General features: G+C 39.0%; 3 protein-coding genes across 4 annotated transcripts in view; 2 read left to right on the top strand and 1 right to left on the bottom strand.

Moving 5' to 3' along the window:
* Nucleotides 1-8,676, top strand: part of mnx1 (motor neuron and pancreas homeobox 1) — a 13,097-nt gene extending 4,421 nt beyond the window's left edge. The window contains exons 2-3 of the mRNA XM_061964783.2: nt 5,437-5,597; nt 8,378-8,676. Of these exons, the coding sequence (XP_061820767.1) occupies nt 5,437-5,597; nt 8,378-8,659 (443 nt within the window). The 3' untranslated portion in view covers nt 8,660-8,676. The remainder of the gene's footprint in view (nt 1-5,436; nt 5,598-8,377) is intronic.
* Nucleotides 8,677-16,479: 7,803 nt separating this feature from the next.
* nom1 (nucleolar protein with MIF4G domain 1) lies at nt 16,480-43,592 on the bottom strand. Its single transcript, XM_061965806.1, has 11 exons — nt 42,503-43,592; nt 42,322-42,434; nt 38,412-38,607; nt 36,245-36,568; nt 36,053-36,163; nt 28,187-28,357; nt 25,810-25,931; nt 23,510-23,642; nt 23,096-23,227; nt 22,759-22,868; nt 16,480-16,734 (listed from the first exon to the last, which is right to left on the bottom strand). Exons 1-11 carry the CDS (start codon nt 43,334-43,336, stop codon nt 16,557-16,559), a joined length of 2,424 nt encoding a protein of 807 aa, XP_061821790.1. The 5' UTR covers nt 43,337-43,592; the 3' UTR covers nt 16,480-16,556.
* A 2,378-nt stretch (nt 43,593-45,970) lies between these two features.
* The window catches only part of lmbr1 (limb development membrane protein 1), a 60,830-nt gene continuing 34,711 nt past the window's right edge, over nt 45,971-72,089 (top strand). Inside the window, exons 1-7 of one of the 2 annotated variants that reach the window (XM_061965808.1) lie at nt 45,971-46,160; nt 52,854-52,926; nt 53,003-53,042; nt 56,628-56,767; nt 60,514-60,617; nt 70,295-70,421; nt 70,574-70,642. In XM_061965808.1, the coding sequence (XP_061821792.1) occupies nt 46,113-46,160; nt 52,854-52,926; nt 53,003-53,042; nt 56,628-56,767; nt 60,514-60,617; nt 70,295-70,421; nt 70,574-70,642 (601 nt within the window). In that variant the 5' untranslated portion in view covers nt 45,971-46,112. Of the gene's footprint in view, nt 46,176-52,853; nt 52,927-53,002; nt 53,043-56,627; nt 56,768-60,513; nt 60,618-70,294; nt 70,422-70,573; nt 70,643-72,089 lie in introns of both variants that reach the window. The other variant, XM_061965807.1, reaches the window with a different exon arrangement.

Below are 72,089 nucleotides of genomic sequence, written 5' to 3'. Positions count from 1 at the left end.
ATTGAATATTGGTCATTTCCCAACCAATATTCCACAACACAAATACAACATTGAAACAACATACTTTTTGACAACGTTTTAATCAATGTCGGGTTCTGACATTAACTTGACCATTGAAATGTGGTCATTTCCCAACCAATATTCTACAACACAAATACAACGTTGAAACAACATACTTTTTGACAACGTTTAATCAATGTTGGGTTCTGACATTGATTTGACCATTGAATTTTGGTCATTTCTCAACCAATATTCTACAACACAAATAAAACATTAAAACAACATGCCTTTTGATGACGTTTAATCAATGTTGGGTTTGATGTTGATTTGACCATTGAAATGTGGTCCGTTCCTAACCAACAACGTGGATCCAACGTTTACACATCAATCACTCAATCAATCAAAGTTTATTTGTATAGCCCTTAATCACAAGTGTCTCAATGGGCTGCACAAGCCACGACGACAAATACATCTATTTTGCAACGTTGTTTCAAAGGACGTGCATGTATAATCAACATTGTATCAATGTCTTATGCCTGTAAAAAACGGCACCACTGTTATTTTTACAGTAAGATCTATGGTTGTCGTTTTTATAGTGTATTACTGTAGATATAAAAAAATGGTACTTATGTTTTTTTTACAGTAATTTGCACTGTAAACTCTGTGGAGGTTTTTACAGTAAATTGTTATGAATGGAAAACTGTACCACTGTTATTTTGGTGACTTAGCTGCCAGTTTTTACAGTAAAATATACACAAGTTAAAACACTGCATGTGTTACGTATTGACAGGTAGAGAATTACCAAAAATATGAATGATGAGTGTGCATACAAGGTGACACAGACGGATGACTTTTGGGAGAGGAACTAAAATGGAGAGATAATGGACAGATGGGAAAGTGTCGGCAGGCTGTGAAAGCCACAGTGGACATGTTACCTGCAACCGCGCACACTGGACGTTTTGTCCACGCTCCTCCTCACAGATTTGGGTCAAAAACGAGGCGGCAAATAGTTCTTCTATGGACACATTCATGGAGCGGACGTAGTGGATCACACGCATTTACACTGCAAACATTGACCAGCGTTTAACACTGTCCTTTCACAGTAAAATACTGTAATGACTGTAGAAATGACAATATCCTTCTATTCCACCGCAATTAATTGTTATTAATCTTAGATCTCGCAACATTTTTTTTAACTGTAAATTCAAACTGATTTGTTTTATTTTCTTATTTCACAATAAAATATTGTAATGAAAGTGTACTGTTACTTCCAACATCACAGCATTGAGCTTCACAGTAAATGACTGCAAATGTTACTCATGTGAAAGTACAGCAATTATTAGCCAGAAATGTACTGTGAATTTAGTTCAGTTTCAGTTGATTTGGAACATGCATGCGATACAATGTAATGCATCACATATTTCCAGTTGTTTCATTACAGCACGTCCGAAAAGGAGTAGGAAGAAGCTGAGCTTATCCCATTTCCTTGCTCTCTGTAACAGAACAGTGAATTAAAAAAAATATATATATAATATACCATAGTAAGTAAACAAATATTAAATACATAAATAATCTTTATCTAAAAAAAATAAAAAAATAAAATAAAATAAATAAAAAAAGGGTTCAAGATGTTCATCACAATTATTGTTGTGTGTACTTTGTGAACTAAATCAGTTTGATTTATTGGGTTAATCCATTCCATAATTTAATTCCACATACTGATATGCTAATGGTTTTAAGTGTTGTACGTGCATACAAATGTTTTCAATTCGATTTTCCTCTAAGGTTATATTTCTCCTCTTTTGTTGAAAATAATTATTAAACATTCTCAGGCACATTGCAAAAACTGAAAACTAAGTAAGATTAAATATCTGAAATAAGGGTGATATTTATTATTTTCTGTCTAAGATAATTCTTCTCACTAAGCAGATTTTATGCTAGAGTGTTTTACTTGTTTTAAGTGTTTTGGTCCTAAATGATCTCAGTAAGATATTACAGCTTGTTGCTGAGATTTGATGACCTATATTGAGTAAAACATGCTTGAAACTAGAATATCAAGTGTTGCAAAGCTGTGTCATCAACACTCACAAGTATAAAACTACTTTTTTAAAGTAATCATTTCTTACTTCAAGCATGAAAAAAAATCATGATGCCGAGCGCATATCATTATGTCAAGATAATGGCACTAGCATTTACTTCATTTAAGAATATTTTTCAACATATTGAGCAAAAAGGTCTCATTTCTTTTTTCTACCAAGAAAAGTGCACTTGTTATTAGTGAGAATATACTTATTTTAAGGTATTTTTGGGTTCATTGAGGTTAGCTAATTAGGGACCGCAATGTCATTTTGGGACAGAGGACCCTATTGTATTTTGTGCGTTTTATTAGGGCCCGCATGGCCCATTGTAATTATTGTTATTATTCCTCCGCCTCTTTGAGCTGTAATTTCACCCCCTTAACATGCTTCAAAACTCACCATATTTGACACACATATCAGTACTGGCGAAAATTGCCATCTAATCAAAAAACCAAACCCCAAAACTCAAAATTGCGCTCTAGCACCTCCTAGGAAAAAACACAGACAAAACTGCTTGTAACTTCCTGTAGGAATGTCGTAAAGACATGAAACAAAAACCTCTATGTAGGTCTGACTTAGACCTAGATTTCATACATTGACATCTTTTAGCAAAAATCAACAGAAAGTTGGCAATTCCCCCTTCATAACAAAAATGTAGTAAAAACTGTCACTTTTGCCTCTTTGAGCTGTAATTTGACCCCCTTAACATGCTTCAAAACTCACCAAACTGGACACACACATCAGGACTGGCAACAATTGCGATCTGAAAAAAACCCAACCCCAAAACTCAAAATTGCGCTCTAGCGCCCCCTAGGAAGAAAACACAGACACAACTGCTCCTCGGAAGAAAACTCAGACAAAACTGCCTGTAACTTCCAGTAGGAATGTCTTAGAGACATGAAACAAAAACCTCTATGTAGGTCTTACTTAGACCTACATTTCATATATTGACAACCCTCAGCAAAAATCGACAGGAAGTTTGCAATTCCCCCTTCAAAACAAAAGTTTTGTAAAAACCGGTCACCTTTTTTCAAACATTATCTCCTCTGAGTGCGTTTTGTGTCGGCTTCAAACTAGCACAGGAGAGAGATTGAACCCTTCTGATTAAAGGTTGACCAAAGAGTTTTAATTACTGCTCTGGTTTGGATTTGATGTGTCGTCAAAGACGGTCCCGTCCATCGCCATCCATTAATTTTACTTGTTTTGGAAAGTCTTGACAAGCCAAATTTTCTTGTTCTATTGGCAGATAATTTTGCTTAGTTCAAATAAAATACCCCTCTTTTTTTTTTTTTTCTTGTTTTTGAACACTGACTTTTTGCAGTATAGCAGGTTATAGTTTGCTTTGTACATCATTTTAGCGGTTTGCAAATGCATCCAAATTGTTGAATTTCAATAATTGTGCTTCAATAAATAAAGGGTTTGTATGTTTTCTATATCCAATTCTAATGGATCTTTTTTGTAACACCGTTAGTGAAAGAAGTGTACATTTGTAGTTGTTTCCCCTAGAGATGTCCGATAATATCGTCCGATAAATGCATTAAAATGCAATATCGGAAATTATCGGTATCGTTTTTTTTATTATCGGTATCGTTTTTTTTATTAAATCAACATAAAAAACACAAGATACACTTACAATTAGTGCACCAACCCAAAAACCCTTCCTCATTCACACAAAAGGGTTGTTTCTTTCTGTTATTAATATTCTGGTTCCTACATTATATATCAATATAGATCAATACAGTCTGCAAGGGATACAGTCCGTAAGCACACATGATTGTGCGTGCTGCTGGTCCACTAATAGTACTAACCTTTAACAGTTAATTTGACTCATTTTCATTAATTACTAGTTTCTATGTAACTGTTTTTATATTGTTTTAATTTCTTTTATATTCAAGAAAATATTTTTAATTTATTTATCTTATTTTATAATTACTGTTACACTATAAAAAATGATTACCATAATTACACAGAATTTAACAGTATTATTCCTCAGTAAAATACTCTACTCGAAATGTGTATAATAACCCCATAATAAATTACTGTAAAAATGAGTAACTTCACAGTAAATTACTATAGATGTGAGAGGTGGGAATCTTTGGCCACCTCACGATTCGATTCCGATTCAGGAGCTACAATTTGATTAAAAATCGATTATTGATGCATCTTTAATTTATGTATATTGATGCAGTTTTACTTTTTTTGTTTTTTCATTTCACTAAATAAGCGTTTCTCACTTTTAAAAACAGTGCATTTGTAAGAAAAAAATGTTGAATTAATTTCCATTATATTTATTAAATGCAGAGAAATGTGTCCAAAACTGGAACATAAGTGTCCTCGGTGCTGGTCAGCTAAATTTTAGAGATGTCCGATAATATCGGCCTGTCGATATTATCGGCCGATAAATGCGTTAAAATGTAATATCGGAAATTATCGGTATCGTTTTTTTAAATTATCGGTATCGTTTTTATTTTTTATTAAATCAACATAAAAAACACAAGATACACTTACAATTAGTGCACCAACCCAAAAAACCTCTCTCCCTCATTCACACAAAAGGGTTGTTTCTTTCTGTTATTAATATTCTGGTTCCTACATTATATATCAATACAGTCTGCAAGGGATACAGTCCGTAAGCACACATGATTGTGCGTGCTGCTGGTCCACTAATAGTACTAACCTTTAACAGTTAATTTTACTAATTTTCATTCATTACGAGTTTCTATGTAACTGTTTTTATATTGTTTTACTTTCTTTTTTATTCAAGAAAATGTTTTTAATTAATTAATTTATTTATTTTTAAAGTACCTTATCTTCACCATACCTGGTTGTCCAAATTAGGCATAATAATGAGTTAATTCCACGACTGTATATATCGGTATCGGTTGATATCGGTATCGGTAATTAAAGAGTTGGACAATATCGGATATCGGCAAAAAGCCTTTATCGGACATCCCTAGTTTCCCCATATTTCTACATAATAACTCAGATATGGTAACACTAGTGAATTTATACAGACACATTTTAAAGTGGAGACTACGTTGCACAGTAAGTGGAGTATGCTGTTCAGCCGAGAGCATAATTAACTATAAAAGTCCAATTGTTATAACTTTATTGTAATTCACCATGAAATCAAAACTGTGAAATTGCATGAAATTGCTTTTAAATGACTGGTTACAGCCAACGTAGGTAAATATTAACCAGTAATTAATATAAGACTACCATGATTTTCACAATCATTTGTTGTAACGTCCCAGTACATTTTGATTGCGGTATACTGTGAAATAGTATAATAATAATAATAGCGTAATAATGATCATTAAAATTGCATTGTAATGAGTACAATGTTGTTTGTGTGCAGCCCAGGCCCAGTCCAACCTGCTGGGCAAATGTCGAAGGCCGAGGACGGCCTTCACCAGCCAGCAGCTGCTGGAGTTGGAGCACCAGTTCAAACTCAACAAATATCTTTCCAGGCCCAAACGCTTCGAGGTGGCCACCTCCCTCATGCTCACAGAAACACAGGTACATGAGGACAATAATACAGTATTACACACACACACACACACACACACACACACACACACACACAGGTTATCATTTGGAATGGGGACCAAGTTTTTGATCATCACTTGTGGGGACCACCCTTTCTACAGGTTGTGGAGGCATTAAAAAAAATGGTGTAAAATGTCCACTGCCCAGTTAGCTCATACACGTCTTTAAATCTCTGGATTGATAAAGTAATGTGCTGATCATTCTTACTGGGGACCCTGGGGAAAAAAGAGTTCATATGGTTCATGGGGACCAAATTGAAATAATTTTGCATACTTCACACAAATTTGTACGTGACTACTGAGGACCATTTAAAAAAAAAAAAAGTTCAAATGAAATATGACATGATCCTCAGAATACAGCACTACAGCTGTCCTCTTATAGGAAGTTTCACCACTTAAGTCAGGGGTCGGCAACCCGCGGCTCCGGAGTCGCATGCAGCTCTTTGATCACTCTGATGCGGCTCAGCTGCATACTTGCGGACCCCCCCGATTTTCCCGGGAGACTTCCGGATTTCAGTGCCTCTCGCAGAAAACTCCCGGGATTAATATTCTCCGATTTTCACCTTTACAATAATAATAAGGGCGTGCCACGATGGTACAGAATTTAGCGCCCTTTACAATCTGTATAAACAGCTTGCCAGCCCAGCCTCTTGTAATATTCATCTTCGGCCTGCACACGTAAGTGACAGCAAAGCATACTTGCTCAACAGCCACACAGGTTACACTGACGGTGGCCATATAAAACAACTTTAACACTCTTACTAATAATGCACCACACTTTGAACCAAAACCAAACAAGAATGACAAACACATTTTGGGAGAACATCTGCACCTTAACACAACAGAACAAATACCCAGAATCCCATGCAGCCCTGACTCTTCCGGGCTACATTATACACCCCTGCTACCACCAAACCCCGCCCCCACCCCAACCCTGCTCCCTCACACATCAACCCCCCCCCATCTGTGCGTTGAGGTGGGCGGGGTTTGGTAGCGGGGGTGTATAATGTAGCCCGGAAGAGTTATGGCTGCATGAGATTTTGGGTATTTGTTCTGTTGTGTTTATGTTGTGTTACGGTGCAGATGTTCTCCCGAAATGTGTTTGTCATTCTTGTTTGGTGTGGGTTCACAGTGTGGCGCATTATTAGTAAGAGTGTTAAAGTTTTTTATATGGCCACTGTCAGTGTAACCTGTGTGGTTGTTGACCAAGTATGCCTTGCTGTCACTTACTTGAGCAAGCAGAAGCTCTATACAACGTGTGGCTGGGCCGGCACGCTGGTTGTAGTGGGCGTTAAATGCTGTACCATCACGGCACGTTCGAGAGAACAAATGCCCTGAAATTCGTAATCTGCCGGAAATATCGGGAGGGTTGACAAGTATGACGCTGTCAAGCGCCATTCATATAAAACCCGCGGGCCGCACTAACAATCAATTTTCATATTAAGGTGTGGGCCGCGTGTCTGAGACCCTTGGTTTATACATAGCACAAAGCACAAAAAATTTTTGTATGCAGTGTTATTTCATTTTAAATTTCAAAAGATTTTTGTGGCTCCCATTGTTTTCTTTAATTTGTGAAACTGGTCAAAATGGCTCTTTGACTGGTAAAGGTTGCCGACCCCTGACTTAAGTGTTAAAGCAAATCCTGCATCTTCTGTGACATTACTGAAAACTGCTATTTAGCAGTAATGAAGTTGTCTGCAACTCCAACTACCATATATAGAAGGATGGAACATTGTGAATGTGAATCATACTTTAAGGTAATAATGTTTTATAATCATGCTGTGTGAAAATGCCATCCTAAGGAGCACTAAACCAGATTTTGTTTTTTGGAAAAATATATTAGTTTTAACTAAGGATGGATACCATACAGAATCACAGTACTATTAATGCCAGGATAACAAATGTTTCACTTTTCAATTTTTTTTTATTTTTTTCAGTACCAGCTACAGCCCGATGAGGGGGCTGCTGTGCAAATGTCTCACACTCAAACTAACCACTAAACATGTTTTATGGGCCAAAGCTTAAAAATCACTTAGGCATCTTCAGAATGGATCTGACTATCATTTAAAAGGGTTTCCCTTCAGGGGACCTGTTTTTTTGTCCCCATACCGTCAGAGGTCCCCTAAAGGTGACTGTGTAAACAGAGCGATGTCCCCATTAAGTAAGCATTGCCAGAACACACACACACACACACACACACACACACACACACACACACGCACACGCACACGCACACGCACACACACACACACACGAGGCTATATATAGTATATCAATTAAGAAATGTATAAATATATATTATAAATAAATCAAATAAAAATAAACGGTGTATATAAACCCTAAGTGTACAAAACAAGTATATCATATGAATAAAGAAATGCGTATAAATATATATATTATAAAATCAAATCAAGGAGATTCTACGTTCGGTCAAATGAAAAAAGATATACATAAATAAATAGATATACATAATTGTACTTATTGTTGGATTATATCAAGGCTTCTACATTTGGTTGAATGAGAAAAGTCAATTATTGTTAAATGATAACAGGTATTTCAGGGTATTGTTTGGAACATTTACTTATATAAGGAAGCATCATAAGTTCAAATACAAATGAGGAATTTGTCAGGTGTCATATAATCTTCATGGAAAATGGTCATCCAACGCCTTTTGTCATATTTATTTATTACATTCATGTTTTTCTTTCTGCATATTTCCACAAGTACTGAAGTGGTTTGATTTGTGCTCAGGTGAAAATCTGGTTCCAGAACCGGCGCATGAAGTGGAAGCGGAGCAAGAAGGCCAAGGAACAAGCCTTGCAGGAGGCCGACAAGCAGAAGGGCAGCAAGAACAAGTGCGAGCCGGACGGAGACTTTGAGAGCAGCAAAAACGGAAGAATTAAAGACTTGAAGGACAGCGACGAGGACGAGGAAGCCGAGCGCTTCTTGTACAATTCATCAGACTGTTCCTCGGACGACGAGCGGAATCGAACGTGCGGCCCCGAGAGGCGCCACCAGGAGGACTTTGCATGAATGCTTTGTTAAACAGATAATATGGTGTATATATATATATATATATATATATATATATATACTGTATATATGTGTATATATATATATGTATGTATATATATATGTGTATGTATATATGTATGTATGTATGTATATATACACACATATATATGTATGTATACTGTATATACACAAATATATATATACATATATATATATTCATATTTATGTACATATGTGTATATTAGGGCTGCAACAACTAATCGATTAAATCGATTATAAAAATATTTGGCGATTAATTTAGTCATCGATTCGTTGGATCTATGCTATGCGCATGCGCAGAGGCTACTTTTATTTATTTACTTTTTTTTTTTATAAACTTTTATTTATGAACTGCAATATTTACAAACAGTTGAGAAACAATAATCAAATTAAGTATGGTGCCAGTATGCTGTTTTTTCCCCAATAAAATACTGGAAAGGATAGAAATGTAGTTTGTGTCTTTTATCCGATTATTAATCGATTAATCGAAGTAATAATCGACAGATTATCAAATTAGTTGTTAGTTGCAGCCCTAGTGTATATATATACATACATGTATAAAAATATAAAAAAGTAATAAATATATGCTGAACTGCACTGCATGGTTTCTATGAAATATCAAATATAATTGGGGGAAAACATCTTTATTTTTATATGCAATATTTATAATCATAAAAAGATGCATGCGGTATTGTGCTCTATTGGCAAATAAAAGGTTGTTTTTTGGTGTACACTGTACATATTTACTGGCTAAAAAAATGCATGAATTTACAGTAACTCACTGTGAAATATCCTAGCATCATTTGACCGTATCTGTACCTGTGATTAACTAAATGCTGCAACTTCACTATTGTAATTTAGATGTTTTTGATAACATTTTTATGACAGTATTTTACTGTGAAATACCTGTTTATTGCTGTGAATTATAATATCCAAATTTTTACAGTCGTGGACGTTGCAATGTTACAGTACATTTGGATTACAGTATTTCACTGTGAAAAAATACTGCAAAATGCCGTGAAATCCTGGTAAGTTTAGAGCGTATGATGGATGGCGGAGGACGTGTTTGTGTTCAGGCTGACAGCTGGGGGTCATGGGAAGGACCGGTAATGGCGCTATCGGATGTGTGCAAACTTGCACTGAGAGCAAACAGCAAGCACAAGCTACATTTGACGCCACACCACCAATGGACACCACTGGACAAGCTGCTTTTAGTCAAAACATTGCTCATATTTCAAGAACGGATTATTTCTCATGGCGTTTAAGGGAAAAATGCTGGTAAAATAATACTTTACATATTCAACTCCAACACATCCAAACATGTTCTATAATGCAGTGGTTCTCAAACTTTTTGCATCAAGTACTACCTTAGAAAAAACTTGGCTCTCCAAGTACCACCATAATGACCAAAATTAAAACAGTGGTGTAGTAGGCCTAAGTATTCATTATAACAAGATTGAGTTTTTACAAGTATATTTAGTATTTTTTGCCACTGTAACATTGCACACAGTTTGAACAGTAACACCGTGTTTGAATATAGGAAAATAAAACACTTTCCTTTATTCAAGTGAGTCTTTGGCGTACCACTACTGGTACACGTATCACAGTTTGAGAATCCCTGCTATATTGTAAAGGGGTGTTCAGACCACGGCCCGTGGGCCAAATGTAGTTTGGCCTGCGAGACTATGGCACGGGTTAAATTTCAATAAGTAACCTGACCGTGTGGAGAGTTTTCGTGCTAAATTTAAACAAGGGGTCTGACAGGTGGCATTTTGTCGCTGTTTTGTGGACAATGTAAGGAATTTAAGACAATGACCACGATGTGAAATTTCTTGACGTCACATGCACATAATTTACTTATATGACCCAATCCATAGAACTTTTCTTAGTCATGGTGCAGAAAACAAATTATACCAACACAAAAAGTCAACCCACATGGTCGCTAATAACACAACCTGCTCGCTGAACTTTGTGGATAATATTAAAAAAACATCCCATTACCATGACAAACTCGAAATTACACCAATCAATTGCAAAGCATGATGTGAAACATTCAAAACACTCACTCCACACATATCCTAGTTTGGTGCAGTTTAGCTACTTGATATTTCTAATTGATTACAAAGCTTTAAAGAGGTTGTCACAGAAGTAAACATTGTAAGATGTTGAACTTTCACATCCTCTTACTATTCAGTTATTTTATACATAATTAATAATGATTAATTATAATGAAAAATTATATATCCATTATGTTATTACAATATGTAAACACACACACACACACACACACACACACACACACACACACACACACACACACACACACACACACACACACACATATATAATATATATATATATATATATCCATCCATTATATATATATATATATATATATATATATATATATATATGTTTAATACCCTATTTGGTAATAAAAAAATATGCAATATTTTCCCCCAAAACTGTCAAATTCAAATATTTGATGTGAGGTAACGTGCGCCTCAAATACGTCAATATTTCATTTTTGAACAATGGCAGGTTTTTATTTATGCAATTCCAAAATTAAGGTCTTGTGGACCCTAAAGTGCCCCACTCATGAAATATTTAAATTAAGTCATAAATTAACTATTTTTCTTTTAAAACTAGGATATTTTAGGGAGCCTTTAAACACAGACTTGTGTATATGTCAGGCGGTGGCATTCGGGGCCAATCAGGAGTCTAAAAATAGTAATAGGTAATACCAAACACCAAAATGAGGCCAAAAACTTGGCCACACAAGCCTCTACTTTTATTCCTGACACATCTGTCTCTGATGTTGAAATTATAGCGAGCACATGAAATGAAAATAAAAGCACAACATTTTTAATTTTATGTGAACATTTTCTGTGGATTCAATCAAATGCCAATTCCTGACGTAACGTTTGACTCGTTTTTAAAAATAGACTTTCAAAACGGATTATTCGATATCATCCAAATAAATAAATAAATAAATAAATATATATATATATATATATATCAAACAACTCTATAGCAAACGATTAACCTGGAGATGATCTAGACATTTAAAACAGAATCCTTCGGTAAACACATCTGGATAGATATATATATATATATATATATATATATATATATAATGTATGTATATATATGTGTATACACATATATATACATTATATATACACACAGTATACATACTGCATATATATATTATTATTTTTTCCATCATCGACTAAAATATGATTGTAAATCTGTCAAGTTGCCCTTTTTTTAGTGTAGAGATTATTTGATTCATGTAGGATTATCATTATAGTTGAGAATAATACACAATCATTATAATACACCCGAGAACCCATCCATCTATTTTCTACCGCTTGTCCCTTTCGCGGGCGCGGGGGGCGCTGGAGCCTATCTCAGCTACATTCGGGCGGAAGGCGGGGACACCCGAAGATGATCTAAAGATTTAAACGTTGAAAGTTAAAACATATATTTAATTTGAAAACTTTTATGACTGAGACCCTTTTGGTAAACCCCTCTGGATGGATACATACCGTATTTTTCGGACTATAAGTCGCAGTTTTTTTCATAGTTTGGCCGGGCTCCAGTGCGACTTACAGTGGGGCAAAAAAGTATTTAGTCAGCCACCGATTGTGCAAGTTCTCCCACTTAAAATGATGACAGAGGTCTGTAATTTTCATCATAGGTACACTTCAACTGTGAGAGACAGAATGTGAAAAAAAATTCCAGGAATTCACATTGTAGGAATTTTAAAGAATTTATTTGTAAATCATGGTGGAAAATAAGTATTTGGTCACTTCAAACAAGGAAGATCTCTGGCTCTCAGAGAACTGTAACTTCTTCTTTAAGAAGCTCTTCTGTCCTCCCTTGTTACCTGTATTAATGGCACCTGTTTGAACTTGTTATCTGTATAAAAGACACCTGTCCACAGCCTCAAACAGTCAGACTCCAAACTCCACTATGGCAAAGACCAAAGAGCTGTCGAAGGACACCAGGAAAATAATTGTAGACCTGCACCAGACTGTGAAGAGTGAATCTACAATAGGCAAGCAGCTTGGTGTGAAAAAATCAACTGTGGGAGCAATTATCAGAAAATGGAAGACATACAAGACCACTGATAATCTCCCTCGATCTGGGGCTCCACGCAAGATCTCATCCCGTGGGGTCAAAATGATCATGAGAACGGTGAGCAAAAATCCCAGAACCACACGGGGGGACCTGGTGAATGACCTGCAGAGAGCTGGGACCAAAGTAACAAAGGTTACCATCAGTAACACACTACGCCTACAGGGAATCAAATCCTGCAGTGCCAGACGTGTCCCCCTGCTTAAGCCAGTGCATGTCCAGGCCCGTCTGAAGTTTGCCAGAGAGCACATGGATGATACAGCAGAGGATTGGGAGAATGTCATGTGGTCAGATGAAACCAAAATAGAACTTTTTGGTATAAACTCAACTCGTCGTGTTTGGAGGAAGAAGAATACTGAGTTGCATCCCAAGAACACCATACCTACTGTGAAGCATGGGGGTGGAAACATCATGCTTTGGGGCTGTTTTTCTGCTAAGGGGACAGGCCGACTGATCCATGTTAAGGAAAGAATGAATGGGGCCATGTATCGTGAGATTTTGAGCCAAAACCTCCTTCCATCAGTGAGAGCTTTGAAGATGAAACGTGGCTGGGTCATCCAGCATGACAATGATCCCAAACACAACGCCCGGGCAACGAAGGAGTGGCTCCGTAAGAAGCATTTGAAAGTCCTGGAGTGGCCTAGCCAGTCTCCAGACCTCAAACCCATAGAAAATCTGTGGAGGGAGTTGAAAGTCCGTGTTGCTCGGCGACAGCCCCAAAACATCACTGCTCTCGAGAAGATCTGCATGGAGGAATGGGCCAAAATACCAGCTACTGTGTGTGCAAACCTGGTAAAGACCTATAGTAATCGTTTGACCTCTGTAATATAACCTTTGTTGGCAATAACAAAGTATTGAGTTGAATTTTTGTTATTGACCAAATACTTATTTTCCACCATAATTTACAAATAAATTCTTTAAAAATCCTACAATGTGAATTCCTGGATTTTTGTTTCACATTCTGTCTCTCACAGTTGAAGTGTACCTATGATGAAAATTACAGACCTCTGTCATCATTTTCAGTGGGAGAACTTGCACAATTGGTGGCTGACTAAATACTTTTTTGCCCCACTGTATATATGTTTATTTCCTTCTTTATTATGCATTTCCGGCAGGTGCGACTTATACTCCGGTGCGACTTATACTCCCAAAAATACGGTGTGTATATATATATATATATATATATATATATAGCAACAATAGCAACAACTTGAGGCTGTTTAATGTGGATTAACGTGGGCAGAATTATTATAGTGTTCCCAATGTTAAAAGGATAAAGCCATTGTTTACAAATTTGGTAAATAAATAACCCAAAAATTTATATTTTGTTGTTTTCTTACTGTATCGAATATGAACCGAACCGTGACGTCTACACCGAGGTACGTACCGAACCGAAATTTTTGAGTGCCGTTACACCCCTAATATATATATATATATATATATATATATATATATATTATATATATATATATACACACACACACACATACTATATCCAGAGGGGTTTACCAAAAGTGTCTGTCATAATAGTTTTCAAATATATATATAAAAAAAAAAAAAAAAAAAATATATATATAATATATACACACATATTACTTTTTTCCCCCTCATCATTGACTAAAATATGTTTGTAAATATGTGAAGTTGTCCTTTTCTTTAGTGTAGACATTATCTGATTCATGTAGGATTATCATTACAGTTGAGAATAACAAATTATTATCATTAATACATCTGTCTTCAAAAACTAGTGACGCCTTGGTTTCAAACTTCAATCAGGGTTTCTCTTATTGCACCACACTATGTGCAATGAGATGAACAACAAACAACTTTGTCTGATGCTGCCACAAATAAATGTATCATATTTGTGCATTGAATCACGTCATCCTGTTCGAGTGCGTAAATGTGAGTTTAGATGTTATAACTTCTGTGTTTAAGGAACAGTGAAGCGTTTCAGCTACCAGGAAGTATCATTTTGCATTTTTGACATAAAAATAACATGTTATCCTAACTCTTGTAACTTAGTATTTTGTAATTGACTATCTAAATGAAAGAAAAACTTAAATCTCAACAAAACCCAGGACATGATCATGTGCGCCCCCTAGTGGTTGTGACCCCAAACAACTGCATAGCATGTTCATGCCTATTAAGATGGGCCTCCTGCTTATCTTCAATGTTTGCTTGAGCAGGCGACATCAGGAGTTCACACCAGGGTCAGACCCGACTAAGCAGGTAAAGGCAGCTGGCAGTCAATGGCCACACACTGAGGCTATTGATGCAAGCACGCACTGTATTGACCAGAGGTGCTCAAAGTGTGACCCGAGGGCCATTTGTGGCACTTCGTATGTTATTCTGCCCATCTTGATACATGCGGTCCTCAGGGGAAAAAGTGTGGACATGCAACTTTTAAACGGGCTGTGTTTGAACACCCAAAATGTGATCACCTACACTAAAAAAAAAAAGATTTTACACTGAGTCGGCAGAACTTTACCATAAATTGTACATTGGATTACTTTAAATTGAAAATTGTACCACTTTTACTTTTATGGTAAGATTCAGGCAACTGAGCTGCCAGTAATTTTGTTTTTACAATACATTTTTTACAGCACATTACTGTAATGGAAAAACGGTACCAGTGTTCATTTTACTGTAAAATTTTGGCGACTGAGCTGCCAATATTTCTCTGTAAAATCTGATTTTTTTTTATTTTATAGCGAAGAGATTAAACCTGATAATTATTACAGTGATACCTCAAAATACAAGTTTAATCAATTGTGCCGCAACCTGTACATAAAAAAAAAACCCTCATTGAAATTATTTAAAATCAATTAAATCAGCACAATTTAACATGTCTTTAAAAAGGAAAAACTAACTTTTGGATAAGGAATATTGAATGAAAAACAATAATGTGCTACAAAAAACTACAGTAGTTTTATGAAGTAAGTAATAATAGCATCTACTTTAAAGAGTAGACTTCCAGTCTTCTTCCAGCTGTTTCTCTGTCAAACGCACAATCAGCAGCTAGTCTGTATTTTCATGGATAAATGTTTGTTGTTTAGATATTATTTCAACGTCCTTAGCTGGCGTTACTCATTCTGCTTCAGTATGGTGCAGCATAGCAGTGCTACGCTCAAACTGCTTTACCACTGTCATTATTTTAATTAATTGAATATCATCTACTTCTTCTAAGCACTGCCTTTAACGCTCACTTTCTTCCTTCCCATGGTTGAAAAAACTAAGTTACACTATGTCAATCTCTAGCTATAAGCTAATGCTAGCAAGTAAGATCGGATGTTTTGGTCGGCTCTTACGGGTTCCACTGTGACGTTAGCTACACCAATTAGTGGTGAGGAGGCTCATAACTAGCTGATAAACAGCATGTATCGTAAGCTGGGGCTCCTGTATCTTAAATAATCACTGTATTTGTTCTATTACCGTTTTTTATAATGATTTAGTTTTATTAAAATTAATTTTATAGGTTGCTAATTATTAACTAAAATAACATATTTGTATCGTATTTTTTAGGAACACTCACCACTTTGGAAAGAGATGATTTTATTCTCATGCAAAGAATTCAACATAAGTCATCCTTTTTAATGGAAAACATTCCTGATAAATATACATAGTTGGAGGTCTGCCTTAGCAAAAACGATATACCGTTTGTATATTTACAAAACATTTATTTTGAGGGAAAAGCCTAGTGGACATGATGGGAAGAAGAAGTCAATTGTTTTTCTTACAGTTTTACTTTAACCTCTTTGGCCTCCATGGCCTTGGTGGCGATGTGAGCGCGCTCAGACAGCATGGCCGCCTGCTCCTCTGAATCCTGTGACGGGCCGTTCTTCAGCAGGAAGTGGCTGATGAATAGCTTCAAGCCCTCCCGCAGCATTCCCAGGTTGGGAATTCCAGAGATCCTGGCAGGTGACAGGCGGTAGATTCAGAAATCCTGATTGGTGTTTAATAAACTCCCAAGAGGTAACTCCCTTCTATGATCCTTGGTGTTATGTGAAATACTTGATGTAAAAGGTGCTGATTGCAGCAGATATGTGGATGCCTACAGAGGGCGCAAGCTGCAATCTTTGAAACCCGCCATTTTGGACCCAATCATGCCAGATTTGTCCACTCAGCAGCAGCACAGTGTTAATTCATCAATGGTGACAAATATCGACATTAGTTAAAGCCGTCCTCCGAAACCATAACATACACCAGCCGTTGGTCGGTCTTGTATTTTTTGGATTTATTGTTAAACATCTGAAACCCACTGCAAACTGCACCTTTATATTGATACTTACGGAACTTGTTAGATGATATTTTGTACCATGACAGGTATAAATAGGTACAGTAACAATTCCCAGTACCCAGAAATAGATATGCAGAGGTATCAATTAGGGATGTCCCGATCCAGGTTTTTGCACTTCCGATCCGATACCGATATTGTTTTTGCATTTCCGATCCGATACTAACCGATACTGACCTATCCGAGCATGTATTAAAGTTTAAAGTTATTTAGCCTACTTAGTTGTCAGAATCATGTTGAAAAGGGTTTTAGTACTCTTGATAACAACTAGCCAGCTGAATTAGGGGAGTTTGAATAATACACAATGGTTGGTAACAAGAAACTGACCTGTTTATTCAAGGATAAACACAAAATAGACAAAATTATACATGACAAACAGAAATGGCATCATTGAACTAGGGCTGGGCGATATGGCCTTTTTTTAATATTGCGATATTTTATGGCCATATTGCGATACACAATATACATCTCGATATTTTGCCTTAGCCTTGAATGAACACTTGATGCATATAATCACAGCAGTATGATGATTCTATGTGTTTTGATTGATTGATTGAGACTTTTATTAGTAGGTTGCACAGTGAAGTACATATTCCGTACAATTGACCACTAAATGGTAACACCCGAATAAGTTTTTCAACTTGTTTAAGTCGGGGTCCACTTAAATTGATTCATGATACAGATATATACTATCATCATAATACAGTCATCACACAAGATAATCACATTGAATTATTTACATTATTTATAATCCAGGGTGTGGAGGGGGGCGCCGGATGTAAGTGTCAAAAAGACAGCCAAAAGAGTTTGATATGAGAATAAATCTAAAGTTAAAATATAGGGTAGAAATGCACCCATTTGCAGGAAATGTAGTCTTGATTTTCAAAATGTTCTTTCAAGGCTTGCATGTCTACATTAAAACATTCTTCTTCATACTGCATTAATATATGCTACTTTTAAACTTTCATGCAGAGAAGGAAATCACAACTAAAAAAAATCACTAATTTTTTCATACGATGTTGATGTGGAAATTTTTGCCTCTGCATTTTGATGGTGTGGACGTGTGGCACCGAATGGAGATAAGCGTCTCGACAGACGTCACAATATTTGAACAATGATGACGAAAACTGTTTTCTCTGTCGTGTCTGTGTGTCGAAAATTGTTATGCGCTTATTTTTTTATTTGATTTTGTACGTGGCATAGATTTGCTATGCACAGAGGACGCTTAAACAGTGCGCAATTGCACAGGCGAGTACCTTAGAGGGAGCGTTGCTCGCACGGCTGCGCTAGCATCACAGCTAACGTTAGCCATGCTGCTACCTCTCTGCTCGGGGAGGACGTATACGTATGTGACGTATGTCGTGACAGTATGTGACGTGTGTAAGAAGGTGCACATGCTGTCTTTGAGAGGGAGACACAGGAAAGAGTGAGAAGAGCCTGTCGTGTACTGCCAGCAGCTAAAAGCAACTGCGTGAGAATTCACAGACCTGTGGATGTGTTGAAGGTGTGCTGGAAAATGCGGAACGGAAATTAGGGAGCAGTAGAAAAGTGGAATGTATTATTTAAATCGGTGCGTTGGAAAACACGGACCGGAGTTTTTTTTTAAACTGTATCTGAATCGGCATTTTCCCATGCCTTGCCGAACCTGTATCGCTGTTGGCCAAGTATGCATTGCATTTACGTGTGCGTGCGTGCTGAAGTTGCACATATTTTGGGATCGGGCCGGCACGTTGTTGGAATGGATGAAAAGCAGACGTGACGACAGCTCGTGGAGAACGATTAACGCAGTGCCTTTAAAGCACGCCCCCAAGACTGTGGTCCAGGTGGACTACGAGATATAATGACTGATGAACAACTTCGTTCGATAATGAAAGATGCCTCAGCTCAAAGCCTGAGCCCCGACATTAATGAACTTGCGTCCAAGAAAAGATGGCAGGTATCTGGCTTGGGCACATCAGATTAGATCAGTGTGTTGCAAACTGAGCAGTTTAAAGTCCCGAATGGTTGGTTTGTTCATTGTTATTTTATTTTCTAATTTATTAGCCCGTGGAAAAAGTTAATGTTGATATTTACCTCAGAAGGCTGCAAATAGAAAAGAGGCATTACATTTTTATTTAAATTGTATTTGATATGTCATTGATATTTTTTAATTATTATTATTATTATTATTTGAAACTCGATTTTGCATGTCACTATAAAGTTATATAAGCCTTGCTTGTTCAATATTCAATGCAAAACTTGTTTGGGTCCCTATCAAAAAGGTTAATTTGTTCAACCTTGGCCCGCGGCTTTGTTCAGTTTTAAATTTTGGCCCACTCTGTATTTGAGTTTGACACCCCTGCTCTAGCTGTTTGATTGTAACATGCATCTTAGTTGTAGTTTTCATTACCAAATTAGAATGTGTTGAAATAGCCATGTAAAATCGCTAATGCTAATTGGTCGCATGTCCTGTATAAAGGCCATCCAATACTTTAACATCAATTTAGTGCAGGAGTTCTACTTTTGAGCACTTTGTATTTGGCATGCTCGCTTTGTTGGCATGATAAATCGCAATGTACACCCTCGAGGCAGCCCGCTACGAATACACCCGTTTGTCAGCCAAGTGCTTAAAAGGGTCACATTGTTTTTTTTCTACATTTAAAACACTTCCTTGTGGTCTACATAACATGTACCGTATTTTCCGCACTATTAGCCGCACCTAAAAACCACACATTTTCTCAAAAGCTGACAGTGCGCCTTTTAACCCGGTGCGCTTTATATATGGATAAATATTAAGATTCATTTTCATAAAGTTTCGATCTCGCAACTTCGGTAAACAGCCGCCATCTTTTTTCCCGGTAGAACAGGAAGCGCTTCTTCTTCTACGCAAGCAACCGCCAAGGTAAGCACCCGCCCCCATAGAACAGGAAGCGCTTCTTCTTCTACTGTAAGCAACCACCCGCCCGCGTAGAAGAAGAAAAAGCGCGCGGATATCACCGTACGTTTCATTTCCTTTGTGTGTTTACATCTGTAAAGACCACAAAATGGCTCCTACTAAGCGTCAGGGATCCGGTTCATGAAAAGACGCAATCTCTCCATCCACACACGGATTACTATTTCACAGCAACTGATATTCCTGTGAAACGCACCGTGGATACAACGGGAGCACGTACGGTGAATATTCGCACCACAGGGAATGAGAAGTCATCCTTCACTGTGGTTCTAGCTTGCCATGCTAATGAAACTTCCACCCATGGTGATATTCAAAAGGAAGACCTTGCCAAAAGAGACCTTTCCAGCCGGCGTCATCATAAAAAGCTAACTCGAAGGGATGGATGAAGAAAAGATGAGCGAGTGGTTAAGGTAAGTTTAAGTTTACGCGAAGAGGCCGGGTGGCTTTTTTCACGCAGCTCTGTCCATGTTGATATACGTATGTTTGTGATTGCACATTTGCGTACATTTTGGGAGTGAACAGAGTTGTTAGAACGCTGGTTTTTAATATATTATTAAAGTTTGACTGACCTATCTGACTGTTTTTTTGACATTCCTTTAGCGCAGTTAGATGCGGCTTACAACACGGGGCGGCTTATTGGTGGACAAAGTTTTGAAATATGCCGTTCATTGAAGGCGCGGCTTTTAACCCAGGGCGCCTTATGGTGCGGAAAATACGGGGTGGTGCTTTGGTAAAAAAAATGGCATGCATTTTGTTTTACAGACCATCTTCAAGCCACTTTCTGACCGTCTCTTCAGAATGCAGAATGTGGACGGTCTTATTTACGTGCCGAAGCCCTCCACCAGGCTAAGGCACCTTCACCCCGTCAGCCATGTTGTAGTTCTTAGTGCTTTCATATGGAGTCTACTGACGGATGTAAGTTAGAACTACACACTACTTTGTATTAGAAATGGCAACAGTGGAAGATTTTAGCATGCATGTGCATGTAGGAACCAGTCTGCCCCACAAGAGGATACAGAAAAAAAAAGGAACTTAGTGACTACAACTGGCTAAAAATGGCAGACTCCTGCAAAGCTCTTAGGGTAAACCTCTACCATATATGGAGATACATCCGCTAAGGCAAAATAAGTCACTAAAGTGTCAAATTTCAAACAACTCAGTTTGGAAGAAGGCAAGATTGTTTTATCAATATCGCTAAGTCCACAGCATGTTAGCGGTCATATTAATAGAGAGACGCAATCAACATTACGTCACATGCCCTTCAAACTGTAGGTCATTAAAATGTTTTGCTTATATTAGAGGTGTCCAAACTTTTTGACTGGAGGGTCGCATTGGGCTAAAAGAATTTGACCGGGGGCCGAAAGCATGCAAAGTAACTGTATATATATTCATTAGAGATGTCCGATAATATCAGACTGCCGATATTATCGACCGATAAATGCTTTAAAATGTAATATCGGAAATTATCGGTATCGGTTTCAAAAAGTAAAATGTATTACTTTTTAAAACGCCGCTGGGTACACGGACGTAAGGAGAAGTACTGAGCGCTAATAAACCTTAAAAGCACTGCCTTTGCGCGCCGGCCCAATCACATAATATCTACGGCTTTTTACACAAACAAGTGAATGCAAGTCATACTTGGTCAACAGCCATACAGGTCACACTGAGGGTGGCCGTATAAACAACTTTAACACTGTTACAAATATGCGCCACACTGTGAACCCACACCAAACAAAAATGACAAACACATTTCGGGAGAACATCCGCACCGTAACACAACATAAACACAACAGAACAAATACCCAGAACCCCTTGCAGCACTAACTCTTCCGGGACGCTACAATACACACCCCCCGTTTTACCTGACCTCAACCCCGCCCCCCCAACCCCGCCCACCTCAACCTCCTCATGCTCTCCCAGGGAGAGCATGTCCCAAATTCCAAGCTGCTGTTTTGAGGCATGTTAAAAAAATAATGCACTTTGTGACTTTAATAATAAATATGGCAGTGCCATGTTGGCATTTTTTTCCATAACTTGAGTTGATTTATTTTGGAAAACCTTGTTACATTGTTCAATGCATCCAGCGGGGCATCACAACAAAATTAAGCATAATAATGTGTTAATTCCACGACTGTATATCAGTTGATATCGGAATCGGTAATTAAGAGTTGGACAATATCGGAATATCGGCAAAAAAGCCATTAGCGGACATCTCTAATATTCATAATTATTATAATTGAATAATAAAAGAATGTGAAAGTTCAACTCCTACTTTCCGTGACGATCTCTTTAAAGTTTTGTAATCAATTAGAAATTTCAAGCAGATAAAAGTCAAACATGGTTAAGTGTGGAGAGAGTGAAGTGTGTTTGTGCTGGTTGAATTTTTTTTCCTGCACCATGACTAGGAAAGGTTGTTTGGACTGGGTCATGTAAGTAAATGCTGTGCTTCTGATGTCAAGAAAGTACACATCATGGTCACTGACCTGAGTTTCTTACATTGTCACTTGTCAGACCCCTGGATATTTAAACTTATAATGAAAACACCCCGCACGGCCAGTTTGCTTATTGAAATTGAACTCCTGCAATGGGCCTAATTGAAGATGCCGCCGGCCTGCATTTGCCCCGCGGGCCGGGGTTTGGACACCCCTGGCTTACGCAATGTGTCTAGGATGGTAGAGCTCAAGACGAAGGTTACCTGACCACACTCACCTTGCAAATATACTGACTAGCTCCTCGGGCTCGCTGTCTTTGAGCAGGCGAGTCAGGACCTGACGCAGGAAGCGCACTTTGGCCTTGTCCAGTTCTCCAAACTCGATGACCTACAAGCCAAACACAAAGCAATACCCATATTGAGTAATAGTAATAGTGGGGCACCTTAGTGGTCTGCAGCCATTCGTCCAGCTCCAACAATCTGGACAAGCAAAGATATAGTTCCACTCTTAACATGTAGATGGCAATAAAGCTTGTATCTCGCCCCTTCCAAAGTTATATATAACAATTAAAGACCTCAAAGTTGGCAAAGAGTGAAATAAATGACTTAAATTACTTTGAATAAAGATAACGAGAGGCACTTCTTCTGGAGGAGGTGGGTCACCAGCTGGATCAGGTTGCTGAAAGTCCTGGTGGGAAGGTCGGAAAGCTCTCTGAATTTGTCCCACAGGCTGAACTGGAAGGTCATCTGGGAAAACAATGACAACACGTGAAAAGCAAACGTTCCCAGGCTCTTTGACGAAGACAATGGTCAACAGTTTGGGACACGAGGAGGAAGTGTTTGTCGTCACGGGGGAGAGGTGCAACACGCTGGGTCACGCAAGGTTCACTCGCAGGTAATCATTAGCACGCAAACGTGTGAGCACCAAATCCCGTCAGTTTTGGTGCTGTGTTGACTTTTTCATGACGTCAATGGCTTTCACTTTCAGGAAAAGAGAAAAAGAAAAAAGAGCGGTGTAGGTTTACGTACCTGAAAACGGCGGTCGTGAGTGCAGAACTTATCTGCCAGCACCGCATAAAAACTGTTGAAGGTCTTCTCCTGCAGACAGCAGTCCATCAGAACGTGGACGATCTCTCTCTCCTGCTTGTCCTTCAGTCCCATCCTACACACACACACACACACACACACACACACACACACACACACACACACACACACACACACACACACACACACACACACACACACACACACACACACACACACACACACACACACACACACACACACACACACACACACACACACACACACACACACACACACACACACACACACACACACACACACACAAACACAGGTCAGTAACTTCCCTGTGGGGACCAATACACACACTGCAGTACCTATGTTTGACCACTTGTCAAACATCAGTCCTGCATGCCTATTAGGAGGCCATTATCTATTGATTTCAATGCTTTGGACTTGTGAGTCTATCAGCTTTTTGTTCCCCCAGGACAGAAAAACAAACACACACTAAAGCAAGGGTTCTTAACCATTATGACTTGGGGCCCAACTTTTCAATGACATAGGGGCCAGGTGCCCACTCAAATATTAACACTGAATTAGTAACCTTACTCTATATATGAGTTAGGGCTGGGCGATATATCGCGGGTTTGTCTCTGTGCGATATAGAAAATGAATATATCGCGATATTCGAGTATACGTTCTCACGCAGTTACTTTTAGCTGCGGGCATTACACTACAGGCTCTTCTCACTCTTTGTTGTCTCTCCTTCTCACAGAGACGTAAAACAAGCGCACCTTCTTACATACGTCACATACGTATACGCCCTCGCGGAGCAGAGAGGTAGCGGCATGGGTAACGTTAGCTGTGGTGCGAGTGGTAATACGAGAGAAAGAAGGTGCGAATCTGGTAACAAATGAAGGAAGAATTAATTCCCAAGAAAAACAGCACGGTGTCCATCGTCTGGCGGTGGTTTGGCTTCAAGTGGGAATGTGTCGAACAGACAACCGTAATTTGTCAAGTGTGGGGCAAAAGCGTTGCTACAAAAAGTGGCATTACTGCTAATATGTAGCATCATTTGAAAAGTCACCTGCTAGAGAATGAAGAGTGCTTGAAACTCCGCATGTCAACATCTCCGTTCGGTGCCACACCGACAAAATGCCGAGGCAACCATTTCCACATCAACACCGTATGAAAAAAAATAGTCAACAACAGAAGGAGATAACGTCCGCAGTAACCTATCACATAGCAAAGGACATATACTATTTGATTTCCTATTATGCAGCTCATTTTTATTTGACACTTATTGAAATATCTTGTGTGACATCATGCAAAGTGCACTTTATTTGTTTTAAACTATTGTAGTGGCGTTCTGTACAAAAAGTGCCCTTTAATTTAGTGTTGTTTTGATATGTCATCTTAGTGACATCATGCACAAAAGTGCACTCATAGCTTGTTTTAAAATGTCTCTGACAATCTTGCACTTTCTGTTTTGAAATGACATGAATGTTTGTGCCACTGCTTAATAACTGTTTAATAAATACACTTTTGGTAAATTGACTTAGTTGTGATTTCCCTCTCTGCATGAAAGTTTAAAATGAGCATATATTAATGCAGTATGAACAAGAATGTTTTAATGTAGACACATAGAATCATCATACTGCTGTGATTATATGCATCAAGTGTTCATTCAAGGCTAAGGCAAAATATGGAGATATATATCGTGTATCGTGACATGGCCTAAAAATATTGAGACCTAATTTGAGTTGTATTCAATAACTATATATAACCTAAGTTTACAACCTTGTCAAATGCTAAAAAAAAACATGTTAATTACAAAGATTATTATGTAACACATAAACCTTAGGCTTAGGTCAGGCTGATTAGGAAAAACAAGTACTAACCAAATATACTGTATATGAAGGCACTCATAAATAACTGACAAATAAATCTACATAAAATAATGTGGTACCAAAATAAATAATCCATATGTTTTTCAACTAACGAGTCAATAAATTGAAAGTGCAAATGAAAGCACAACTTCACCACTTTGTCATAATTTTTGCACTTAAAAAACTTATGAATGACTTTAGCTACTGACGTTGTTTGCTATGAAAATTACTGCCACAAGTGGTGGAAAAGTGTATTACCACTAAGTACAGCTACAGCCAATACCAAACACAGCTGAGAAACAATTTTGGCGGCCCTCTAGTGGGCGTTTGCGGACATAACAATGGGTCCTATGGTTAGGAAATACGTTTTTAAACGTCATATCTCCTTCAAAGCAGACATGAGCGTGAACGGACCTTAACAGCTTCTCAAACGCATCCAGGTAATCTTCGCTGGTCATGAGCACACAGAAGATGTTTCTTCTGACCTCAGTGTTCATCCTCTGTTTTCGGGCCAGCTCCAGAACTTTGGTGCTGTACTGAAGCAAAATAAATGACACACTTCTTTGTGAAACAGAGAAGAGACCTCTGCCAACCAAGGCTGTCAGTCATTTATTATACTGAGGATATTTGTCATTACTTGGTACGTTTCCATGCACTAAATCAGTCTGATTTCTCAAATAATTTGTTTTTTTCTATTTTCAAACCTACATGTGAAGTCCTAGTTTCCATTCTCTATCCCTAATGCGACAGCTGGCCATATGCATTGTGTCTCTCGTTCATTTGGGGGCGTTTGTGATCATTTCAGCTGTGTGGGAATGTTATACCTAATAAGAGAATGCTACATGCTACATGGAAGAGCTAGTAGCTTTCAAGTTTAGGATCTAACAGATAACTGCAACTTTCCACTGCTCTTTGGTGTGTTTGGTAATGTAATAATTAGGGGTGTATTGATTCGTTTTAACAACGATTCGAAACAAAAAAATCAAGCAGTGTGACTGTGAAATTAATACTGGATACCACTGGTGAGGTTTCCTATAATCTATTTTAAGTGGATTAGATATAAATGAATTATAAATACAAACAAGCAAGTAAAAAGCAACAATTCGCATTCACATCTTATTTAAATAAAGTGCAGACTTAAGGTTTAATTCACAAGAAGAAAAATGTTTTGTTCTAAAGCACAAAAAAGAAGAATTATGGTAAACATCAATGTTCCCTCTAATTGTTCATGTGTCTGAGCAAACACAAAAACTCCCTGAGCATTCAGTGGAGCACATGTGAGCAACATCACACGTGGCAATACCAGGAGCACACCTGTCTCAAACCAATCTTTTATAATAACACTCAAATGAGAGGAGTCATTTTCATGAGATTATTTTGTAATATTAGTGATTTGGCCCACTTGTAATGAAAATAAAATAAATCTTGTTTTTCATAAGCTATGGATTAGTATTGTACAATATGTCTGGGTGGGGGTCCTGCTTTGGAAATCATGTGTACCCCTTTCAGAGATCACATTTAGTTCCCCGTAAACATCCTCATGTTGCACAGTGAAATGTAAGCATAGGATGAAGTGTGCATTCCTGTAACTTTCTCTAGTAACAGCATTCCATGATTAATATCAATAAATTAACATTAATAATAAATGACAGTAGAATAAGCACACGTATGACTGAGGAGTCATAGTGTAACTTTGTGTGGTGTTTGAGTTGTCCGACTTTTTGTGTGGCCATAAACGCACCAGTGGCTTAGTGGTATGCGTGTTGGTGACAGATGACAAGTTGGTTTTGGCCTGGTTTGTACGGCAGAAAATGACTAGTTTTTCGAGATAGAAGTGTTTTACTCATGTTTTTGGTGTGGTTATGGCCAAATATAAACAGTTTTGCTCAATAAAGTGATCGATATAATTCCTGTCCTCGAAGCACCTCGATAGACGTTACAATAATTGAACGGTGTTGACGAACACCGATAGGGCCGCTTGTTGTCACTGTCACTCAGAATTGCATTGCAAAATTACACAGAATAAATGTGTTTATTTTGTTTAGAATTCAGACGGGATTTGATTTGGTGCGCGGCATATATTTGCTGTGCGCAGAGGACGCTTGAGCAGTGCGCAATTGCGCAGGCGCGCACATTAGAGGGAACGTTGGTAAACATCTTCAACCTTTTAAAAAAATAAACAAAAACAATGAGACAATGTCATCCAAGCAGGCACAAGACATTGATACAACGTTGATTATACATACATGTCCTTTAAAACTGACTTTGAAACAATGTTGCTAAATAGTTGTATTTGTAAAATGAGACAATGTTGATATCCAACTTTAGATCCACGTTGTTGGTTGGGAAATGACCAAACTTCAATAGTCAAATCAACGTCATAAGTCAACATTGACTAAACGTCGTCAAAAAGCATGTTGTTTCAACGTTGTATTTGTGTTGTAGAATTTTGGTTGGGAAATGACCAAAATTCAATGGTCAAATCAACGTCATAACTCAACATTGATTAAACGTCGTCAAAAAGCATGTTCCTCCTCCACAGAGAACGGAGCACTGGTAACACCCGCATGCCAGAGAAAACTAGTTTCCAATCGCATAATCTAGGTTTGTTAATCCCTTTTCTCAAAAAACCACACTATCAGATTAAGATGTTTCCACGGATTTAGGAAATCTTATTTTGAGCCGATTTTTTGAGAAATCAGACTATTTTAGTGCATGGAAGCGTACTGACGGACAAAAAAAAAGGGTGTTAAATATGTGCTAAGCTAAGCTAAACAGGTACGTCACTCACTTGTCCTTCACTGCTGCTTTTGTCGGGTGCCGTGTTCTCCTGTTGGCTGATCATGGGCGCTCCGTTCCACGAGGAGCCCACGATCCACCAGCGGCCCACCTCATTGGCTGACAGCAGATTGTCCAGGGAAACTCTGAGCATCATGTCGCTGCCTGCTGCTCTGCGTTGGATCTGTGTGGCACATTTAGCATGTGGACTTATTGGGCAACTTCAACTTTCTTTTACCGTGTCATCCTACAAAAAGAAGTGTTCTAACCCCGAATTTCCACTGCATGCGGAAAGGCTGCTGATCGAAACTGCCATCTACAGTCAAGCAATCCCCGGCGCCGTTCTTTTGTGGCTCCGTCGTGCAGCGAAATAGCGCAGACTTTTACGGGATCCCGCACGTGATAAGGTAAATTTTAATTAAGCAAATCAGTTTATTTTGTCCTTTCTGAGGAACAGACGCAAATACAATGTGTTGTGCTATTAATATTAATAAAAGGTGCTGAACGACGACAGTTTTGTCTTGCTAAACAACGTTACTTTTTGTAGCAAGCAACAATATAACAGTAACATCACCCGTATCAGTTGGCAAGGCAGTCTTGGCTCGAATTACGCCCTGTGCCAACCATCCCTTGCCCCCCCACCCCCAATAAAAAAGACTTACCCCCAAACCCTGCCAACGACACAACAATATATCATATTGTAATATTTTATTATACAATCTTAACTACAAAAAGGTAACAAGAACAGAGAAAAACAAGATAAATGAATGAAATATATGAAATACAGTATATAAACAACAATGTAAGTTGCACAAATCCTTCATCACAGGATCTAATAACCGTGCTTGAAAAACACATGAAAAAAAACTAACAAAAAAAAAAACCTACTCCATGGAGCATTACAAAAATAATAAACTATTTCATATTAACATACTTGTTTTGTTTTCCATCATCCTAATAACATCTGAACAGTTCCAGTTATGATTACACACCAGTTTTGTACATAAACAGCAGATAATTAAAAAAATATGAATTCAGTGCACAGACTACAGCGGAATTTTCCACCCGTGTTTTTCTGTTTACAACTGGCATTAACATTAATTAACAACAGGTGTGAAGTGCAATCTAAAATTGGACTTTTCTAGCCTTCTGTGATGTAACTGGTGATTGATGCGGTCTATTTATGGCAAGTCTAGAAAAAGCACCTCTGACATCGATCTCAAGTATGTTTTGATAAACTTCACTGATTCGCCCGTCAAACCAAAGTCACGTTGATGACTGCGCGGACTGTTTTTCCCCCACATAACCAAATTAATTACATGTAGGTATATAGGTCTATTTTAATTTAGGAATGAGATACAATTTATCTGGAAGCAGTTTGTGTTATGTGACCTCACTGGCCTGGGATCATATTATCGCTTAATTTGGCAACTTTCCAATCCTCTTGGCGATTTAAAAAAAAAAAAAGCTAGTAGCGACAAATCTAGGGGGGCCTGTGTCAAATACCAACTGACAGGGCAATTTGGTTGACCGCCGAGGGCGCAATCTATATGAGGGCGCACGCACACACAAAAAAAGATTAAAACGAAACTCGCCAGTTTTATAGACTGCCGCTGCTCATTTCCATTTGTAGCTCTTTTTATATAGAGTGCCCAGTACAAATGAAACGCACAATAAAAATCCAGACGGGAAATGATTTGCGCATGCGCAAACCGCTGCAATTCCCGCCCTGTGTGGGTCTCCCCTGCTGTGCACTGACCGCCTGTGAGTGCTTTGGAACAGGGGACGGGGCCCACGGCAGCACCCTGCTTTGTGCTTTCACCTCAGAGTCTCCAAAACATAAAAAAGTCTCCAATAACACTGAGTTGAATAAAAATGGAAAGAATCTGCTGCCATGCGGGTGCCGTTGTGGGGCCGTTTTGCATCCAGTGGAAATCCGGGGTTAAGGAGCTTCTGAAATGTCTAACTTAAAGGGGAACTGTACTTTTTTATTTATTTTGCGTATCATTCACAATCCTTCTGTGAGACAAGAACACATTTTTATGCATTCTATATATTAAATAAATGCGATCAAAAGTCTGCTTACAATGGAGACTAAGGGAGGGAGTCGCTCTATTCTGCCTACAAAGCCCTTTAAAAAAAAAAATCCAAACACCTCCATTGAGGTTTTATATACACGATGTAAGTATTTATGTAATGTAGTAACAGGCATTCATAATAACATGTAATATATACGTTGTAAGTGTACCAACTCATTGGATTACATCCTCATCCTTCTATTATCAAGGTGAGAGGCATTATTTATGATTAGATTAAAATACATTTTCACGAGTACCGAGGCGAGGAAAAAGCTCACCAGGCGGTGATGTCAACATAGGCTCACAAGCTAGTGATCATGGCGCTGCTGTAAATAATTTGTCTGCGTTAGCGTTTATAATAACAATATTACTAATACTTGGCCAATATTAAAGTCACAAAATGTAATTGGAGTATTGTTGGCGGTTTTTGGATGGTTAGTTATTGGGTTTTTTGGGCAAAATAGAGGACGTCACATTGGCTCCACTGTGAGTGGACTTTTGTTTACATTTATTCACGAGTTAGAATTCATTTAAAAAATACCGGTACATCCATCGTCATGGCTTTTATAATGATTGTGAATGACAGGCAGCATTTAAAAAAATAAAAAAGTACAGTTCCCCTTCAAAGGTAGCTATTTGGTGCCACTTAGTGGCACAAAAGGAAACTAGCACATATATAAGATGAGGTAAATAGTGTCAGTGTTTGCCATACATTTTATTAATTATCGTGGCAACCCAAAGACACATTTGGTGCTACCTGTCTTGCTCAAAACAAATTAGCTTGTCGTTACAACTCAGCACAGTGGACTGCTTCCTAAACACAGTATATCCATTTTATTGCTATATTTATTGAGTATTAAAGAATTCTAAGATGGTGGCAAAAGTGGACGCATCAGCCCTTCTCTCTCCTCTGATGTGTTTAAAAATGCTTTTATAGTTTTCTTGTGATCATTTTCGTAATGAAGTGGTGCATGCGCGGAGAAAGTAAGCAGAGCGTGGAAGGATCCGTGTGGGCTAACTCTATTCCATCATCATACTGGCCAATTTTAACTCCTCCTTCTGAGATCCACCCTGCAGACTCTGAGCCAGTGTTGTGTTTATATATTCTTAAAGTAGCAGCAGAGTGGAAAAACAAGTTGACTTTATATCCTTAATTGTTTCATTGTAGCCGTTAAACCATATCCAATTGTATTTCCAATCAGCAAAGTATGTGAAAATTCTGTCTAAACATCACGAAATGCTACAATTTCAGACAGCAATTTTGAATATTCCACTCCAAATGTCTTCGTTGGCATGTTGTGTAAATCGTAAATAAAAACAGAATACAATGATTTGCAAATCCTTTTCAACCTACATTCAATTGACTAGACTGCAAAGGCATCATACTTAACGTTCGAACTGGAAAACTTTGGTATTTTTTTTAGCAAATATTAGCTCATTTGGAATTTGATGCCTGCAACATGTTTCAAAAAAGCTGGCACAAGTGACAAAAAAGACAGAGAAAGTTGAGGAATGCTCATCAAACACTTATTTGGAAAATCCCACAGGTGAACAGGCTAATTGGGAACAGGTGGGTGCCGTGATTGGGTATAAAAGCAGCTTCCATGAAATGCTCAGTCATTCACAAACAAGGATGGGGCGAGGGTCACCACTTTGTCAACAAATGCATGAGCAAATTGTCCCAACAGTTTAAGAACAACATTTCTCAACGAGCTATTGCAAGGAATTTAGGGATTTCACAATCTACGGTCCGTAATATCATCAAAAAGTTCAGAGAATCTGAAGAAATCACTGCACGTAAGCAGCAAGGTCAAAAACCAACATTGAATGCCCGTGACCATCGATCCCTCAAGGCCCAAGCTCATCTAAGATGGACTGATGCAAAGTGTAAAAGTGTTCTGTGGCCTGACGAGTCCACATTTCAAATTGTTTTTGGAAACTGTGGACGAGCCACAGCAATTTGAAAGCTGCCACATCTCAAAAGTGACACCTTAAAAATCATTGTCTTTTACATGAAAACAAATTGAAAATACATTGTATGACTGAATATATATAGCGCTAACTTTTTACACACTTGACTAGTAATGCACTGAAAATTCAGCCACCGAAAAACTTTTTATTAACCCTAAGCAAGACGCACGGGATTGTCTGGAGCCTTGGCGAAAAGACAAAAGCGCCGCCCGCGCGGATAGCTTTGCCCGCAGCTTGACTCAGGGTGGGGCGGCTGCTCCTCCAACCACGGACGGCAAAGCCCCGCTTTGCACTCCAGCGCAACCGACGCAGGCATTAGAGCCAATTATTGTCCCAAAGTTACGGATCTGACTTGCTGACTTCCCTTACCCGCCTTGACCAGAGGCTGGTCACCTATGAGACTTGCTGGGGATATTGATATATGGCAGGGGTCGGCAACCCACAGCTCCGGAGCCACATGCGGCTCTTTGATCACCCTGATGCGGCTCAGCAGCTTACTTGCTGAACCCCCCAATTTTCCCGTGAGACTTCCGGATTTCAGTGCCTCTCGCAGAAAACTCCCGGGATTAATATTCACCGATGTTCACCCTTACCGCTATAATAAGGGCGTGCCATGATGGTACAACATTTGGCACCCTCTAAAATCTGTATTAACAGCGTGCCAGCCCAACACTTGTTATACAATATACACCTTCTGCTTGCACACGTACGTGACAGCAAGGCATACTTGCTCAACAGCCACACAGGTTACACTGACGGTGGTCATATAAAACAACTTTAACACTCTTACTAATAATGCGCCACACTTTGAACCAAAACCAAACAAGAATGACAAACACATTTCGGGAGAACATCTGCACCTTAACACAACATAAACACAACAGAACAAACACCCAGAATCCCATGCAGCCCTGACTCTTCCGGGCTACATTATACACCCCTGCTACCACCAAACCCCGCCCCCACCCCAACCCTGCTCCCTCACACATCAAACCCCCCCCCCCCCCCCTCCTCTCTCTGTGCGTCGGTTGAGGTGGGCGGGTTTGGTAGCGGGGGGTGTATAATGTATCCCGGAAGAGTTAGGGCTGCATGGGATTCTGGGTATTTGTCCTGTTGTGTTTATGTTGTGTTACGGTGCAGATGTTCTCCCGAAATTTGTTTGTCATTCTTGTTTGGTGTGGGTTCACAGTGTGGCGCATTATTAGTAAGAGTGTTAAAGTTTTTTTTTATACCGCCACTGTCAGTGTGACCTGTGTGGTTGTTGACCAAGTATGCATTGCTGTTGCCTACGTGAGCAAGCGGAAGCCCCATACAACGTGTGGCTGATCAGGCACGCTGACTGTAGTGGGTGCTATATGCTGTACCATCACGGCACGCATGACGTGCCGCACCAGCTTTCAAATTCCACATAAAGATGTGGGCAGCGTGTCTGAGACCCCTGGTTATACATAGCACAAAGCAAAAAAAAACAAACTTTGTATGCAGTGTTATTTCATTTAAAATTTCAACAAATTTTTGCATCTCCCATTGTTTTCTATAATTTGTGAAACTGGTCAAAATGGCTCTTTGACTGGTAAAGGTTGCCGACCCCTGGTATATGGCAATGGGGATTGCTCTAAGACTGAAAGACAGCTTCCCTTAAAATATATTTTAAAAACGTGTTTAAATATGGACTTTGTGTTGACATTTCATTGACTAAATATGCGTGAGGATGCGCTTAACTGTTGTTTTGAATCAGCTACTTTCGCAACAGCTGACGTGAATTTCTTCTCATTTGTTCGGAGCATTGAGTAGGTTGTTCAACTGCAGCCAATCTAGACAATCATTGGATAAATTCTTGGCTTTGTCCCGCCCACGGATGCTGAGCGTCCCAGAAAATGAATGAAAAGTGGGCGTGGCCTCAGTTGGCTTAGACTTCGGGCTTCTGCATGATTATTCGATGATCTGTCTCAGGCTGAATCCCTTTTTGATTGACAGCAAAATAAGCTAATCATCAATCTTGAAATATAAAAAAGCATTTTTCAATTTTCATTCCGTTGTTCCTGTTGGTATGGGGAATTTTACAATCTTTTAAGTAACTTTTTCTTTGTAAAATCTAGCATCTTTATATCTGTAATTCGAACATGTACTCATGTTTAGAGAGCAGCTAAAAATGAGCTTCCCCTACTTGAAAGACCAGCAGCCGCCACTGATACACAGCCTGTGTTACATTGTGCATAACAACAATTATAAAGAATATAGCAAAGCGATACAAGAAAAAATATGTTAATGCTCATTAATAACACAGATTTGTTTTTAAATGTATGTACATTGTTTTAGCCTTTTTTAAACGACACCTGTTTGCTAGCGTTTTAAGCTAATTTTGAATGTTTTGACCTCAGTTATAATTTTGTACTTAAAATTAGCATGCTGGCTTTTCAAACACATTTTTCCAAATACTAGGGTTGTCCTGATACGACTTTTTGATATACAATACCGATATTGGAGCTTTGAGTATTGTCTGATTCCAATATTGATTCAACACGATATTAGCAAAAATTATATACTGTATACGTTTTTTTTTTTATTGTGGAATGTTAGAAAAGACTTGATCAAGGGAAATTAGTCAAACAGAGAGCACTGGTAGGTATAAAAAACACTAACATATTTATTATTAACTGTCTGGAATTGACTTATGCTGTTATAAGTTGAAGTGGAGTGGTAGTTATGGCGACACCTAATAGCTACAAAAATTCATGAAGTCGATCGAATGATGCAGTAAACTGAATGATGCGGACACGTTTGTAACGGAATATTTTCTAACATGCTTCTGTCCTAGAGATTTCGTATCTGTAAGTAATTTGCAACTATAATTATTTGATACTTGTTTATATTGACAAATGTGTAGTTTTAGACTGCAATATTGTTCAATTAAGAACACCTATTACATATGTAGTGGTCGGGTGCTCAATGTGTGCTTCGCTGTTGCGTAGCTGCTACCTCCTAGTGGCCCATAACCTACCATGTTTACTTTTTGTAAATGACTTGAAAAAAATACAAGAAAATAACAACCTTGTGCGCTTAGTGGAGGACATTTAGACGTTAACTGGCTGTCCAGCTTTGCGTAAGTCACACTCATACTGGATATTCTACATGCAATCGGATATTTATTTGATTTTGCTGGTATAGAACCGATTTCTAATATTGGCTCAGGACACCCTTCGTTGTAGTGTATATTTATTGATGCATCTAATGGCTTTTTTATTTTACATTTTAAACTGTTTAATTTATACCTTTTAATTGTGTGGAGTTTGCGTGTTCTTCCCGTGACTGCGTGGGTTCCCTCCGGGTACTCCGGCTTCCTCTCACCGCCAAAAACATGCACCTGGGAATAGGTTGATTGGCAACACTAAATTGTCCCTAGTGTGTGAATGTTGTCTATCTATCTGTGTTGGCCCTGTGATGAGGTGGCGACTTGTTCAGGGTGTACCCCGCCTTCCGCCCGAATGCAGCTGAGATAGGCTCCAGCAACCCCCGCGACCCCAAAAGGAACAAGCGGTAAAAAATGGATGGATGGAATTGTAATCCCACCATGGAGCGAGAGAAACATGTTCTATGTACCCATTGTGGATTGCCAATAAAGACTATTGAATATATGGACATCTTTATCAATTGTCTTTTTCAAGGGACTAGTGACTTTTTATGGTCCTAATGGACACATGACTTTAACATGAAAGAATCGGCCAACCATCTGTGCAAATTATGGATTGATTACAGATGTATGGCAAACACTGACTGGGCTGCGTATTGTTCCAGTAATGTAAATAGAGAGGTGAGAAGAGTTGTCCTACCAGAGTCCTTTGCAGCTTCTTCAGTTTCTCCACAGGTTCAGGATCGTAGCCTGGGATCTTGCGCATGTCATTATTCTTTAAAGCCAGCATGGTTTCCAACATGAAGCGCACCTGGAAACATTTTAGTGTGCTAAGTTAGGAGAGCATTCACAGTGCCTTCAACAACACGAGAGCCATTTTTTCATTGCATACTCTTGTTTGATCCTGGAACTTATTTCCCACGTCAGACGCCTTGCGCTGGGCCTCGGTGATGAGGTCCTTGAGAGCCAGTGCGTCGTCCTTCCTCAGGGAGAAGCCGACGTTTTTTAGCACAAACAGCACCAGCTCGATGTCCTTCTCTGCGAAGGCCGCCACGAAGCGTCTCAGGATGTCGAAGATGAGGAGTGAGTGCACCACCTGGAAGTTGTAGAGGTGGGCCACAATAGCCACAAGGTTGTCGCACTCTTTGCCCTCACTTGGCCGGTTGTACACATTGTCGAACATGCGCACCACCGTCTCCAGAAAATGGGCTCCCACCTGGAATAATACAACATACAATGTCAGGCTAAGAATTTTAACTTTTTAAGGTCAAGGCAAGTATTGCCTTAAAGGAGGGCTCATATTTTAGAGCACCAAGGCAAGTTAGAAGGGCACCAAGGCAAACATTATTTTCTTTCGAGGCAGGGGCTCCAAAGCATGCATGCATGCATACATATATATGGTGTATATATATATATATATATATATATATATATATATATATATATATATATATACACATACATACATACACACACATACGGTATATATATATATATATATATATATATATAAACATACATACATACACATACGGTATATATATATATATATATATATATATATATATATATATATATATATATATATAAATAAAACGTACTCCGGCTTCCTCCCACCTCCAAAGACATGCACCTGGGGATAGGTTGATTGGCAACACTAAATTGGCCCTAGTGTGTGAATGTGAGTGTGAATGTTGTCTGTCTATCTGTGTTGGCCCTGCGATGAGGTGGCGACTTGTCCAGGGTGTACACCGCCTTCCGCCCGAATGCAGCTGGGATAGGCTCCAGCGCCCCCCCGCGACCCCGAAGGAAATTAGCGGTAGAAAATGGATGGATGGATTTTTATTCATTATTATTATCAACTTGTCAGCTTTTTGTCATGTCATGATGCCTTTATCTCTATTTTTACATTTTGATTGAGGTATTTTTTAAATATTATTTTATTTTTTTAAGTTATGTACATGTATATTATGTATCAGGACAGATCCATTTAGAGTTTGAGCAGAAATATGTCTTATAGGAATTAACTATACACAATAAAACATTAACAAAATGCTGTGTCACATGAATGTTTTTTGAATACCGTCGCGACATGAAAAAAACATGTAAAAAAATACAACCTTGTGTTTACTTTTTGATACCAAAATAAAACACAAAGCAATTTGGCTAATGAAGATGAAGTCTAATAAACAAGCTTTGTTCTTCTCTTGGTTCAGTATAACAGTTTGGCCAACAAAAATAAAGAGGAGTGACATCTCTCACATCGAATACACAACCTTCACAGCCTGCTTTCCGTTCGATTGAGATGACAAAACATTTAGCTAGTATTGATGTTATTTGAACACTGATACAGTTGGCAGTTAAATAAAGGACGAGTGAACATCCCAGTAAACAAACTAAAGACTTTATAAACTAGTTGTGACAACGTTCACAACACATCACCTGCTACATGTTTCCTCACCTCATTAACTTTCAGTCACAGCAGCTGACGGACGCTGTATTGATAAAAGTAACATCAAATAGTTTTCTCCTTCGCTGTATACTTTTAGTGTGGGGACAAGTGTGTCTGTCTTCAATATTGCCCACACCTGTCGCCATCTAAACACATCAGTGCGCTCTTAACCACACGCTGCGAAGCAAGGGAAAATGACGTTAAACCAAGCGCTTGGCTCCGTTTACTCCGAGGGGAAATCTCCCGGGCAAAGTCTGTGTCGTTGGTCCGCCATGATTGCGCATGCGCCTGACTTCGTGTTGCCAAAAATGCACTAATAAATGACGGGGTTTCTGTAATAAAAAAATTAGACGATGTTACTAATCGTCTGGAATTTAATCGCAAATTATTATTGTACCGGTTACTTTTACATCCCTCAACTTTTAACATGTAAAAAGTCAAGGGCGGTCACGGCATGTTCTTGCCGCGGATGTTGGTCAATTTCTTAGGGCTAACGGCAAATGACAAGGCAGTCGCAGCTTTTGCCGCAGTTGCTGTGGTTAAATTCGAGCCCTACGATGTGTAAAGCATGTACTCCTTCCACATATGACAAATAAGTGGTCTTTACCTCCAAGCCCACAGCGTGATGAAGGACGCTGACGAGGAGGACATGCTCCATCAGCAGCCTGTCAGGCATCAGCGCTGGGGTGACGCAGGCCGCCAGCAGCACCTCCGTGAGGGTGTCGTTCATGTCCTTCCTGCTGCAGCTCATATAGAGCGCCTCCAGCTGGCCGCTGATGGACAACATGTTGGGTTCACTCAGTCTGTAAAGAGAAAATACACAAATCTGTCAAGAAATTGATGCTATAACAGGGTTTTTCCTGCGTTCAAAATTGCGTGGCGGCCGCCCCCAACCAGAGCGACTGACATCGCTCAACACAGCATAAAGTGTTGATTGAGCGATTGATGTCCGTCTGCGGCAGCTACGTATTTTACCTGCAGTTGCAGCGTTGCGCCACTATAGAGGCGCTATGTCGACAGCAGTGCACCGGAAAAAACTGAAACAACTACCCAAGAAGAAACAAATCGAATAGTGTTGTTTCCCGCTACTTGGTGCATAACATTGACCGCCGTAACAAGTGGATTTCTGCCATACGGAGTATAATACAGAGGGATCACTGGACTCCTACAGAACACTCCAGACTGTGCTGTGAACATTTTGTCTCTGGTAAATTAAAACAGCCAGTAGTGTAAGCTTCGTTTCCAACTTTTTCTGATTAATTATAATAGATTGATTGAAGAATTTATTAGAAGTTTGCATAGGATCAGGTAGAGTTTCATGACGGTACAGATTGACTGGAACAAGGTCAACTAAAAGGAGTTACGCCAAGAAAGCATTACAAGCATGTTGTGTTTATTTAAAAAAACGTTTATGTTTTTTAGCGTTGCACATATGGCAGACAAAATCAGCCACTACTTTAAAAAGCGATCTCGCGAGGAGCAAAGTCAAGAGTTAAAGTGAAACAGAGCAGAGAAATTAACGTAACAGGCAGTTAAAATGTAATAATTCATGGTGGTGACAACATGTGGAAATTTTAGTCCACAGAGCGCTTGAAGGCTGCTTCATAATCATCTACGAGTGTCTCAAGCAAAAGTGGCCCCACCACACAAGCTATGAGCCCATCATTCTCTTATGCAAGCGCTTAGGCCACAGGTGTCAAACTCAAGGCCCAGGGGCCAGATCTAGCCCGCAACATCATTTTATCTGGCCCGCAAACACCTGGAAATTATATGTGTCAATAAAGTACTAAAAGGGGAACATTATCACCAGACCTATGTAAGCGTCAATATATACCTTGATGTTGCAGAAAAAAGACCATATATTTTTTTAACCGATTTCCGAACACTAAATGGGTGAATTTTGGCGAATTAAACGCCTTTCTATTATTCGCTCTCGGAGCGGGAAGCAATCCGCCATTTTCTCACTTTCGTCGGTGTGTTGTCGGAGGGTACCGGTACATGGCGTAGTGGGTAGAGCAACCGTGCCAGAAACCTGAGGGTTGCAGGTTCGCTCCCCGCCTCTTACCATCCAAAAATCCCTGCCGTTGTGTCCTTGGGCGGGACACTTCACCCTTTGCCCCCGGTGCCACTCACACCGGTGAATTGAATGATGAATGATAGGTGGTGGTCGGAGGGGCCGTTGGCGCAAATTGCAGCCACGCTTCCGTCAGTCTACCCCAGGGCAGCTGTGGCTATGAAAGTAGCTTACCACCACCAGGTGTGAATGATTGATGGGTGTTACATGTAAAGCGACTTTGGGTACTTAGAAAAGCGCTATATAAATCCCAGTTATTATTATTATTATTATTATGCTAGATCCACTATGAACTGGACTCTCACTATTATGTTAGATCCACTATGGACTGGACTCTCACTATTATGCTAGATCCACTATGGACTGGACTCTCACTATTATGCTAGATCCACTATGGTGTAACAACACGAACAGGGACGGATTCAAGTTGCACCAGTGGCCCAAAGATGCCAAAGTGGCAAGAAATTGGACGAAATTTGTTCAAAATACGAGGGTGTGGGGAAAGCCGACTAAATGGTCAGTCGTTTGTTCCACGAACTTTACCGACGAAAGCTATGTTACGACAGAGATGGCAAGAATGTGTGGATATCCTGCGACACTCAAAGCAGATGCATTTCCACTGATAAAGTCAAAGAAATCTGCCGCCAGACCCCCATTGAATCTGCCGGAGTGTGTGAGCTATTCAGGGACAACGGACCTCTGTAGCACGGCAAGCAATGGCAGAAGTTTGTTCCCGCAGACGAGCGAGCTAAACCCCCTGGATGTCTTGGCTCACACCGCTTCTACCGTCCATTATGCCACCGAAGATGATCAAGAGAAGAATATCGACCCCAGCTTTCCTGGCCTGCTGACATCAACTCCAAAACTGGACAGATCAGCTTTCAGGAAAAGAGAGCGGATGAGGGTATGTCTACAGAATATATTAGTTGATGAAAACTTTATTCATTACTCGCGGTTTTACGTAAATTATTATACATAAACTGTGTTTACCAATAATTTAGCTTAAAAACATTTTTTTTTTCAATCATTCGAGTACATTCGGGTAGTCTTGTGTAATGCAGTATTTTGTGTCTATTTAGGTATGGTTAACCTGAGTGCTGAAATCGTGGAAAAATATATGTTCTTAGCGCGCCTGAAATGGGCTGTCTGCACTCTCAAAGTGCATGTTGTTGCCAAATGTATTTCATATGCTGTAAACCTAGTTCATAGTTGTTAGTAATTATCTTATCAGACAGTGTTAAGCCGCTGAAATCCGAGTCTGAATCCGAGCTAATGTCGCTATACCTTGCTGTTCTATCCGCCATGTTTGTTTGTATTGGCATCACTGTGTGACGTCACAGGAAAATGGACGGGTGTATATAACGATGGTTAAAATCAGGCACTTTGAAGCTTTTTTTAGGGATATTGCGTGATGAGTAAAATTTTGAAAAAAAATTCGAAAAATAAAATAAGCCACTGGGAACTGATTTTTAATGGTTTTAACCCTTCTGAAATTGTGATAATGTTCCCCTTTAATATTGTCTCACTAAATGTAATGGATTTTTTTTTTTATTTTGACAGAAAAAATACATGTACTGCTTGAAATTGCATGCCTTTTAAACTTTAATAGCATCTATTATTGCGACAAATATTACAGTATATTACCATACTTTCCAAATATTTTTTTGTCTAAATAAAAATAAATACTTAAATATCTACTTGACTTATGATTTTACAGCTAACTACCCATCAAATTAATACAAATACCAATACATTTTAGGGTGTTCTTTACAGCATATTACTGTAAATTTAAAAAAAAAAACTACCCTTTTTTTGCGTAAAAATTCTGGCCCATGGTCAGGATTGTACCATCTCTGCCCCAATTTGAGCCAGGAAAAACCCTGTACGAGCCACCTTTTTTGAGCCAGGGAACATATTTGACATGATTAAAGTTTCACAGCAGACTTCTTTGTTTGAGTATTTGATAAGCAGGCAAAGTAACTAGTTTTTCATGCATTGATGTTTGGTCATGCGACTACAGGGGCAACATTTCAGTAAAGGTTTTTGTGAAAACTGAATCCTACAAAAAGGGGGCACACATAAACCCAAGTACCACTGCACATTTGGAGTATTATTTTTGACTGTAAATGGCTCTATTGTACCTGACAAAATAGACCAAAATGAAATGTCTACTTGAGAGTAGACATTTGATAGTCAAGGGAGAAGTCCATCCCCCCAGTCCTTAGCTTTCTGGAATGTGGCCTCCTAAAAAATATAGTTGAAAATCCTTATCTATCGTGTTACATAACAATTTTGTAATGTTCCAAAGAGACTTGTTTGAGGGCGTGCGCGCGTCTTTGGGGTGACTGGGACTCTGTCAGCAGGCCATCGCGGGGGTCTCGATTGCCTGAATTTACAGCACAAAAACAGCAGCACGACAGTGTATGTCCACATCGATTTCTACCTGTTTACAAGGCCTTTGACGTTCTTCCGGAGTTTTTCCAGCTCGGCTTTGTGTTGGTCACCTGCAGCGTTGCGCACGTGAGGAGGCACGTACTTGCCGGTCTCAAAGTCCCCCTAAAGATGAGAAGATAACCATGACATACATGACAACGATAATGTGGTGGTGATGAATGCGATCTTACAGGATTTGAATTGGACTCCATGGCTTCCTTATTTATGTCTTCAGCGTCACCCACATCTTGGGTTTCATCCATTGCCTCTTCTTCACTGGTAACTTCAACCTCCTCCTCCGACGCATCAACTTCATCGCTGGAAGAATCCATGTCTTCTCCGTTGCCTTCACTCGCCACATCCTCCTCCTCCTCCTCATCTGAGGGCTGTGAGGTGTCCTTGTCCAGTTGTTCAAAGTTTTGCTTGGCCATGTCCATGTCGTCATCGCTGTCGCACATGCCGGCGGCCAAAGTGTCAGAGTCCAGGACACCCAGGATGTAGTCCAGGCCGTCGGCCACAAATGACTGAGGAATGCTTTTCTTGTTTTTTCTCTTGTTTAATTTAAGAAAGCGCTCTAGCTTTTTTATTTCTCTATCTTCTTGTTCGTTTGCCTCCAACAGTGCTTTCTTTCTCGATTCTTGAAGCTTGGTGGCTTTCTTGGACGAAGGCTCTTTAGACTGTTCTGCTTTGATGGCATTGTTTTTAGCATTGCTTTTTTTGATGGTCTCCTTTTTTGGACGTGGTTGTTGAGGAACAGCTGTATCCAGGGGAGCACCATCATCACTAGGTAAAATGTCAGTCTTTTTGCCTAGATAGTAACTTTTCATTCTGGCTTTCTTCAGTTTTCGCTTCTCTTTCCGAAGCTCCTTCCTACTTTTCCTTTGGACAAACCTCACGCTGGTGTCAGCCTGTGCCTCCTCTGCACCATTCTTGCTTTTCACAAATTCATCCACCGCCACCATGTACTTCTGCAACACTTCGTTGCCTTTCTTCTTTTTCCCGCCTACCTTCCATTTGACTTTCATGCTTAGGACAAAGTAATTCGCCTTTCTGTTAGGATACTGGCCAACTAACACGAGCTAATTGCTAGCTAGTGTTATTTTCGATAAGCTAAACGTATTAAAAAAAGTCTATGCTAACAGCTCTCAACCGCCGAGAAGAAAGTAAAATAAAATACCAGCAATAGTAAAGCACTGCGTTTCAAGAAAAGCTATGGGCATTTTTTTTTAATTTAGCATGTACATGTGCTGCTTTTAGCATGCGAGGGTTCGACCTCCATCATGTGGCTAACTGCTTCCGGTTCACAGTATGAGAAATGTTTTTAAAAGGAAATTTACCATTTCAACCTCATTATACTATTAGCTAAGTTTTATATTCATAAATGTAAGTTTCTCAATACCCGACCTCTTTTTGGTGCCTTTAAAAAAGAATGAGAAATTTACTTTAAAACGCTTTCTATCTCTAACAACCAAAAAGCTATAAAAACTATGATTTTAATTTTAATTTTTTTTATTTTTATTGAACAACAAACATACGTTTATAATTCACACAAAAGTCAAGGCACTTTCAACATCAAGGAAAGAAAACAAAAGCAAATACAGATAGAGTATTAAATATTAATAAATAATAATAATAAAAAGTATGTTAAAAAAAAGACAAAAAGGGCTACCTAAATCACTTAAAATGTTTTTAACAGAGATATCTATTTAAGGGCGCTATGAAAACTATCCAATCCAATCCAATCAACTTTATTTATATAGCACATTTAAACAACAAACATGTTTCTAAAATGCTGCACAACAATAATATTAAAAACAATATTCAAATATTATCCTTAGCTCCACCAATGACTGAATAAAAAAAAATATAAAAACAACATAAAAACAATATAAAAATAAATATGATTAAAAAACGATTTTAAAGGGTAAAACCAATTAAAACAGTAAATAGAAATCAAATTTTTTTTAAATACAGAGGACAGAGGACCACACAACTCGCGTAGTGTTAAAAGCCAAAGAATAAAGATGATGCTATGCTCCAAATTTGGATTATTTACGGAACTTGTGTCGAAACATCTATATATTTTGCATTCTTCTTTAGTTGCTTTAGGACTGAATCTGCACTTTTAAAGGTTTTTAATGATTTGCTTTTAATATCTGATTCTGGCAGCTCTGCCATTTTAGTGCTTTTAGATCTTACAGCTGCCTTTGACACAGTCGACCACACAATTCTTTTAGATCGCCTGAGAGACTGTGTGGGTGTCAGGGGGACTGCATTAGGGTGGTTCAGATCCTACCTGTCAGAAAGGTCCTTCTCTGTCAGGCTGGGGGACGCCACTTTTTCTTCTGCTCCGCTTTACTGTGGTGTCCCCCAGGGTTCTATTCTTGGCCCCATCCTGTTCGCTCTATATCTCCTCCCTCTTGGAGAGATTTTTAAGAGACATGGAGTGTCTTATCACTTTTATGCAGACGACTGCCAAATTTATATGCCTATTTCAAAAGGCCACGGCCCCCTGACACCCCTTCTCAACTGTCTATGCGACGTCAAGGCTTGGTTAGCCCAGAATTTTTTAATAATGAATGAGGGAAAAACGGAAATTTTAGTGTTTGGTCCGGCCCTCACTGACTTGGGACCATTGCAAAATTATGTGCGTCCCAAAGTCACCAGCCTTGGCGTCACTATAGACAGCGATTTTAAACTTGACAAACAAGTCAATGGCGTTTTAAAATCGTGTTTTTATCATCTTCGTCTTTTAGCAAAGGTAAAACCGTTTTTATCTTTTAACCTTTTTGAACAAGTCGTGCATGCTTTTATTTCAAGTCGCCTGGACTACTGCAATGCACTTTATGCTGGCATTAGCCAAAAAGCTCTCTCCCGGTTGCAGTTAGTCCAGAATGCGGCAGCACGACTTTTAACAGGGGCCATGAAACGCCAGCATATAACCCCAATCCTTGAGAGTTTGCACTGGCTCCCTGTTCATTTTAGAATTGATTTTAAAACCTTGCTGTTTGTTTTTAAAGCTTTACATGGACTGGCACCTCAGTATATCTCGGACCTCATCCAAACTTACAATCCTGCGCGCGCTCTGAGGTCCGAGAGCTAGCTCCAGCTCGTGGTGTCCAAGACGAGACTTAAAACCAGGGGAGACAGGGCCTTCTCTGTGGTTGGCCCTAAGCTCTGGAACACTCTGCCCCCACTTTTATTCTCTGGCTTTTAACACTACGTGAGTTGTGTGGTCCTCTGTTGTCATCTGTGTTTTTAAAATGTTGCTTTCTATTTACTGTTTTAATTGGTTTTACCCTTTGAAATTGTTTTTAATCATATTTATTTTGTATTGTTTTTAATTGTGTTTAATATTGTTGTGCAGCACTTTGGAAACATTTTGTTGTTTAAATGTGCTATATAAATAAAGTGGATTGGATTGGATTGCTGTATTGAGTTTACAACCCCCTGGCGCTGTTTTGTACCGTTTTTGTACTGTTTCTGTATTTGTTTTGATTATTATTACTTATTTGATTGTATTTAAATGTTGAATATTATAAATAAAGGTTTTGAAAAAATAAAAAATAAAATAAAATAAATAAAACTGCTTCCGGATTGTCGGCGCGTGTTGATGACGTAGTTTATTTTGGCGTTTTTTTTTTCTCTCTCGAAGAAAAGCGGGCTTCTTCATCCGGCGTGAAGTGTCTTTTTTCTCTTGTCATCAAGGAAGGAAGGAGGAAGTGCCGAGAGACGGGACAGTTTGAGCTGCCATGTAGTGGAGTCTGAGTCTGTACCTCCCTGGAATGTGCAATATGAAGAATGGAAGCAGACGACGTGACTATCAGAGAGCAGAATTTCCACAGCCAAGTGAGGGAGTATATCGTAAGTAGCGGCTAGCGGATGCTAGGCGGCTAACGACGCCCTCTAATAGTAGTTGGCTAATGCTAGTTAGCTGGAGCTGTCAAAACTGTAATTTCACGTCACAGTTGCTTAAACGTAATGTCCCACTTTAATAATTTGTTATTTGGTATCTACCATTAATTGTAATGTTATTGTAATTTACTATTCAACTCGAAGAGGCACTTCCTGAAGGAATTGCTTGTGAATGCTTCAATGCTGAAGTTGAACTGAAATCCTGGAATTTTTTTTAGAATTGTTTAAGTAGAGCACACAATTCTTGAACAAGCTGAATATTTTGAAGTTGGAACAGTTTGAATCAAATGATAAATGTCTATGGGAATTGTCCCATTGATTTCAATGGGAATTTCCCAAAAATGATGGAATTTCGGGAAAAGCGGTAATTTTTTGGAAAATGGTAAAAAACTTGAATGGTCTGAATGAGTTTAAATGGTTGGTGTTGAACTTTTTCAAATGGGTCGAGAAATGTTGGAAGTAGTAACATGTTGAATTATGAAATGGTATTAAGGAATTCCTGGAATTTCGGGAAAAATGAATTTTCCAGTTCAAAAACCAAGTAAGTTTTTTGTCCTTTGTAGAATTGCATACTCTATTAGTGATGTTCAAAGCTAGAAATAAAGTTCTTCCAAAGGACTTACAAAAATGATTTGTGTTCACGTCTGAAGATGAGAACCACAGAAGGCCGTATGATTTTAAACATCCAAGAGTGTCAAACAAATTTGAAGCAAATGTGCTTGTCTGTTGCTGGTGTGAAAGCATGGAATTCTCTAGAGACAAAGACTTAAAAAGTTGCAAGAATATATTTGAATTTAAAAAGAGTTACAAAAAGAGACAACTGGAATTATATAAAACTGATTTTTGATTTTGATTGGACGTGTCATTTTAAAAATGCTTAAATGAAAATTAAAAGTATGTTGGAGTTGGGGTGTTGGTGGAGGGAACAGTGATAAAGTCATGTAAAATAATTTGTGTTAAAAAGGGGGCAGATAAATATAAGAATAGTATTCTTCCATCTGCTCCTTTCTGATCATGGAAATGTATAAGAAACAAAAAAAACAAAACAAGTTTTTTGTCCTGATTAAGAGGAATGTTTTGACGGTGGAACGGTTAAAGTGGGTTGAAAAATGTGGGAGGAGTAGTCGCCAGAAAAAAGGGTGGAAATAGGGCTTTGGAAAACCAGGAATTCTGGAAAATCCTGGAATTTTTTTTAACTTGGAAAAGGGGAAGTTTGAATTTCCAGAATGGTGGAATGGTTTGAATAGGTTGAAAAATGTGGAAATGGCGAAAGTTTGAAAAATGGCTAATTCATTTTGAATGGAATCCCGTAAAACCTGGAATTCTGGGAAACCTGGGAATTTGTCATGGAAAAGCCTACGATTCCCGAATAGGCTGAACGGTTTGAATCGGGCGAAAAATGTGGAAGGTAGAATGCGCCAAAATCTGGAGAAGAAGAATAATACGTTTAATTTTGGTGTAGAAAACCATATGTGTGAATGCTTTGGAGCAGTGGTTCTCAACCTTTTTTCAGTGATGTACCCCCTGTGAACATTTTTTTAATTCAAGTACCCCCTAATCAGAGCAAAGCATTTTTGGTTGAAAAAAAAGAGATAAAGAAGTAAAATACAGCACTATGTCATCAGTTTCTGATTTATTAAATTGTATAACTGTGCAAAATATTGCTCATTTGTTGTGGTCTTTCTTGAACTATTTGGAAAAAAAGATATAAAAATAACTAAAAACTTGTTGAAAAAATAAACAAGTGATTCAATTATAAATAAAGATTTCTACACATAGAAGTAATCATCAACTTAAAGTGCCCTCTTTGGGGATTGTAATAGAGATCCATCTGGAATCATGAACTTAATTTTAAACATTTCTTCACAAAAAAAGAAATCTTTAACATCAATATTTATGGAACATGTCCTCAAAAAATCTAGCTGTCAACACTGAATATTGCATTGTTGCATTTTCACAGTTCTTTTTGACAGACCTTTTTAAAAAATCTCACGTACCCCTTGGCATACCTTCAAGTACCCCCAGGGGTACGCGTACCCCCATTTGAGAACCACTGCTTTGGAGCATTCACACAACTATGACTTAAATGCCAGTAGTGGCACACCAACACACGACAAACAACAATTTGTAACATAATAATAACGGCCTATTAGTCGACAAGCTATAATGAAAGTGACATTGATGTTATTGGCTCTCACTTAAATTCATTTACAGACGTTTTATTCACTTGTTAGTTCATTAATATAAGTGTTCTCAGTAAACATGACGTGTTGTCCTCATGGCTCCATGTTGACACAGAAACCACACAATTAGATTAGTGCCAGTAATCAGGACGGGGTGGGATAAGGTGTCAGCAGTCTGCTTAACAAAAATAGACCTTTATATAATCGTCATAGCATATCTAATCTTATTCATTATATTGTCACAATACCAATTATTATTATTATTAAACAAATGTGTTTTTGCATGTGAGATGTGCTCACAATGTCGCCCACCTGACAGAACTGTCCACACCATCTTAACTTCATGTCCCATATAGGTGTGAAATATTGTTGCTCAGTGTGTCAATTATCACATTACTGTACACTTGCATTCCGGATCTGGACCTTAAAACCTATTTGGTGTCATTAGATGTTGCAAGTGTACCAAATGTGTGTTCTTACAAGCAAGGTTTGGAGGGGAGAGGCGAGCGTTGCTGTTATCTCCACCCAGAGTGTTGTGCCTTATGTCTGTACCACTTTATCAGCTGCGTGCACCTGATGGCTTCCATGTTTTGGCACTCACATGTGGTGACTTTGGACACGCTCGGGCTGACTCACGTCGTGATACCAGGATGCTCGGGCTGTAACAACTTGAGCAACACTGACACGCTGCCAAGTGCTTAAGCCGCGGCTTCTAACATTAGTGGCGTCCCGGTCGCTGTCACAGTAGGAGGGGGGAATGTGGAATGGGATCTATCTTGAAGCATATTTAGAAGCCTTGTGGGCTATATTACGCGGTTGTGACCACAAGCTTTGGCCTAATTAGTGTATAAAACATGCACATGCTGATCTATAAGATACTAACCTGCATTTGGAATGTACTAATAGGTGTTGCTTTCAATTCACATAAATATGAGTGAGAAGCGACTGGGATGAGAATCAGCACCTCCAAGTCCGACTCCATTGTTCTCACCCGGAAAAGGGTAGAGTGCCATCACCCTGGGTTGGGGAAGAGATCTTGCCCATGTGTAGGAGTTCAAGTATCTCAGAGTCTTGTTCAAGAGTGAGGGAAGAGTGGACCGTGAGATTGACAGGCGGATCTGTGCGGCGTCTTCAGTGATGCGGACGCTGTATCGATTCGTTATGGTGAAGAAGGAGCTGAACCGGAAGGCAAAGCTCTCAATTTACCGGTCGATATAACTTATGGCAGTGTTATTCAACCACTGTGCCGTGGCACACTAGTGTGCCGTGAGATACAGTCTGGTGTGCCGTGGGAGATGATCTAATTTCACCTATTTGGGTTAAAAATATTTTTTGCAAACCAGTAATTATAATCCGCAAATAATGTGCCGTTGTTGAGTGTCTGTGCTGTCTGGAGATCGGCAGAGTAACCGTGTAATACTATTCCATATCAGTACAGTGTTTCCCACAGGACAGGCATCTATTTGTGGTGGTGTGGTCGGGGGGCGGGGGGTGACGGCGGCAGCGGCGATGACCAAGAAGAACGCGGAGCTGCAATATAAGTACAACACTTTATGTACATATTTAGCTCATTAAAATTACCGACAGGAAGGCGAGAAACACTTTATTTCAACAGACTCTGGCGCCGTACCTGTCGTCAAAACTCCAAAGACCGACTGCACAGTTGCGCTAACAAAATAAGAGTCTCAGAAAGCTGGCGTACACAAGCTAGCAAGCTACGGAGTTTGCCGACAATGTATTTCTTGTAAAGTGTATACAAAGGAGTACAGAAGCTGGACAAATAAGATGCCAAAAACCAACCACTTTCATGTGGTATTGGACAGAAAGGAGGACTTTTTTTCTCCTCCATTCAAAAATGCGGACGTTATCAGCACCACTGTCTGATTCCAATCAATGCAAGTCATCAGAATCAGGTAATACACCAACTTATGTTCTTGTCTTCATGAAAGAAAGGAATCTATATGTGTTAAACATGCTTGTATTATCTTTAAACACCTTTAACATGTAAACAATATTAACTATATGTGTTAAACATGCTTGTATTATCTTTAAACACCTTTAACTTGTCAACAATATTAACTATATGTGTTAAACATGCTTGTATTATCTTTAAACACCTTTAACTTGTTAACAATATTAATTATATGTGTTAAACATGCTTGTATTATCATTAAACACCTTTAACTTGTTAACAATATTAACTATATGTATTAAACATACTTGTATTATCATTAAACACCTTTAATTTATTAACAATATGTGTTAAACATGCTTGTATTATCTTTAAACACCTTTAACTTGTCAACAATATTAACTATATGTATTAAACATACTTGTATTATCATTAAACACCTTTAATTTATTAACAATATTAACTACATGTGTTAAACATGCTTGCATTATCATTAAACACCTTTAAATTGTTAACAAAAACATATATTTCATAAATAAGTAAATATAAATGATATATATGAATGAGGTAGATCCCCACGACTTGATCAATTGAAAAGTAGCTCGCCTGCAGAAAAAGTGTGAGCACCCCTGAGTTACACCCATCTGAACAGGTCAGCCACCTGTTTAAAGCCCGATCACAGTTGAAATCTTGAAATGAAGGGCCTTTAATGGCCAAAACATTAACCTGGACAACATTTTAACAGCTGGTTGGCTCAGATTTTATTCTTTTCATTGCATTCACATGCTGCAGTGGACAGTGGACAATTTAGCTTAATTATTAATGCAGTATCTGAAGCACCGTCTCCACGTGTGTTTATTGACAACAGGGTTATAACCTGGACACGTTAGCTCGTCGGTATTGTAACACGTGACGTGACAACAGCGGCGGTGTTAATGAAGCAGCGTCAGGCTGCTCACCAACAGTGAAACGCTCGGTGAAATCGCGGATTAACGTTAAATATATGACGAGCCGGGAGCGATGCAGCTATAATTTATCTACCGGTACCTACAACCTATATTACCCTCGTATTTTGATCCGGTCGGTCCGTTCTTTTACTCCGGCGTCTTCTTCTTCTTCTGGCCCACCAGGTGAATTAAGTGCTATTTGCGGAGTTACAATGCATAGTAGGCTACCGCCACCTACTGCACCGGAGTTGTAAATACAAGCAACATTCACAGACAGTCCCATTGCTTTTATGAGCGGTCGAGCGAGTCAAAAGCCGAAAAATCCATTTGTGGCGGACGTAATTCTTTCGTGGCGGGCCGCCACAAATAAATGAATGTGTGGGAAACACTGCAGTAGGTGGCAGCAGGTAGCTAATTGCTTTGTAGATGTCGGAAACAGCGGGAGGCAGCGTGCAGGTAAAAAGGTGTCTAATGCTTAAACCAAAAATAAACAAAAGGTGAGTGCCCATAAGAAAAGGCATTGAAGCTTAGGGAAGGCTATGCAGAACGAAACTAAAACTGAGCTGGCTACAAAGTAAACAAAAACAGAATGCTGGACGACAGCAAAGACTTACTGTGGAGCAGAGACGGCGTCCACAAAGTACATCTGAACATGACATGACAATCAACAATGTCCCCACAAAGAAGGATAAAAACAACTGAAATGTTCTTGATTGATAAAACAAAGCAGGTGTGGGGAATAGCGGTCAAGGAAGACATGAAACTGCTACAGGAAAATACCAAATAAAGAGAAAAAGCCACCAAAATAGGAGCGCAAAAAACTCAAAAAACAGCAAAAAAGTCCAATTAAGTCAGGGCGTGATGTGACAGGTGATGACAGTACACCTACTTTGAGACAAGAGCTATATTTATGCATGCTTGGTTATGGTTTAAAGTCATATCCAACAATTGCGACAACAACTTTTTATTGTCAATATCGGCTGCTGAGTTTAATTTTTTAATGATTTCTGCTGGTGGTGTGCCTCCGCATTTTTTCAATGGAAAAAAATGTGCCTTGGCTCAAAAAAGGTTGAAAAACACTGACTTATGGCCATGAGCTTTGGGTTTCGACCGAAACGACAAGATCACAGGTACAGGCGGACGAAATTAGTTTCCTCCGCCGGGTGGCGGGGCTCTTCCTTAGAGATAGGGTGAGACGCTCTGTCATCCGGGAGGAGCTCAAAGTAAAGCCGCTGCTCCTCCACATCGAGAGGAGTCAGATGAGGTGGTTCGGGCATCTGGTCAGGATGTCACCCGAATGCCTCCCGAGGGAGGTGTTTAGGGGCACATCCGACCGGTAGGAGGCCACAGGGATGACCCAGGACACGTTGGGAAGACTGTCGGCTGGCCTGGGAACGCCTCGGGATCCCCCGGGAGGAGCTGGATGAAGTGGCTGGGGAGAGGGAAGTCTGGGCTTACCTGCTTAGGCTGCTGCCCCCGCGACCCGACCTCGGATATGCAGAAGAAAATGGATGGATGAATGGATGGATGGACTTGTGTTTTAACTATTGTGAGCCTTCCTTTGACTTATTTCAATTCATTGTAGATTTGCTTCCTCCTGTTTGCCGTACTCTACATTGTCTCCTACTTCATTATCACCAGATACAAGAGGAAGACGGGTTAGTGCAACATCAAGACTATTCTCCCTACTTGACATGTTGACAATAAACATACTGTATCTGATCTGCTTCACAGATGACCAAGAGGATGAAGATGCTGTTGTCAACAGAATCTCGTAAGTTTATTTTTTGAATGACAACTTTTATTCTAACCAACATCACATAATTTCCACTAATCAGGGGACACAGCCCTTAATCAATGGATAGATCCATTAGAGGTTAGATTCCTTAGAGTCAGAGACCTTTGTTGTGCTTCATGTGAATCAAGTATTTTTGGGGTCTCTGTTGCTTTTAACAATGAACAAAAAGTTCCACAGAATAAATATCTTGTACAGAGTATTTCCAGAAGAGAGGAGGCGGTTCAAACGAGGAACACGTCAAGACAATTTCATCCATGCCCACTGGCAGAGGTCAATGTTACTTAAAGGATTGCCACCTAAGTGACTTTTTTTAGTCTGAGGTAGTGTTGTCCCGACACCAATATTTTTGTACCGGTACCGCTACTAGTGCTGATGATAATTTGAAGAATCCTTTTTAGACATTAACCATTTTTAATAACCTAAAAGGAACAAAAGATTAGAAACAACAAACTCAAAAAGGGATGAGGTTGTCTGTGTGTCTTATAAAAATAAGGGTAGAACAGTTCACACAATCCAGGGTTCGGCTCTTATCACAGTTTTGTGACACGGTTTTCGGTTTGGTTTGGTGTACGTTGTTTTTTTTTAAAATGACAGATGTAACAGTAAGAATAACACAGAAGTAATAAGTTGAAGCTGCGGACACAATTGACAGATGTTCATGAAATCAGACTAAGCGTCAGTGTGTGCCTTTTTAAAGGAAAACTGCAGTTTTTCATAATTTTGCAATCGTCCACAATCCCTATTTGAGACGGGAACACGTGTCTTTTCCTTTTCTGTGTGTTTTAAATAGTGAAAGACTGCTGGTATAAGATGGCTAAAAATGCAGCTAATTGGTATTAATCTTTCTTGCCAAGGGCTGGACAATTAATTGAATTTTGATTTTGGCTTCTCACTCACGCTCATAAAAATATAAAAAATTGGAAGAAAGTGCATGTAAATTCCTGAGCTAGTAATGATGAAATGGATGAGTGAGCGTTTGAGTGGAAGCAAGACCACGTCTACTAGAATTAGAGATCTTACCAAGGTTGCCACTTTTTATGTGACACAGCACAAGTATGCTTAATCAATAATCACTAAACTCAACAAGAAAAGTAAGGCCATATGATTTTCGCCTTAATGTAACTGCGGAAGTGAAAAATGAAATAAATGTGTATAAAATGCTGTCATTGTAAGGAAAAGGAACATTTGTGAGGAAAATAGTGTTTCCTGTAACGCTCATTCATCCCCAAAATTCGTCCTAAACTAAACAATTGAGACAACCAATTGAAACACTGACTAAACTTCGAAGCTAAAGTTTGCAAGAACAATCTACACACCCACAACACATCTCATTTGCTTGTGTTGTTGTGAACGACATCATTAATGTAAGATCAATGTACAAATCGGACAGCAGTCGCAACTTGAGCGGCTTTTTCTCTCTTTTTTTAACAGCCTCAAGTCGTCTCCACACCCATCAAGATTAAAAAAAAAAGCACATTTTACCCCTTCACAATAACAGCGCTTTGCGCTACATCCGGTCTGACTGCGAAACATCCATCCATAAATACTCATGTTTTCAAAATCAGTAAAAACAATTTTATTTCCGTACGTTTGTTTTAAAAAAGAGGCGTTTTTAAATACTAACAAACAAAAAACAGAGGTGTAATAGGTGAAAGTTATAATCACTTCAAAATGTAGCATTTACCTAAAATCCAAAACAACAAATTAAGTAGTAAATTATATATTTTGAAGCTAGAGCTGAATTGTAGTGACTATTTTATACCACTATGGGGTTAAATACAGAGAGCATGTCAATAATTGTTATCTTTCAATATTAAATTAGTTATATATGTTAAACATTAACAATAAAAAAAAACAAAAAAAACATTTCTACAAGGTAGTGACAGACAAAAACAATAAAGTATAATTTAAGCCAGAGTGGGTGGAACAATAATGCTCTTGAAAAAAAAAATCATGGTTAAAAACTTGTGTAGTATGTCACCATAATAGTGGTTCAAATAGAAACAAAAGTAAATACATATTAAACTTTAGCATTATTAGCTTTAAACATTTCACATTCATACAAAACTAGTTTTTCAAATATTAGCCTTTTTTAAGAAATAAGGTTGGTCAAAGTGTATTACAAATGATGTAAGTAACTATTAAAACTAATTAATTAGTAAATCATATATTCTGTGTAATAGTAAATTGTTTGAAAAGCAAAACCTTTGTGAATAATGGCTCATTATAATTCTGTATAAACTCTTAACTATAGAGATAGTTTTGTTTGTTAACGATGTAGGTCCTCCAGTTAGCTATGGCGAGAACTAAATAGCCAGCAACAACATTATTTTGCCTGTGTATTTAAGAGAATGAAACGGAAAATGGTCTGTATTTGTATAGCGCTTTACTAGACCTAGAATGATACCCAAAACGCTTTATGGTATACATTACATTCACCCAGTCACACACTGATGGCGGAAGCTGCCATGCAAGGCGCCAAACACGACCCAACAGCAGCAAGGGGGAAATGTCTTGTCTAATTCGATGGACAGTTGTCTGTGTGGTCCAGCTGGCCGGGGACGTTTTTTCCGGTTCATTTGGGTAAGCACTCCATTTATGTCGAAATAGCATTGTTTTAAATTCCACATTTTGCAGCCTCGAGTCACTTTCACCTCACTCTCTCAGCTTCGTTTGCTCCAACTTCTCACTCTTCCTTTGTGCTGGCTTCTAGAAGCAGTAGTTCATCCTCCATATATTCAGATTCAGAAAGATAAGGTTGTGATCCCTAATTTTTCGAAAAATAGTCGTCTTTGTTGTTTGTTATCGAATCTGCCATGATTAGAAGACACACACAACATTGTTTCTGGTAGTAGGACACACCATTGTTGCCAGAAGTCGAAAGTGCGCTGCTATGGAAACGGAATTAAATGCGCCAAGGAATTAGTTCCGGCAATGATTAAAATGACCAAAATTAGGGTAAATAGTTTACATTTTACATATTGTTATGAACCTGTCTGTTACTACATTATATATATCTTTGCAGTGTATATACAAAATGTTGATGGGGGGTTTTGAAATTGCTTTAGAGGGCTTTAAAGGTGACAACGGTGACTCTCATTAGCAGCATATTCGAAGCGTTTTTATTATCTTTAAAAATTCTCCCCCAAAACAAAAACAAAAACATGTGATCTTGACTCATAATGATTGTGAACGATAGGCAAAATTCCAATAAAGTGCAGTTCCCCTTCAAGTCCCTGAAATAGGTAAATATAGGATCGCCATGTCAACCTAGTTTGACTTCTGGTAATGGCATTAAAAATCTTATGAAATATTGCTGAAAGTACAATTGAACTTAAATCAAATTAAATACAGTGCTACAGGCCAATGGCCTCCATCTCATGTCGCATAGATGCAGTAGTTCAGTAAAAGAAACCAACATTTCTATTTAAAAGATACCCTTGATGTTCAATTTAAAAACAATATGTTGTCCACTGCCCCCATATAGGAAGATGTTGATACCTTGTTCCTCTGAAAATAATTCAGACTAAACTTTTTGCTCCATCTTTGTTTCTGCTGCAGTTTGTACTTGTGCACCTTCACCCTCGCCGTCTCCGGTGGCGCTGTCTTCCTGCTGCCCTTCTCAATCATTAGCAGTGAGATCCTCCTGTCTTTTCCAAAAAACTACTACATCCAGTGGCTCAATGGCTCCCTCATCCACGGTCAGTCTATCTCACAGCTCTGTTTTACATTTAACTGATCTCATCTTTCCTGTTATTCACTGTCTTGTTGGATAATATCGTCTTCAAAAGTACTTATTCAAAAGTATTTATTGCCGTTAATTAGTTGTAGACCTAACAAATACATTTCTGTTATAGCCAGAGCATAAAAAAACTGTTTACAAATAAATGTTTTTTTTAACATTATGAGAGCCATCAAGACATGAAATAATACCCATACATTCACTTTTACACTCATATACGGTAGTAAAGCTGTCTGAGGCTGAGCCAATCAGAGGCCACGATACTGAACATCGTACTCAGATGGGTTTGGTCACATCGAGTGGCCAATTATAACTGCACTATTTGGGCCAAAATAATAATGACTGATATTTTTATCAATATTAAAACATAGTGTTTTCCACAGGTCGGCAATCCACTTGCGGTAATGGGGACATAGGGGCCGTGATGTCATGTAATTTGTAAATAAATAGTTTACTAAAAGGGCTAATTAAACGTTATCCATATATTAAAAGACAGTTCTTATTTATTTTGTTAATTAGTGTTCACATTTGATCTTTTTCTCATTAAATGATGCCTTTAGCTTATGCATAGATTTTGATGTTTTTTTTCACAGCCATAAACAAATAGCCATGTTCCACAGGTTGCCCGCGTGTCATCAATTGGACACCCTTGCTTGACCTAATCATACATTTGATTGTTTGTAGTGAAACATGCATATTAATTAACACTTGTGCAACCCTCGGCCCCAAAGCGGGCATTACACGTGTGCCTTATATTATATGATTGTTCAGTTTGAAAGTTCGCTGTCTAAAATATCGCTACTAAGTTTGGTTTTTGAAAAAACAAAAGTGCATTGTGGGGATTTTTGTAACATTGTTTGACTGGTATATAAACAAAGTGTACACACCTTCTCTGATGACCTCTTTTGTCCACATTGACTCCCATTGTAACTGCTATTTTTTCAACAGACTGCCATACCAGTTTATTGCGATGCTTTTTCCATGAAAACTGAATTAATCTTATTCTTGCCGATTTTAAAAACAAGAAAATATTGTTTTGGTGTAATTGCTCCCCTTAACCACCAGGTAGCACCGGAAAACCATGACCCAAAATTTGTGTTAACTCAATAAACTTAACCAAGTCCTGTCTGCTTTCTCTGGCATTGTAGCTCAGAATAATATTTTTTTCCCACTGTATCAAATCTTACTCTACAACTTATTTTTTTTATAAGAAATATTGCGTATTTTGCATTTTTTTATTTTAAAAGTGTATTTTTTACAAAAAGGCCATACATTTTTTTTTACTTTGTATCTATTGCTTGTATTCCGACACGTGACTTTTTCCCGGAAGTGAAAACCAGTGGTGGTCAACAAAGCTAAGATAGCTGTTGTACAGCAAGCAGCACGCGAACTATCTGAGTATTAAAGAGGCTTAAATTTTCCTGCAAAAAGACAATACGAGCAAAAAAATTCAACTACGGAATGGAATTATATTTAAAAAAAATTGATTTGTCGAGTGAGAGTAAGGATTATATGTCGGTCACGGTCTAAGGCATATCTAACTATTGTGCTCCAGACGGCATTCTACATGTCAAAATAGATGGAAACTAGTAAAAGCATGGAGGTCTGCAACTTTTTTGTGTTTGGCTGGGTCAAGGAAATTTGTATGAAGACTCTCCCGGATAAATATGCATGATTTTTGCTCGGGTAAGGTTGTATTTCATAATTTTTCCTGAACTTACTGCTGTAGCACGCGCCATTTAAGAGTAGTGTGTTTTCCCTGTCTTTATCAAAATATAACTATAGATGTCAATGTTGTGTATGTGCTGAAAGGTTCATTTATGATTGCTGCCTTTGGTAAAAACTCTTTTAGGTTTTGCTGACATTTGCTGGTTTTTCAAAACACTCGTAGCAAAGTGTTTAAGAAGAAAGGTTTATCCTTTTCGCAATTTAAACAGTCGAAAACAACACAAGAATAGGGCATTTTTTCTTAGAAAAATGGCGCTGAGTACCCATTGAAAACGGAGCTAGCTTGACCACCACGCGTATTCAGTGGGCGTCCGGGACGTGAGCCGGACGTAACATCAGTAACATTCCAGCAATAGATTGATCTGAAGTTTTTTTTAAAGTTCATGCATTCAAAGTAAAAAAATATTTTTTTGCTGACATGACACTTTTATGAACGAATCCCTTTTCGATTCTCAGCGTAAGTGTGTATGTTCAATCTTACGGTTGTACAAGGAATAATTGCAAAATTTAAAAGTATAGTGTAACGATTGTACTCTCGTGTGCAATATCCAATTACATTTCTCTATCCCCCGGATGAATACACACGCGCTGATTTAGGGGATGCATGAATGGAGCGAAGTTGGGAAGAGGATCTCCAGACTCTATTTAGCACAATGGCTAACTGTTTGTCCTGCTAGTGGGACTCCAAGAAGACAAGCAAAACAGCGTGTTGTGCAGCGGTCCACTGTAGGGTTGGGAATTGGTAAGATTTTTCCGGTTCTGATTCCATTTTCGATTCTGTTTCACGATTCGGTTCTCTTATCGATTCTTATATGGAAGAGAGAAAAAAACAAATAGATGGATTAGCATCAATTTTGTTTAGTTTAGAGCTAACGAGACCTTACAAAGCCAACAGTGAGATCTTAAGAGGCACATAGCATAAAAAAAACTTTTGAACATAAATTAAAATACAATTTTCTGTAGAATTTAACAAAATCAAACATGTGGAAATTACACAATAATGTTACATTTCATCACATTTTTAAAAACTTTTAAGAATCTTTGTCATCTGCCTAGAAAATATAGTGGAAATGTTTGTTTAGATTTACAAGCTGAAACTAATTGATACACTGGGAACCGGTTTTGAACAAGAACCGGTTTTCGCTTCCTATCCCTAGTCCACACCCGTCACCATTTAATAAAATAATAATAATTAATAACAGTGGTGCAGTCTTTAACGCACGCTGAGGACAGAAGTAAAACGAAGTGACTGGCCGCAGCCGCCTGGGTAAAGCCCAGTTAAAGTCATTCGGCGTGGTCATGGAACTCTGTGACTATACACAATGGCGTCAGGCGTAGTTGGGAGCCACTTCAGAAGTTTTCAAGATTTGATATGTAGCGGAGCCCAGTATTAATATCGCCGACGATCACCCTTGTTGAATGGTGGCAGCCAAAATCCGTATTTTGATTAACGTACGATGTCTCATATTACTGAAATATATTTTTAGTTAGTTTAGGAATTTTTATGCCGGAAAATGCTTAATTTTGGCTAGAAATACATAGGATTTGATTAAAAAAAGTAAAACCAACCTTCCCAGCTTGATGAGACGAAGGACGACTAGTGCAATTGAACCTCTATGAAGCTGATGCTGTAATATGTTTGTACTTTGTGGTTACCAATAGTATGAGAGCCAAATCATCTATTCTAAAACCAAGTAAATAGTAATTGTCTCCAGATAATTATTGTAAAGTTTTCAACTCTTAGTGTGATATTCTAGACTTAATAGGGTTCATGAATGCAGCATAACCAGAGCGAAGCCAAAGCAACACCATGTTGTTGTGCTGTGTTACTTTAGCCACCGGAGGGCGTTAGAGTCCATCACATAGTGAGGCTAGTCTTCTTCCAAAGTGAAAGCCTTGCCTGTGAGCTCTGATAACATTGAACTGAAACCCTGGAGAAATGTTGTAATAACTTGGTCAATAATGTACTTTGTCCAGGTCTGTGGAATCTGGTGTCCCTCTTCTCCAACCTTTGCCTCTTTGTCCTGATGCCCTTTGCCTATTTCTTCTTGGAGTCGGAGGGATTTGCAGGATCTAAAAAGGTAGAAACAAGACATTTTAAACGTTTGAGTATGCTCTGCTTGTGGCAGCAGGTGCCCGGTCCTTGCCCTCTCGCTGACTCATGCCACTGACCCTAAGCACCAGCACACAAAGCTCATTAAGCATGAAAGTCTGAATCTGGTCTTCGCCCAGCGCCACGTCCTGACAAGGCTTCCAATAAGGCCATAGGCTGCAAACGCTTCAACACTGCTGATTTAAAGCCTGATTCCTTGTCGCCCCCCCCCCCCTAAAATAAAACTTCAAAAGGACAGGCTAATAATCGAGTTGTAAGGCTCGGCGAACTTCCTCGTTTAATTGATTACCCTCCCTACCACCGCCACAACCAGCCTTAAGAAGAAAAAAAGAGGCTGGGGGCTCGTGTTCCAAATGTCCATAAAGTGTCAGCGACATGACAGCACAATAGAAGATTTACTTTTAATACACCTTGACACTGTGACACAGTTTGAAACAGCCCTGCTTTATGTCCTCTGGCAAAAAGGACATATAATGTATGTACTGTAGTTTCTTTTGGTTCCTTTCCACACTAATTTGTTTAGGCCCAATTTCTCCAGTGGAGGGTGGGAATCTGAGAAGTGAGGCCTCATTGGCTTTTTGTTCTCCTTTCTGTTTCTTGCTACCAGTCTTACATAAAGGGGCTTAAAAGCCAGCGCTGTTCAAAGCTGCACATCGATGATCCACATATCTATATTTTATTTGTGTATTAATGTATGCAAGGTAAGAACGAATGTATGTAATGTATGAAAAACATGTGCCCAAGAAGGCCAACTCAAAGTAATTGCTTTCAGAGTGTGTGTGTGCCTCTGTGGACTGTGACAGATGTGGTCGACGAAACAAACAGGCGGACACATGCACGCACATACAATTGCTCTTCCATTTACATTTCACAAATGCCATAACAGCATGGAAGAGAGACTTTAAAATAATCTCAAGTCAAAGTTAGAAAAGGACTAACAGTGCAGGCCCTACCTCCCAATAGTAAAAAAGTCCTGAATCTCGACAGTGATTCAAATCAACCCCAAAATTGAATCCTTAACCCATGTTAGACATTTCCTGAAAGTTTCAACAAATTGTGCCCATAACGCAAGTTTGAGTTACTTATTGCATTATCAGATAAACAGAGTTAAGTCTCTTGACAGTCATCCACTGTCTTTTTCTCTTGTGTGTCTGGCAGGGCTGCAAGCATACACACAGAAGTTAAAGCTTCTACCGTAAACGTTAAGTAACGTGGTAGAAAACTTGTTCTTTAGCGCATTTCAGACATTTCCTGAAAGGTAATGAAAATCCGTCCTGAAGTTATCTATGGCTTGGTTGCACACTACGTCATGTTCGTTTTCCTTCTTCGCAGCTTAATTCTCACGATGGTCAACCAGTTTGAGCATAGCATTAAAACAAGTAAGAGTGAGTATAGTTTGAGCAGAAAATGCTGTATTGCTGTTCTGTTCTTTGGTGTTTCAATCGTTCAAATAGACAGATAGGAAAGAGCTTTCATAGAGTCCCGAAATAAGATGTTCATAAAAGTAATAAAGTCAGGGAAAAAAACGAAAGTGCGTCGAAGGAAATGGCTCTTAAAAATGTCACTTTAATCATCTTGTGGAATACAATTGGACCATGCTCGTGTCTGCAGTTATTACTTTGTCGAATGTTTGTTTGAACATTTTAATTGTTTTAGAAACTTTCTGTGTTTCTCTACTATATTATTAATGTTTGAGAGCAGAACTAATTGTGAAGAAAGGACAATAGATCACATTAGTTTGTGCTCTTTTGTGGTTGCTTTGCCTAAATATAACTACAAACACCTAACGTCATGTTAGGTGCTAATAATAAATATTGTAATTGTTGGTCCAATCTGCTGTATTTTCGTTGTCGAATTTCATAATAGAAACTAAAAGCCTAGTGGTTGTGCCAAGTGCTTTATTTGACACAGGTGACCACATTATAGTGTCTTTGGTGATATTCGCTAGCATCAAGAAAATATCCTTAATAGTATCAATAAACTAGATGAATACAGTTCTCGTAGATCAACAGCATATACTGAATCTATATATTGCCAGAAAACATTGCTGAACAACAGGGATATCTATAGCTAAATAATGAGACAAAATATGAACTTCATGCCATAAAAACAACTGCAGACATGAATTGTAGATTAGACTAATATTAGTAGCAAAAATCTACTGCAAACAAACATATCCTTTTTCTCATTAGCATCAGGATCACAGCAGCACGGCACTCGTTATGTCAATCAAATACGGTAGTTACGGATGCACGAATAAGTCCAACTTTGTCTTTCACAAATTAATGTTTAATTTGTGGACCCCCAAGATGTAAATACATGATGTGCCTTCAATCTTTTCTTCTTTAAATCCTTGTAAGTGTCAAAGGAAGTGAGGTTGAGGCGAGCAGTAACGTCTTGGTGATGATGAATGGTTTAAATCTTTCAAAAATTTATTTTTCTTAAGAGTGTATAAATCCACTAGCTTAATGGGACTCTAGACCATCGCCTGAAACCTGAAAGTGCCTCTCGGTCACGTGATTGCAACTCAGAAATTGCGGAATAAAAGAAACCGAAGAATGAACACTCTTGTCTCCACTGTCTTTGTCTGCGTGGGGCCACAAGCATATGCACGCGCGCACGCACGCACGCACGCACACACACACACACACACGCACGCACGCACGCACACACATACACACACACACACAGAAACGTAAACGCAATGTTAAGTAGTATAAATTATCTGTATCCGACTCAGAATCTAATCAGTTGTTCCCTATCCTATTTTGGACATTTTCTAAAGGTTTCATGAAAATCCACCCATATTTTTTGAAATTATTTTGCTGATAGACAAACCAACCAAGGATTACATAAACTCCTGGCATAGGTATTAAAGATGTGTCAGGCGCTGATAAATGGTGAACGTAACCATGTAGGGACAGAAATGTCATGCTGTCATGTAAGTAAGATAAAGCCATTTACCGTATTTTTCGGAGTATAAGTCGCTCCGGAGTATAAATCGCACCGGCCGAAAATGCACAATAAAGAAGGAAAAAAACATATATAAGTCGCACTGGAGTATAAGTCGCATTTTTTGGGGAAATTTATTTGATAAAAGCCAACACCAAGAATAGACATTTGAAAGGCAATTTAAAATAAATAAAGAATAGTGAACAACAGGCTGAATAAGTGTACGTTATATGACGCATAAATAACCAACTGAGAAGGTGCCTGGTATGTTAAGGTAACATATTATGGTAAGAGTCATTCAAATAACTATAACATATAGAACATGCTATACGTTTACCAAACAATCTGTCACTCCTAATCGCTAAATCCCATGAAATCTTATACGTCTAGTCTCTTACGTGAATGAGCTAATAATATTATTTGATATTTTACGGTAATGTGTTAATAATTTCACACATAAGTCGCTCCTGAGTATAAGTCGCACTGCGACTTATAGTCCGAAAAATACGGTAGTTATTTTGATAAGATAATATATGGATCATTTCCACAGTATATGAAAGGTAACCTTAAACTCATTTCTGTTGTAATCGGGCGCTATATATATATTTTTTAATAACATTAAAACTAACTGGACCTTGTTGGTGGGTGCCCTACAATAATAGTAGACGATGTATATGTATGTAAAAATATAGATATATGTGCTAATAAAGGGGTGGAGTTCGGACTCCCTTTTCAGCAAACCGATCAGTTAATCATGCAGCTAACAGCAATTAAGTACGATTTTGTTATACTGCCACAATACGCCTCTATGCCAATATCGGTATGCGAGCGCAATGTCGTAAGGTTTTATGTCGCATTTCAAGCTTGTGCACAGGGAGCTCCCTCTGACTGCGGAAATGAAGCCAATGATGGATTTAACGGCTAATGTCGCGAGTCAGCCTTTTCATGTGGCCGCGTTTACCTTTGACGACGCACTAAAAGACGCCACGAGACGGACAAAGATGGAAACGTTGAGCGTTTTTTTTAAGCTTTAACTGTTCACCTCATTCTCTGGAGTGATTCATCGTGTAACAAATTGTCCAAATTGTGGATGTATCAGTGTGACTTGATGTTATGATCCAAGCTTTATTTGCTGCTGTAAAATGTCTCCTTCTTTTACTGCCGGGTGCTCAAATGCTCACAGAAGAGCTTTAAAGGTCATTCTTCAGTTCAGGATCATTTTGTCAAAATAACTTTTAGTCCACAGCCTTTTCCTTATTAAAAGCGTGAACTTTTCATGTTTTAAGCACTACCAGAAGATGGCCTTATCATGACGACCGCGTGTTCCGACGAAGACTTTTAAGACTTGGCACAAACTTTTTCTATTTATTGTCATGCAATTAATAGAAGCTTTCATTACCAGACGAGTGATGAGTGGGATATCTTGCAGCTATATTTACTAAAAACAAGCTGCTAGCTTGCACATGTGCGCTAACCTCCTTTGTGGTTACTTCTCCCCAATAATGAGTACAGTGGAACCTTGAAAGTCGAATGACCCTAAGCTTGTACGATTCATACTTCAAACCAGTTGTGGGGAGATTGTGCCCCAAACAAGATGGTAACATCAGAGGATTAACTTATTGATTAACTATATTTGTATCTATTCAATTTTTTTTTGGAACACTTCTCCCAAGTTAATGCAAGTAGTGTGATGGTGACAGTTTAAAGAGATGGGAAAGGAATAGCTTTACCTTGCCACTTCACGGTTCACTGACTGCGGTTTCAGTGCATCGCGGATTTACCACTTACTACTTTAAGATTTGAGTATGCATTAAAGTTTCATGTTAAAATTACAATTGCTTTTAGAGTGTATGAAGTATTTATAGGAAGTGTTTATAAGTGTGTCTAAAGGGCTTATAACGATTTGTAATGCATATAGTAATATAAATCATCAAAAAAATAGTGTCCCTACTTTGTGGAAATTCACCTACCACAGGGGGATCTAGAATGTAATAATCAAGGGAACACAGCTCTTCAACTGGCGGCCCGGGGGCCAAATCTGGCCCATGAATGACACAATGCCGAGTTCAGTTCAAAACTTTGGAGACAAACGTTTTTGCAGCAAATTCCTGAAAACACAACAGTGCTTCTATTGTATAGAGGTAAACACATTGGCATTTTGATATTGCTAGCAAACATAGAACACTGCAGCTCAAATTTGTGATTTACATATAACTGAGGCGTTCCTCAAGGCACCCCTTCAAGTCTTCTCCTTTTAAGCAGTTTTTTTGTAATGTACTTTTAGGAACTACGGTGTTGCTGTAGCTTGTTTAATTTAGATGCGGTCTTTAGTTATACTAGTAGTCTTGTTCAATGTTTCATTTTAATTATTTTTTATCATTTGGGCTATTCAACTGGTGGCCCACAAGTTCAGTTCAAAAAAACATGTGACTCACATTTTTCTTAAAACATTAGACTGCTATAGTCAGATCCAAGATCTTTGTCTTACTTTTTTGCAGAAGGTCCTTAAAAACAGCAGAGTGCTCCTGTAACTCTGACACTGTAAATAGACCAAAATCAAATGTCGACTGTAGAAGATGATTTCCCAGAATATACAAAATAAGACTAACAGTTAAGGGAGAAGTCTGGCCCCCCGATCTTTAGCTTTCTGGAAATGTGGCCCCCAAAACAATTTAGTTGATCCTTGCTGTAGTGCTATTATTTAAAGTAGGCATAAACATCTAATTATTGAACGATAAATGAAAATTAACTGGATAACTTTGCCCGCATTGATAAATAATTGACATCGATTAATATCGGTGTTTGTTTTCTTCGTCTCTCTCTTTTAATCAGTGTGCAAGAGGGTTCACTGTGTGTCAGCACCTGAGCATGCTTATTCAATAGCAGAATTAGCATGAAACCTCTCGTCAAACATCCACAATCTTAGTCCCGGGGGGGTGGTGTCGGGACCACTAATTTACACACAGAATGCACGGACGGAGCCACACTCATTGTAACTCACGAGTAAAAACAAATTAGGAGGAAAAACAATGATCGCAAAGCCAAATATGGTAGGAATATTTTGGCTTCAAACCGAATGAGAAAGATGAGCTCATCAACACTGATGGACGAGCAAGTGTGCTGAATTTGTTTAAAAATGACGGAAAGAAAAAAAAAGACTATAAAACAAACACACCAATCCAGTTTTTCCAACTCGGGAAAACTGATGTTCAATATTTATTGATGTGCAATTTCTACTAACAGAGATTGATTCCATTTACAATAATAAAAAATAATAATTAAAAATAAAAGTTGATTGCATTTTAAATGGGTACTTGCATTATTAGTGTTACATATTGTGATTGCATTTGTGCGTAATTTAGTCTCCAAGTAATGCTGGCAATAATATTGTTTATTTATCAGCCCAGACCAATGCGTGTGATGAGAAAGTGCTTGACTGCAGTGTGGTCAGTGTTGAAATGTGTTTGATGGTGAAAGGAGTTGGAACGAGCGTGACCCCCTGACTGACCCAGCAGAGGGCCAGCAGGTTTCATCTGGCAGTTAAAGAAACTCCTCATCAATCTCATCCTAAGCCTCAACCCGCCGATGATGAGGAGTGTGTTTATTGTGGAGGGAGGGGCGAGGGGCAAGAAAACGTCTGGCGTGGTGTTACTAAGATACTCGTCTTTGTTGGCGCTCCACAATGGGGGCCTGGATATTTATTTCAAATCTCCTGAACATGCAGACATTTTTCCCAGGCCTTCTTTCGGCAGGGCCAGCCGGGAATATAAAGTGGTGTTTACATACCTTTCTTTAAGGTCACAATGTCTCCCTAAAGCTGTCCGTTACAATGTTGGTTGCCTTGGTAACATATTAGCTTGAGCCTGGAATTGTAAAAAAAAAAAAAAAAAAAAAAAAAGAGCAAGCGAGTTACTCAGGTTTTTTTTCCTTTCTTCCTTCTGGAATGATTCAGTTTTGCTTCAGCGTCCCATAGCTCCTCTAAATCAAGACATCATTGATTATACAAGCTAACTAAAAGGAACACTGGGAGAACACCTACAGGAAGTGTAGGCATCACATACATTAGCTTCTCCTCTTCTTATTGTCCTTCTGAGGTCAGAGGCCTCTAATGTTGGACCTGTTATTCCACACCAAAGTCATTCTAGCATGTCTTTATGGACCTTGCTTTGTGCATTGAGGCATACAACAACTGAAGGCTGTGGTGATTGATTGATTAGTGAAGAGCATGTTTGTTGACGGTCACCTCTTGATGAAAAGAAACTTAAGATGTTTTTTCTCTCATGCTCCTCGACCTAACATCTACTTGTAATCAAAACAGGCTGTGGTCACTTTAGTTGTCAGCGGTCATGTTTGAACAATACGACGTGATGCTGATAATTTTCCATGCGCTGCCGTGGTTTTTGAGAAGTCTTATTAAGAAACTTTAGAAGTCCACTGAGCGGCTTTTTTTTTTTTTTTTTTTTTTACAGGCTAGCGTCCGTGTCCCCTGCTTTGCGTCTCCCACACGGCCATTGTAGTGCGGCCCTCAGTTTGAACGATGCGCTAATAAGGTCCTCTGGCATCTGGCATGTCTTTAGCTCCCCCCTTCCTCACTTACACTCTTGGCCCTTGTTCCACACGCCTCTGACAGCCAGCAGAAGGACGGTCCATGGGATGATCTCTGCCACCGCCTGCTGACCCGCTAAGAATTGATGGCTGCAACTCGGAAGCTAAACTGTCTTTCATTGTCCAGACAACATTGACATTAAAGTCCATGTCGGATCATGCTTCAGTTATCCTGCAGCAGCAATGGAAGTTTCTTGTTGTGGTTACTTTGGCCTCTGATCCATCCATACACACTTTTCTTGGAAGTTGTTCCGCTGGTGTACAATGAAGCGGCTGCTAACCAGCCCCTTGCTCAATGTCACAGCGAGGATCGGGGGATGCTGAATATTTCAGAGCCACTATATTTAGCCTCAGCTACACAATTAGAATGGCAAGAATAGAAACTTCCTTTTTTTATTCTTTCTGCTGCCAGCCTTTACCACTTGACAGTTTTGTTTTGATGGGCGACGTCTTCATTGAACCTACCTATTTATAAACCATCATAAAAAAAAAAAGCTTTCTGGTAAGAACAAAGCTGAGTTGAGTTGCTGACAAGATTAAAAGAGACTACTTTGGGTTTAAACGTAGGGCTGATAGTACCATAGACAAGAATTGCTTTTGCCCTAAATGATCTGAATGGCTAATGTTTTGAGGTTTATAAATGATTGAGAGGCCTAAAGGGAATACACCTTCAGCATGGCATGGCCAGCGCTTTTAAGGTGGAGCGGTGTGCTTGAGCGGCCGCCGGCCTCTCCGTGGCTCCTTCCCGTCCTGGTGCATCCTTAAGAGCGTGTGTGGGACGTGGTTGCGGTCCCTGAAAGCATTCCTCTCTCTCACCTCTACTCGCTCCTCTCCTGGGAGACAGATGTGCTCAGACGCCGACTTCTCTCCTCCGCCAGTCGCTTGCTCACCATGTCCTCTTTTTGTCTTCACACTGCACTCCACCCTGTGAGGCGCTTGGTTGCGCAAATCAGCACAAGGTCAAGTTCATTTCTCGTGTCAGACATGCGCATATAGATCTTCATGGACGCTACCAGCCGGCTTCTTCTGAGTAGAATTGTCATCAGCTCTCATCAGGCTAATTTCATGCCTGCTCACTTCCCTCACTCGCCCATTCAACGTTGCCTGTCAGGTGACTGCAGTGTCCAGCTTGGCCACATTGTGGCACTCCACAACCTGCCCGCATTCCTTTCTGTTGGCTCTATAAAATTCTACTTTTGTTGGGGCTTTCACTGTCGAAGCAGAGCTGAGAGGCAAATGATAAGCTTAAGCTTATCCAAACTGTGAAATGACAAATCCTAGCACGAGCAAGTTGCAGGAATTACAACTTGGTTGTATGGCCTTGGTGGAGGTCTGCACTTCACAGGTGATTGTAAAAGAAAATGAAGAAAAAAGTATGTGTGATTGAGTTTGCACAACTTAAAACGATTTGCACTCTTTAAAGGCTAGCTCATGATTAGCAGGGGCAACTTTCAAATGGAGACCCCCTTTGCGCAAACGCTGAACAGTGACCACACGGCCATCTCTGTTAGCTGCTAACAAATTGCTCATGTGCAGCCAATTTAGGCAGAGCGCCCTTGGTAGCATGCGCCTGGATGCCGAGCTGACATGTCTACACCAGCGCCTATCCATCTTGCCGCGTGAGACAGCCTGGTTCTCCAGCAGTGGGGGGAATGGAAACTGTGTGAACAGGTAGAGGGCCACTTTATTAACCACTCAGCAGTTTGTGACCCGGAAAACCCAAATTACCCCAAAAGCCTCTCGTCTGCGCGACCCAGGATACAACGGTGCTAGAGGAGCTCCTAATCGGCCCCAGATGGGAGGCCTGCTCTTGATCGCAGACAGTAGCTGACCCGGCCGGCTTTCATGCCCCCCTTCTTTTTTCATTTCACCTCTGCCAACGGCCATTAGAGCCGCTTTATAGAGCGCAATATGTGTGTATAAAAAAGCTGTTTAACCCAGGCCTCCATGGGAGCGTTTGTGTCATGTGTGTGCGCTGTGAACGTGTGGCTGGATGGGAGGAAGAGGCACGTCAGGCCAAATAAAAACATGACATCTGATGTTTATGACTTTTCAAATACTGATTGCTCTTTGTGTATTGTCTACCAGGGCATTAAGGCGCGCGTTCTAGAGACCTTTGTGATGCTCTTCTTGCTGGCTCTGCTCATCCTGGGGATCGTGTGGGTGGCGTCAGCTCTCATTGACAATGATGCCGCCAGCATGGAGTCGCTCTACGGTACGTTCTCTCTTCCTACTGAATGACACGTTTAGCTTTGATCAAACTAAATGAACATTTCTTTTACAGGGATCAACCTAACGTTTTTATCCATATAGAAGTGTTTTGTTCCTTTTAATTATAATAAATGAATAGAGAATTTGTCATTGTAGATCTCTGGGAGTTCTACTTACCGTACTTGTACTCCTGTATATCTCTGATGGGAGGACTGCTGTTACTCAGTAAGCCTTTTCCTTACATTTGATCAAGTCAGTATGTTTACATGCACTGAAAAAATCTGACTTATTGCATGAATTGAGGTTGAAAGCAACTGTTTGGAAGTCACTTTAACATCTGTTAGTTAGCATTACATATCTGTTAGCATTAGATAACCTATCATGTTCTTGTCTATCATGTCTATGTGAGACAAGCACATGTTTTTCTTTTTTTATGCATTCTAACTTGTAAATAAACGCTAGCAAGAGTCAACATTCAATGGAGGTAATAGATTCACTCTATTCCGCCGATAAAGCGCTTCAAAAAACATCCAAAAACCTCCATCAACGTTTTATATACATGCTGTATGTCAGGACCTGTGATGTCAGGCCTAACTTTATTTTGTATATTTCCTTATTTCTGTATTAAGTTCCTTTCCTGCGCTTTTATTTTCATTTTACTTCCTATTTGCCTTCACCCCACTCTTCTGGCTTGAGCGCTGTCATCCTCACAAGTCCCTGATTGGCAATCTGGACTCATCTGTTTCATGTAGCCAATCAGGCTCCTTTATAAACCAGCCTGCCCTGTACTCAGGGCTCGATCATAGACTCTTGTTTGCTGTTTCTTGTTAGTGCATGTTCACGGTGCACTTCCAAGCTGCACTTTAGCTACTTTGTGTTTTGACATTAACAAAATGATGTTTACCTGGGCTACGCCTGCCATCTCTGCATTTTGGTGTTCAAGACCGACATAACCTAACACTAAGTATCGGTATATACTGTATGTGATCTAGTAACTGGCACATTAATAATAACATGTAATATTTATGTATTTTGGTAATTTTAAGCATAGGGCGCCGCATTAATTGCACAGACGCATCACAATGTTAGCTATTTCCTACTACTACTACTACTACTTGGGGGCAAATAATAATCTGGAACCTTATATTTTATATACAGAGGATCAGCTAAACGTTTTTGAAGATGAGTGATAAGCAGATCCAGCAAGTAGCACTATTGGTGGGTGCTAAACAAGAAATTAAAACTTTGAACATAATAAAACAATCACTTTATAATATCTGCTCTCACTGGGATGACGACTGATGGAATGTTTATATATTATCGTTTAGATGAAGAATTAGTTATAGTCGTTACGCAAACAGGCGTCTTTGTGTCTTTTGAGTGATCTCCGGGTATAGGATTAATGTCAAAGTTGACCACTTGCTCAGTTTATGGCCACAACATTTTACAATCCAAGTGGGAGACATGATCAATAATCTTGAATTAACCTTTACCAATTCATAGGCTCACTGACTCAGTATGTCAATAGCTTTAGTAGTTAGTTATCTTTCTGTTATCACAGAGCCGCTAAAAGTTGTTCCTCAGCGTTCGTTAGCGCTCTCAATAGCAATATTGCTATTACTTGGTTAATTTTTTAGGTCACAACATGTAAACAGGGTATTGTTAGCGGTTT

Source organism: Nerophis lumbriciformis, linkage group LG07, assembly GCF_033978685.3.
Source record: "Nerophis lumbriciformis linkage group LG07, RoL_Nlum_v2.1, whole genome shotgun sequence".
NCBI classification, from domain to species: Eukaryota; Metazoa; Chordata; class Actinopteri; order Syngnathiformes; family Syngnathidae; genus Nerophis; species Nerophis lumbriciformis.
This window is presented reverse-complemented; position numbering and strand designations above follow the sequence as displayed.

Bases quoted from the DNA above. Each gene is read 5' to 3' on its own strand.
- nom1 (XM_061965806.1), bottom strand. From the start codon at position 43,336: ATGAAAGTCAAATGGAAGGTAGGCGGGAAAAAGAAGAAAGGCAACGAA. The intron at 28,358-36,052 runs GTAGGACAACTC...TGTGCCACACAG, and splicing joins AGAAGCTGCAAAGGACTCTG to ATCCAACGCAGAGCAGCAGG. The intron at 25,932-28,186 runs GTGAGTGACGTA...ATTTTGCTTCAG, and splicing joins AAAGCAGCAGTGAAGGACAA to TACAGCACCAAAGTTCTGGA.